This window comes from Neofelis nebulosa, chromosome 3 (genome assembly GCF_028018385.1).
Source record: "Neofelis nebulosa isolate mNeoNeb1 chromosome 3, mNeoNeb1.pri, whole genome shotgun sequence".
Classification (NCBI taxonomy): Eukaryota; Metazoa; Chordata; class Mammalia; order Carnivora; family Felidae; genus Neofelis; species Neofelis nebulosa.
In genome coordinates, this window is record NC_080784.1 from 196,041,739 (window position 1) to 196,113,827 (window position 72,089).

The 72,089-nt window shown below is 41.8% G+C and overlaps 3 long non-coding RNA genes across 4 annotated transcripts; 2 read left to right on the top strand and 1 right to left on the bottom strand.

Moving 5' to 3' along the window:
* The first annotated feature begins 31,011 nt into the window (after nt 1-31,011).
* LOC131507801 (uncharacterized) lies at nt 31,012-37,047 on the top strand. Of its 2 annotated transcripts, XR_009259711.1 has the most exons (6): nt 31,013-31,326; nt 32,721-32,908; nt 33,538-33,697; nt 34,034-34,190; nt 34,843-35,796; nt 36,025-37,047. It is a non-coding gene; the product is annotated as an uncharacterized LOC131507801 (long non-coding RNA). The 2 variants fall into 2 exon arrangements; XR_009259712.1 differs by having other exon boundaries at nt 31,012-32,908.
* Nucleotides 37,048-44,172: 7,125 nt separating this feature from the next.
* LOC131507802 (uncharacterized) lies at nt 44,173-46,541 on the top strand. The gene is made up of 2 exons (XR_009259713.1): nt 44,173-45,030; nt 45,922-46,541. It is a non-coding gene; the product is annotated as an uncharacterized LOC131507802 (long non-coding RNA).
* A 20,306-nt stretch (nt 46,542-66,847) lies between these two features.
* Nucleotides 66,848-68,241, bottom strand: LOC131507803 (uncharacterized). Its single transcript, XR_009259714.1, has 2 exons — nt 67,969-68,241; nt 66,848-66,997 (listed from the first exon to the last, which is right to left on the bottom strand). It is a non-coding gene; the product is annotated as an uncharacterized LOC131507803 (long non-coding RNA).
* Between the last annotated feature and the right edge of the window lie 3,848 nt (nt 68,242-72,089).

The following is a 72,089-nucleotide window of genomic DNA, read 5'->3' on the forward strand; positions in this document are numbered from 1 at the left end:
AGGCAACATCTACTGCACACCCAAGTCACATGTTCAACAAAGGCAATGGGAACAGGACAACAGAAGCTTCTGGGTTCCAGAATTTTGCTCTCTGTGTTAATTAAGAAGCTACAGGGGTGCCTGGGTGGCTCAGTTGGTTAAGCGTCCAGCTTCAGCTCGGGGCATGATCTCGTGGTTTGTGGGTTCGAGTCCCATGTCAGGCTCTGTGCTGACAGTTCAGAGCCTGGAGCCTGCTTTGGATTCTGTGTCTCCCCCTCTCTCTGTTCCTTCCCCAATTGCACTCTCTCTCTCTCTCTCTCTCTCTCTCTCTCTCTCTCAAAAGTAAATAAAGATTAAAAAATTAAAAAAAAAGAAGCCACAGAGTCTTAAATACAGAGAACAAACTGGGGGTTGCCAGAGGATGTGTGAAATAGATAAAGGGGATTAAGGGGTAGAAACTTCCAGTTACAAAATAAATAAATCATGGAGATTAAAAGTACAACACAGAGAATGTAGTCAATAATATTGTTATAACATGTATAGATTTCACTTCTTGTAGTGAGCATTGAGTAATAAAATTGTTGAATCAATACGTTGCTTACACCTGAAATTAATAGTGTATGTTAATTATACTTTAATAAAAAAATACATTTCAGGTACATATATACACATAATGATAGCTGCTTCAATATGCATTTATTAGGCACTAATAGTTGAAATTTCCCAAAATACTTATAAAAATCTTTCAAGCTAAGGATTATTGCCCCCATTTCATGGATAAGGACATTAAGGCTCAGAGAAGATAAGTAACTTTCCTGAATTCCCCAAATAAGAAAGAAGCTAGGGTTCAATCTAAGATCTCTCTGATTGCAATGTCTGATGTCTTTGCTTTGTCATGTGACCTTTCTGCCCCAGCACTTACTTGACCCCACCAAGTTCATTACTGAAAACAAGATTTCTACACTCAGTGTGTATACTGACAAGGACAGAAATTGATAGCCTGAGAGTCCCCAGCTGTGAATTTTATCACACTGCCAGTTGTCAGACTGGATTCTGCTGCCCTGGCTATCTGGTCAAAGCCAAAGTCATTTATGGGCTTTGTCATTATATAGACATAAGTCAAAGTCCTGGCTCTACCCAGTCTAGCTTTTTGGCCTTGGTAGCATCTGCCCCTCTCTGGGCATTGACTTCATCACCTGAGAAATGGGGCTAATCAGCTGCTTCATGAAGTTAAGGAAAGAATCCAATGAGACGACACATTAAATACTTTGCACAGGACCTGCCACAGTATAATAAAGAGTCTGAATCCATTTCTGACATTTGACTACTGACAGCATATAAGCTTCACCCCTACCTGCTTCCCTTCCTGCCACCCATGTGAACAGGCTGATAAGAAATCCAGAGTGGTTCTTCTGAACCGATGGAAGATCCAAGCTATACAAAGCCCTGAAGTCCTCACTTGGCCCTACCCTCTAACCACAATAAAAACCTCAAGCTGGTCTTATTTTCTAGCTCTCTCAAAGTCATTTCCAGACCCACATAGGACGCTTGCTCTGATTTCCCTAGGAAGTCTCATCATGTAAATGGTAGACCTTTACATAACATCTTTGTCTGTACACGGAATTATCAGTCTTGGCATCCAGACCAAATTTTGGGTGTGTGTGTGTGTGGGGGGGCCTTCTGTTTCTGCAGGGTGTCCACAACATACACGTAGGTTAGCTATCATCATCATCATCATCATCATTATCATCATTATTATTAAAAAGTTGATTTTTCTTATTTTAGAGGGAGAAAGAGTGTGCGTGTATGCATGTGAGCAGGGGAGGAGCAGAGAGAGAGAGAGAGAGAGAGAGAGAGAGAGAGAGAATCCAAGCAGGCTCGACTGTCAGTGCAGAGCCTGACACGGGGTTCCATCCCCAGACCCTGGGATGATGAACCTAGAGCCAAAATCAAGAGTCGGATGCTCAGCTGACTGAGCCACCCCAGCGCCCCATGGGTTTTAAAATTTTATGCAAGAGCCTCATTGTTAATAGTATTTAGCATGAATTTGTACATTTATTTGACAATAGTGATGCTGGAAGGAATGGACAATCAAGGAGTAAGTGGGTTATCAGAAAGACTGCTGGGAAGGTCATTCACCCCAATTTGGACACATGTGGATCCAGGATGTAGGTGGTAGGGGGTGTGGAAATTCCTGGGCTGGGCTGGCGGGTGCTGACATTGTCTCAGGGGGACGAGAAATTGACTGAGCCAAGAATCCACTATAAGTTGCTGATTTGGTGGGAAAAATGAAAATCAAGACCGAAGAATTGGTTTCCATTGTCACATCTGAGGGGGGTTAAAATCTGAAACTTAAGACATATTACAAGAGGCGAAGGACCAAGGACATTGACAACAGTTAGTGAATCAGCATGTGAAGCAGTCAGAGGCAGAATGTGAAATTCACAGGCTCTAACTAAGCTGATCTCGTTGGTTGCTCCTTTATGCCCTCCCTAAACTGAGTGTCTCCTTATTTCATGCCACATTGCCTTAAAGCAAAAACAACCGGATAGATTATTTGCATAGTATTTTTCTCACGCAATAAATGATGAGCCATATAGCGACAACTTAGCAAATCAATCTCCTGAAGGTTATTTGTCCTGAATGCACCAGTTCTTACAAAGTTTCTGGGACAAGAAGCCTGACTAACTTTTCTTCTCCAGAAGTTAGGCACTGAAACATCCTAAAATGAGTTCAATCTGCTCCAAATCATCTGTCCAAACAGTGAACACAGTGTTGTTCATTGGACAACGTTTTCCTGATTTAAGTGTTGTTGAAACACAAGGGATATAATTTATGTTTTTAGCTAAGTCAACACAGTAATGTGAGGATATTTTAAAAGCTCTGCATAAACAAAGGTATGATGTTTGGGCTCAGAATGACAGAGCCAAAAATGAAACTTGGCTGCTGGATGCTATTGTTTTGTGCAAAAGACTCCTATTTCTTGAAACAGTGAAATAAAGGGTGTAAGCTCAAAACGAGGCAAGCTCACCCTAGTAAGATTTTGCAGAGTGAGTCAGCCTTCCCAACACACAGATGATGATCTGTTACTCAAAGGGGATCAGGACACAAGTGTCAGGAAAAGAGAATTGTCATTACATGGAGAAACCAAGCCCTCCAGGACCCTTACAACAATGATGTGTTTCGGTAATAGACAAAAATTGCCTTAGCACCTTTTTAAGAATTTGGCTTCAATACAAAATTCTTTCTGCCTGCCTTAAGTAATTTTTAAAATGCTGTTCCACCCTAAATTGGTTCTGTGAAGTTTACTTCATATGGTATGATTATAAAAATAATTATTCATGAAAGCATTACTTTGGGGATATTTTTTACCCCAAAGATTTTTTTCTCAGTAGTGACAGGAAACCATTATAAAGAGAGTGTGAATTAGACATTTTATGCCATGAGTTGCCTGGATGTTTCTTTTTTGACAATTGACTGCCTCATCATTTCCTCACCCTCCATGGTAAAGAGATTTGTGTGCAGAGCTCTTCAATCTTTCCCCTTTCCTCTCTCCCCCCTTCCCTTCCTCCCTCTGTCCTTTCTTTTTTCCTTCCTTCCTTCTTTCCCTCTGTCTTTCCTTCAACAAATGATAATTGAGGTTCTACTGTGTGTCAGACTATGGCCTAAATGCAATTGTTTGGTTACACAAAATGATAAAGAACACAGTTTGTCATTGGATGTCTAGAAGTCAAAGAAAAATCAACCCATATAAAATCGAACACCTTCATTGCTTTCTAGGGGAAGTGCAATAGTGAAGTGATTAAGCTCATGGCCATTGTTATTGGACATCCCCTCGAGCTGCAGACCCATTGCTATCTTTCCTTCCCAGGGACACTTCTTCCACCAGTCATCTAGAATCACTGTTTCAAATTCCTGATCAGACACTTTAATCTGGCTTGGATCATCCTCCCCCACTAGCAGGTTCTTGCTAAATTAATCAGTGGGCTGTAAGCTGCTAAACCCAGACGATATTTTTTATTTTTTTTTTAAATTTAAATCCAAGTTAGTTAACATGTAGTGTAATAATGATTTCAGGAATAGAATTTAGTGATTTATCACTTACATATAACACCCAGTGCATATCCCAAGAAGTGGCCTCCTTAATGCCCCTTGCCCATTTAGCCTGTCCCCCCAACCACCTCCCCACCAGCAACCCTCAGTTTGTTCTCTGTATTTAAGAGTCTCTTGTTGTTTGTCTCCCTTTGTTTTTATATTATTTTTATTTCTCTTTCTTTCCCTTATGTTCATCTGTTTTGTATCTTAAGTTCCACATATGAGTGAAATCATATATTTGTCTACCTTCTGTGACTTATTTCACTTAGCATAATACACTCTAGTTCCATCCATGTTGTTGCAAATGGCAAGATTTCATTCTTTTTGATCACCAAGTAATATGCCATTATGTATAGATATGCCACATATTCTTTATCCATTCGTCAGTCAATGAACATTTGGGCTCTTCCCATACTTTGGCTATTGTTGCTAGTGCTGCTATAAACATTGGGGTGCCTGTACCCCTTCAAAACAGCACACCTGTATCCCTTGGGTAAATACCTAGCAGTGCAGTTGCTGGGTCATAGGATAGTTCTATTTTTAATTTTTTGAGGAATCTCCACACTGTTTTCCAGAGTGGCTGCACCAGTTTGCATTCCCACCAACAATGCAAAAGAGATCCTTTTTCTCGGCATCCTTGCCAACATCTGTTGTTGTCTGAGTTGTTAATGTTAGCCATTCTGACAGGTGTGAGGTGATATCTCATTGTGGTTTTGATTTGCGTTTCCCTGATGATGAGCAGTGTTGAGCATTTTTTTATGTGTCTGTTAGCCATCTGGATGTCTTCTTTGGAAAAGTGTCTATTCATGTTTTTTGTCCATTTCTTCACTGGATTATTTGCTTTTTGGGTATTAAATTTGATGTAATGTATAGATTTTGGATACTAACCCTTTATCTAATATGTCGTTTGCAAATATTTTCTCCCATCCCATCGATTGCCTTTTAGTTTTACTGATTGTTTCCTTCACTGTGCAGAAGCTTTGTATTTTGAGGAGGTCCCAATAGTTCATTTTTGCTCTTGTTCCCCTTGCCTCTGGAGATGTGTTGAGTAAGAAGCTGCTGCAGCCGAGGTCAAAGAGATTTTTGCCTGCTTTCTCCTCGAAGATTTTGATGGTTTCCTGTCTTACATTTAGGTCTTTCATCCGTTTTGATTTTTTGTGTATGGGGTAAGAAAGTGGTCCAGGTTCATTCTTCTGCATGTCGCTGTCCAGTTTTCCCAACACCATTTGCTGAAGAGACTGTCTTTTGTTCCATTGAATATTCTTTCCTGCTTTGTCAAAGATTAGTGTGTCTGTTTTTGTGCCAGTAGCATACTGTCTTGATGATTACAGCTTTGTAATACAGCTTGAAGTCCGGAATTGTGATGCCCTCAGCTTTGGTTTTCTTTTTCAGGATTGCTTTGGGTATTTGGGGTCTTTTCTGGTTCCATACAAATTTTAGAATTGCTTGTTCTAGCTCTGTGAAGAATGCTGGTCTTTTTTTGATAGGGATTGCATTGAATACGTAGATTGCTTTGGGTAGTGTTGACATTTTAACAAGATTTGTTCTCCCAGTCCATGAGTATGGAATGTTTTTCCATTTTTTGTGTCTTCTTCAATTTCTTTCATAAGCTTTCTATAGTTTTCAGTGTATAGATTTTTCAACTCTTTGGTTAGGTTTATTCCTAGGTATTTTATGGTTGGGATGCAATTGTAAATGGAATAGATTCTTTGATTTCTCTTTCTGCTGCTTCATTATAGGTGTATAGGAATGCAACCATATTCTGTGCATTGATTTTATATCTGCAACTTTGCTGAATTCATGATTCAGTTCTAGCAGTTTTTTGGTGGGATCTTTTGGGTTTTCCACATAGAGTATCATGTCATCTGTGAAGAGTGCGTTTGATTTCCTCCTTGCCAATTTGGATGCCTTTTATTTCTTTTTGTTGTCTGATTGCTGAGACTAGTACTTCCAATACTGTGTTGAATAGCAGTGGTGAAAGTGGACATCTTTGTTGTTAAATCCAAAAGATATTTTTCAATTATAATCTCTTTTTTTCTTCAAATTTTTATTTAAATTCCAGTTAGTTAATATATAGCATAACATTAGCTTCAGGTATAGAGTCTGTTGATTTATTACTTACATACAACACCCAGTGCTCATCACAACAAATGTCTTCCTTAATACTCATTACCCATTAAATCCATCCCTCTACCTATTTGCCTTACCCTAACCCTCAGTTTGTACTCTATAGTTAAGAGTCTGTTTTGTGGTTAGCCTCTCTTCCCCCTCTCCCATGTTCATCATTAAGTTTCTCAAATTCCACATATTAGCAAAATTATTTGGTATTTGTCTTTCTCTGACTGACTTAACTTCAGTTAGCATAATACTCTCTAGTTCCATCCGTGTTGTTGCAAATGGCAAGATTTCATTCTTTTTAATGGCTAATATTCCATTGTGTGTATGCGTGTGTATATATGTGTGTGTGTGTATATATATATATATATATATATATATATATACCATCACTTCTTTTTTTAATTTTCATTTACAATCTCATTGACATTAGAGAAATTCCATACTCTTGAAAACTTTTGTTTCAATGATACTATATATTCTTTGTTTTTGATATTCTTTGTAGGCTAAACTCTTCTTCCTGTCCCTTACAAATTGGAGCTCATTACATTCCATCAAAGGTCATTTTCTTAGATCATTTTCTCAGTCTCTTCTTAACATTATGGCTTCCGTTTCATCATACATGTGTTGGTGACTTACACATTTATATCAGTCAAGGCTTCCCCCCCCAACTCTCCACTCAACCTCTCCACCGGGGTGATTCAAAGGCATCTTATGCTCACTATGTCCAAAGCTAAACTCATGATTTCCCTTCTGCCTTCTGACCTAAGCCCCTTCCACTGTTTTTCTCTCAATGCATGGCAGCAGAGTCTTTCCAGATCATTCAAAAATCTAAGGTCATCCTTGATAGTTTATTATTCAATCAGCAAATCCTAAGATTCTGTCTCCTAAATAGTTCTCAAAACTGTACACTTCTATTGCCACCACTGCCACTCTGTTCTTCCCCCAGTTAACCCCAGATCATTGCTCAGGTTGCTGCAGAAGCAACTGACCCTGAAGAAAGAACTTTTTGACCTTCCAGACAAGGTGAGATCCAAATGCCATGCATTTCATGATGTGGCTCCCTTCTTTTTCACTTATCAAAATTTGCAGATAGACACTGGATTTTGTGATTATTTGCCTATTATTTGTCTCTTCCATGATAGCTTTCCTGACTTCACTCTCGTTGTATTCTCAGTATTCTAGAACTGTACCTAGGGCCTAATAGTTACTTAAATATTATTGCTTAATATAATAGGTAAAATTACTAGCTCTGCCTTTTGCTACCTGTGTGGACTTAAATGGGGCTTTTGCCTTCCTCAAGCCTCTGCTTCCTTGTTTATAAAATGAAGATATAATTCCCATTCTCTTAGGGTTAATATGAGGTTTACGTGAGATAGTATATTCGAAATATTTCTTAGTGTAGTGTCTTGTGAAGCAGTCAGGAATGGCTGCCCTACCCACATATGGAGTATGGATAAAGATAATTATTTTAGAGTTCATATGAAGGAAAACCCTCATCTGACTCCAAGTTTATGACTTAGAGGGGGAAAGAAAGTCCTCTTGGAAGATCAAGTACATTCAAGATTGTCTTTAAAATATATTGTGGGTAACTGGATATGGGGTCAAGAGGTGTTCAAACAAATTCAGAACAAGCACCACCCAGGGCTGAGAAAGCAGAATTCAGGGATGCCTGGGTTCTTTTGGTGTTCAAATACCTAATAATAGTCAAGCCTTGGTCCCTAACTAACCAGTTTTGCAGAAAACACTCAGGGATACACTGCAATTACTTTGCACATTTGCATTTCTTCACAGGCAGGCATATTTCCCGGAGTCCAGTAACAGGAAGTATGGGAGGGTATTGAATTTTGTCCTTCAACCAGCACCCAATGAGAATGGCAGAACCCTGTGCCGTGTACAGCATGAACATCACTGTTAGGGGGTGAGCTGCTGTCCTTCCAACTAGGAATATGCTATAATGCCTTCTGCTTCGAGAACTTGTCCCCATGCAGAAAGCTTTTTATGTCCTTTGCCACTAAACAATCATGACCTCTGACTGTCTTGTTGGCCCTTTAGGTGGACGGGACCATATGTATAAAAACACAAATTTCTGAGGGTAGAAATTCAGTGAAGAAAAGATAGCAATCTTAGGCATTAGAAGTGCAACATTCCTGGGGGTGGCTGGGTGGCTCAGCTGGTTAAGCATCAGACTCCTAATTTTGACTCAGGTCATGATCTGATGGTTCATGAGTTCAAGCCACACATGGAGTTCTGCCCTGGTGGTATGGAGCCTTCTTGGGATTCTCTCTCTCTCTCTCTCTCTCTCTCTGCCCCTCTCTTGCTTTCTCTTTCTCTCTCAAAATAAATAAGTAAACAAAAAAAAAAAAAAAAAAAAAGAAGTGCAACATGCATGAAGGGAGCAAAGGAAGCTAAATCAGGAAAGAAAATGTTCCTGACCATAAATTTCTGTCCAGGAGCTATTATTATTATTATTGTTTGCAAGCCATACAGAGACATTGAAGACATTTAAGCAGATGATTATCAAAATTGTTTACATTTAACAGAATCAAAATGGAATAATACAGTGGTTAATAACTCATTCTTTGCAGTCAGGCTAGTAGGATTCAAATCCAGGTTCTACTACTTACTTGATGTAAGACTGAGCAAAGTACTTAGGCATTCCATGCCTCAGCGTTTTCATCTGTAAAATGGAAATAATAGTTGTGCCTCTCTCATAGGTTTTTATCAAGGTCAAATAAAATAATAGAAGTAAAATGCTGAGAAGAGGACTTTCCTCTGAGGAAGCATTCAAGAAGTATGAACTCTCATAAAGGAGAAATTTCTCTCCTTCGGCAGGAAGTAACAAACTTGATTTTTCATTTGAGAGGGACAGAGGCAGTGCGAATGGGGAAGGGGCAGAGAGAGAGGGTGAGAATCCCAAGCAGGCTCCACACTGCTGGCGCAGAGCCCGAAGCAGGGATTGAACCCATGAAACCATGAGATCATGACCTGAGTCGAAGTCGACGCTTAACCAACTGAGCCACCCAGGCGCCCCTGTAATAAACCCTTTTAAGCAGGGGAGCCACCTTATTGAGAAAAATGCTTTGATAACTTCCCTTGAAGGTGGACATCCAGTACCTTCATGACTGTGGACACTGAGGCTTCCTAGAGAGAAGACATCTAAATTGGAAAATAAAAGAAGAAAAGACAAGTTTTAAGGAGAAAGCAAGTAAGTTCTGCTTGAGATGTGTCACGCGTGAGTTGCCTTTGTGCTGAGCAGATGGGAATATGTGTCTAGCACTTAGGAACGAGTTTGCGGCTAGAAGCACAGATGTATAAAAAGTATGTGCAAAATAGTTGTAGTCACAGTTTTAGGCATTTTACTTAGTTTGGGTCAATTAATTCCTAACAGTTTTGCAGTAGAGAGCTACAGTCAATCCTTGTTGTTTGTGGAGTCTATGTTTGTGTTGTTTGTGGAGTCTATTTGCTAAAATTTGTTTGTAATCTCCAGGTCACGTTGCTTTCTTTCCAGGTCATTTGCAGATATGCAGAGAGCAGTGAAAATTTTGAGTTGCACAATGCACACTGCCAGCCTAGGTTGGACAAGATTTGCTCTGCCTTGCTCAGTTCTCGGACAAGGATCAGGTGTTTTTTCCACAGCCAGTTTGGTGCCATGGGTTTTGCATGTTTGTACTTTTTTGTGGTAATTCCCTCAATGCTGAAGTGCAGTGTAGTATTCCTAAGTTCAACAACCCTTGGGGTGTGATGTGCCGTTTGGAAAAATATGCATTAGACAAGCTTTGTTCACTTATGAGTTACAGTACTTTTGGCCATGAACTCAGTGTCAATGAATCAACAAAATAGATAAGGTATCTTTAAATAGAAAACATACATGAAACAAGGTTATGTATTGATCAGTTGAAAAAATGTGACCAGAAGTTTGTAGGAACCTAGCCCTTTATTTCCTTTAAAAACAATGGCTCGGTATTCATCAGGTTAGTGTTTGTAGTGACTTTACAGAGACTAGCTCCTGGGAAACATGAGAATCCACTGTAGATACAAGAATATACAAGTTGCAATAGACTCAGGGAAGGGGGAAGAGATCAACTGTCTTAAATGTCATACGGCGGGTGCATTTCCTTTTTATAAAATTTTTTTTCTTAAGTTTGTTTATTTTGAGAGACAGAGAGAGAGAGAAGGTAGGGGAGGGTCAGAGAGAGAGGGAGAAAGAGAATCTCAAGCAGGCTTTGCACTGTCAGTGCAGAGCCCGACGTGGGCTCGAACTCATGAACCTTGAGATCATGACCCGAACTGAAATCAAGAGTCAGATGCTTAACTGATTGATCTACCCAGGCACCCCAACAACAGGTGCACTTCCTAAAGGCCACTTAAAGTTCATTGGGAAAATGATGTCCAATCTGCTAAAGTCAGTAGAAGGAAGGGAAGTGACTAATATACCAACATTCCATCTTGAAATTCAGCTATTTGCCAGACTCAAAAGTTTCAAATCACAGCACAGAGTTGCATGACATGGAAAACACATGTGTTCAACAATTGCGTGGAGAGCTTTAGTGAGAGGCTGAGATCCTGTGGGTCTCCTCCCACTCTGCTGACAGCTCAGCCCCAGGGAGGGACTGTGTCAGCAAGGCTCCACGGCCTCTTTGCTCCCACTTGCCTTTAACCCTGCTTGGCCCGAGTCGTTGATTTTCCACAAAGCTTGAGTCTCTAAGATACCATGTCTAAGATGGCACTATCTGGTAATTTTCATAGGAAACTATGGCCTATCAGTCACAAAATAATACACTACCTTATTGATACTAATGACTAACATGTGTGCAGTTTGACATTTCCTAAAACAATCTGTGTCATAGCCACCATGAAGATGGTAAGACGACTCCTAAAGATGACAATCCAAGGCTCAGGAATGTCACATGACTTCTCCAGAACACACTGTTCATAAATGTGGTAGTTGAGACTCAAACCCAGGCCCTCTGGCCCCAAAGCTCATGTTATTCATGTTCTACCTGAGTGAGTTTCTGGCTGGGTTTCAGGGTGCTCCAGATTTGTGCTGAGGTGTCTCACAGTCTGACGAGGTGATGGTGATCGCTGGAAGCATTTGGCTACGCGTTCTCACCTGCCACCTAGCCAGACCAGCTCTGCTTTAATTTTTATTTTTTAAAATTATTAATTTGTAGATTTATAAGTTGATACATTTCATTAGAATGAAATTTATAAGACGTGATTTCTTCTGTTTTCAGAGGTTTATGGACAGAGGAAGAAAAATCTTTGCTCTGAGAGGAACTTTCTTGGTGTTTAGTCCAATCTCTTGATTTTGCTGATGTGAAAACGGAGAGCAGGAGGGGAAAGTTCCCCAGACTGTGCTGTGAAAAGGAAATTGGTGGTTTAACTTAACTCAAGGATGGACATTTGCTTTCTGGGGATGACAGCATAGAATGGAAGGTGGGTCACAGGCTCTGAGGTCAAAGGGGCCTGGCTTCAGCTTCTCCTTTGCCACCTGCTATCTGGACAGCCCTGCAGGTTACATAACTTCACTGAGCTCAGATCCTTCATGTACTAAGATGGAAATGGAAATACCTATCGCTGGGACTCAAGAGGACCATTAAATAACACACCCCATGCTCTCCAGTGTCGGGAACCCCTTCAAAGACAGCTGCAAGAATCACACAGGTAGAGACTGAAACACTGGTCTTACTGCCCTAAGGCTGCCCTGAAGGAATGTGGTGTGACTGTAACTGCATGGGTTTCCACGTGACCTCTATTCCCTTTGTCCTTCTGGGGTGGAGTCTCTCAACCACTCACCCATCAGGAAGAGGCCAAGTGCTCCCCTGTAAGCTCCTCAAATCCAGGATCAGGAAGTAATGTGCCCACTAATGGAGGTGGGGCATGGAGCCGTGGCTAAGTTCTTTCTCTCAATGCCACACATTAGGGACCTTTTCTTTCTCCTCTGGGGATGGGCAGGAGAGATGGGGAAAGGCCCTCTGTGTTCAGACACCATTCCCCTGAGAGGAGACATGCAGAGTCTTTGGTTGATGCACCTGCACTGCATGTTCTTGATGTAAAGACAATACGTGTTGTTGGCAGAAGCAAGTCCATAAACGCTGATCCCTAGTCCATTATTCCTTCCCCAGTGATGAAACAAACAAGTATTTTACACAGCCCTGGGCAGCCTTTAGAATGGTTTAGAGCTACATTTCCACCACTCCATTTTCTGTAGCATAAAACCTGGCAGTAACTCGGGATCAACATAGCTGATATATACACAGTACTTCCCTAACTTGTCTACCCAACAGGACCTGAACATTCAGGGGTGTGTGTGCACGTGTGCACGTGAGGCTGGTGAGGTAACAGGAAAGAGCATCACTCAGTAAAACAGGCATCAGAATACACAGGAGTCCTTTATGACGCACATGGTTCTTACAGGGCACCGTGCTGACAACGCTACATACATTATCTTTAGTCCTCATAGAAGCATTGCAGGCTGGGCAGGCATCTTCCTTGAGGATGAAGAAACCCTCAGAAATTAGCCTTTAAAATCAGATCTAGCTTGTTCTAGGGTCTTCCCCTTTTCACCAGTGCTATAAACATCTCCTCTTTCTGCTTTGAAGGGGGTGTTCGTGGAAAGGAATGACTGTTCCTTAGATTTAATAGGAAACCAGCAGCAAACTCTGCCTGAATAGAAAGCATGGTGGAGCAGGGAGACCCAGATGCCAAAAACAAACAAACAAACAAACAAACAAACAACAAACGCCTTTGAGAAAGAGCGGACTCTCCATGGATGGCAGGGCACCCAGAATTCCCACTGGAGGACCACTTTCTCTCACCCAGAGAGAATCCAGTGTCCAAGGCCACGGGCATCTCTTCTAATGATTTGGTCAGAAAAATAGGACTGAGTGGGAAACTACCCAGACCCACTCTTTCAACAGAAACTGCTACGTCCAGGTTTGGGTGGCTCTGTCTGTGAGGCTGATGCCCCACAGGCAGTCCAAGCCAGTCCTGGATGCACTTTCTCACTATCTGCCTTTGATGCGAGTTTCCCTTGTGCGTACATTTTAATCCAAGTCTTGGCGTGACTTGCCTTCAAACAGATCCATCCTAAGTCGGATGCAGGCCTTCTTTTCTCCTCCCGCTGCCCCCTTTACGTGTCTCCCTAGTGTGGCCAGAATCAGGTCACAGAGCCATGGCACCAAGTTAGGGAGAAGGGATTTGAGGAGGGCTTGGGTCCGGATTAAAGCCTGCAAACCTCAATCCAACATTTTCCTCCTGGCAGGAGACATTTCAGCCTCCTTTCTTTTAAAATCAGAGGGGGCTCCTGGGTGGCTCAGTCGTTTGAGCGTCCGACTTCAGCTCAGGTCATGATCTTGTGGTCTGTGAGTTTGAGCGGCGCATCGGGCTCCGTGCTGCCGGCTGGGAGCCTGGAGTCTGCTTCGGATTCTGTGTCTCCCTCTTTCTCTGCCCCTCTCCCACTCATGCTCTGTCTCTCTCTCTCTCTGTGTCAAAAATAAATAAACATTAAAAAAATTTTTTTTAGATCAGAGTTTTAATGAGTGCTGTTAATAAAGTAACATTTTACATGATATGTTTATTAATCGGGACATTACATAGGCCTATCCTTGGGGTCCCCCTGTGTATGAGTGGCAAGGAGGGTGCATACCCTTGTAAACAGATTTCCAAAAAGTGAAATAAGTCAGTCAGAGAAAGACAAGTATCATCTGATTTCACTCATATATGAAATTTAAGAAACACGACAGATGAACATAGGGGAAGAGAAGAAAAAATAATATAAAAACAGAGAGGGAGGCAAACCATAAAAGACTCTTAACGATAGAAAACAAACAGGGTTGCTGGAGGGGGGGGTGGGGGGGATGGGCTAAGTGGGTGATGGGCACTAAGGAAGGCACTTGCTGTGCTGAGTGCTGCGTGTCGTATGTAAGAGATGAATCACTAAATTCTATTCCTGAAATCATTAGTATACTATATGTTAACTAACTTGGGTTTAAATTAAAAAACATAAATAAAAAAATGGGGTGCCTAGGTGGCTTAGTCGGTTACGTGTCTGACGTTGGCTCAGGTCATGACCTCGCACTCCGTGAGTTCGAGCCCCACATCGGGCTCTGTGCTGCCAGCTCAGAGTCTGGAGCCTGCTTCAGATTCTGTGTCTCTGTCTTTCTCTGCCCCTCCCCTGCTCATGCTTTGTCTCTCTCTCTCTCTGTCTCTCTCTCAAAAATAAATAAATGTTAAAAATTTTTTTTAATTTTTTGAAAACCCCCAAAATTAAAAAAAAAAAGAAGTAAAACCCAAGGGGGCAGTTGCAGTCCCTTCACTTGTGAATGAAGCCAGAGCACATTCCATGATCTCACGGGGACCCAGAGGAGAAGCGTGTCAACTCCAGCCTTCTGCACAAATGGAGTCCTGTCTTACATCTCACCTGCTAGTTCCTTCTTATCCTAAGGCGATGGTGCTGATAAAACCAAGGAAACAATTTTATCTAGAAGTGGGAGGAAGGATTTCTCTGCCTTTTGGTTATTAAGGGCCTTGGTCCTATTAGGAGTGAATTCAAGTTTGGCGGGGGGGAAAGCGGTTTGAGGAAAAAACATTTTTCCAGATGTCTGAAACAGGCCGTGATATCATAGATGGCAGTCTGCTGTCTTGTTCCTCCTCAGTTTCCTTCTTTCCGTTCTTCATGTCTTCCTTCAGACTGTGGATTAGTGATAATGACCCTTGAGATATGATACAAAACAAAAAAATGTTGTTTTCTTTTCTTTTGAAGATGGATTTAAATTATCATTTTTTAGTATCTCTTTCCTCTCAGGTTTTAATCCCTCCTTACTGAATGTGACTGACATAGTTGGGCTCACCCAGGTTCCGAAGTCAACCCCATTTTCTATGGCTGCCTCCATCTCAAGGGCTGTAAGAGTGAAATAGTTGATTTCCCAACCTTTTTTGTACCTAGAATAATAGTAATGATCAATGACTACCCTGACTCCCTCTTTTTTCCTACCTTGAATAGAGGCCTGATGTCTAGGCCTGAAGACACCATCTTATTACGAGGAGGTGGTGGGCATAAAGCAAAGACAAAGAGAATCTGAGAAAGACCAATTCTGGTATTATATCAGATTTTACTTGATTATTTGTTTGTTTTCTGTCTACCTAACAGCTTATTTATGCTATTTGCTTAAATATATATTTATTACATGTATACAAAAATATATATTTATTATGTAACATATATATGTTATATATATATTATATATATATATATATTACACACATGTACACACACACACACACACACAACACTTGGCACTTGCTATGGCCAGACATTGGTCTAGTAATTTGGGATTCATTAATAAACAAAGTAGACAAAGATTTCTGTCTTCAAGCTTGTGATTCAGCAGAGAGAGATAAACATGAATCAATAGACATAACAATAATACATAATAATAATACAACAATAATACATGATAATAATATGATAATAATAATGCCATGGAAAAAAAGAAAAAGTAAAACAAGGTAAGGGGCATGGAAGTAAAAAGGTAAGGGATATTTTCAATTATAAATTGGGTGGTCAGCATAGAATGTAAGCCTCATTTGGTAGGCACATAGGGAGACATAAGGTGGGTGCCCAGTAAATGTTTATTGAGTAAATGAATAAATGAGTAGAGTGAATCAACAGCTGTTTTCCTCTCTACTTCTTAGAGGAGAAAGATTTCCTATATGTGTCATTTACAGTTAGTTAAGTTTTCTAAAATTGCAGTAGGAAGTATTCATAACCAATGCACTGAATTACACCCTTCTATCAGTTTTTCAGTGAATATCTTCATTTGAGAATGCATTAATATTATTCCTACTCTTTTTTGAGAGAGAGAGAGAGCAGGGGAGAGGGACAGAGGGAGAGAGAGAAAGAGAGAATCTCAAGCAGGCCCCACACTCAGCATGGAGCCAGACACAGGGCTTGATCCCATGACCCTAGGATCATGGCCTGAGCCAAAACCAAGAGTTGGATGCTCAACCAACTAAGCCACCAGGTGCCTTCCTATTCTTGAATAAAGGTTAGATTACAGGAGTTTTTCTTCCTTTTCAGCACTTTGGTAGGATTATTTGAGTATTTTCTGTTATTTATTGTCTCTGAAGGTCTTTAAAGGTCACTTGATCACTCTATCTAATGATTGTAAGATTTTCCAGTTTTTCTTTGATGTTCTATCATTTCTATATTATGTGATTATTCAGTATATTTACTTTTTTCCTGCTCAAGAGTATGCTTTTTTGGGAGGTATTTTTTTTTTTTTGTCTTGGGAACTCAATTATTCTTTTTTTTTGAAAATATTCTAATTTTCTTTTAACATTTATCTCTTTGTTCTCTCCTGTCTTGATTTCTGTAATTATTATTAGATAGCTGTTCATTCCTGTCCTTCTTTATTTCATAGGCCTTCACTTCATTTTCATATTTCCCATCTCCTTCTCTCTTTGGGCTACTTTCTGATCGATTTCCTCAGTTCTATTCTACAGTTTTCTTGTTTTCTCTTTGACTGTCTAGTCCACTATTTAATGAGTTTTTATTTTATCTACTGTAATGCTTCAGTTCTAGATTTTTTTGGATTCATTTAAAAAATCTACCTTATAATTTTATTTTAAAAAGTCCTGCCTTACCTTATTGCTTTATTTCTTTACTTGACTATTGAAACATGCTTTACTTATTTTAAAGTCCCTTTCATATTTCTCCACTATTGTAAGTTGTTTGGATAAGAATTATCCTACTTACTGAGTCTACTTGCTCTTTCCTTTAACAGATGCTATCTTTGGGTACTTTGTAAATTCTAAAAAATATGTTCATTTTTAACAGGAGTTTGTCTTGTACCTTGGATTGAAGGAATCCCTAATGGGATGTGTTGCTCTTTTCTCTGAATGGACCTTAAAGATGAAATATAAATAGTTTTTTTGAAGTCCTAACGGAGGGCCACACTAACGTAAATACGTATTAACACACCATACAGGATATGGTGAGCTCTTTTAGGAGTAACTCAAGGAAGTGTTAGTAATAACTGGTTTTGGAAAAGACATTAATGAGAAATTGAACTCCACAAATGAGATATTCCGCCATCAGTGTATCTTAACAGTGGAGTTTTTTGTTATTATAGTCCATGAACAGACATTTTTCAAGAACATTTGCAAAGATGTCGAAGAATTATGTGGATTTAGTAGAAGAACTGAAACAAATGTGGGAATTGAGACTCCTTAAACTATGATCATTTATCATGTCAGCAAGTGGGATGAATCTAATAGGGAAAAGACTTTCAGAAACTGGGAAGCCAGGGACTCTAATGAGGTTTCCAAGATTAACCTTTTAAAACTTCTCTGTAATCCAATAATATGACATATTGACTAATATGCTTATTGCTATTAAGAGCTGAAATCTAATTAATCTCAGAAAAATTTAAAAATACGCTATTAACAACTTCCCTCTCTCTTATTGTATATAAAATTTAACCAGAATTAATACAGAATCCTGCCATTAATACCTGCATTTGTGTTTTAATTGTGCCCCACTAAGGTTTGCAGGTCAACTGCAAAGGTCAACTTCCCCACTTACTAGCTGTATTTCTTTTGCCAAGTTACCATCTGAGACCCAGTTTCCTTATCTATGAAACCATGATATTAATTGTAACTACTGTTAGGGCTGTTGGAGGATTAAATGAGGTAATTTTCATGGAGCGTGAGCACAGCATATGGTCCCCAGGGAAAGTAGCTAATTATTATTATTTTCTATGTTCCAAGTGAGTCCAATTTTCCAAAGTTTTTCTTCCACGTAAATTTCACACCAAAGACACAATCCAAAAATTTAAGTACCAAGAAGATCAATTTCCTGCAAGAATCACAGCAAACAAACAAAACCCACCTACTCACTAAGTGGTCTCTTGCGTCATCAGCAGCAGCCCACAGTTTAATAATTCCATTCTGGTTCAAGAGAACCCACGAGATTGCACATTCCCTTGCCCCAGGCCTGTAATCCATTTGTACCATGAGAGCATATGGTCTCTGAGCATTTGAAAGCCCTCTGAGGAATGTACAAGCAGAGTACATGCTATTTTTTTAAGCTCACGGGCAACTGGAAATAGAGAGTAGTTGTTGCCAGTAGCTCATAGAGAGAAACAATGACAAACTGGAAATGTTAGAGTCTTAGACTCTCTATAGTTACACACTGTGGAGGTAGAGGGGAGATTTTAAAGAGAACCCTAGAACACATAGTTTCTGCAGAGGAGTGTAGCATGAAAGTCCCTAGGTTTGGAGGCACCCGAGTGGCTCAGTCAGTTAAGCGTCTGACTCTTGGTTTTGGCTCAGGTCATGGTCTCATGGTTCATGAGCTCGAGCCCTGCATTGGGCTCTGCACTGACAGCACAGAGTCTGCCTGGGATTCTCTCTCTCCCTCTCTCTCTGCCTCTCCTCCACTCTCCCTGTCTCTCAAAATAAATAAACTTAAACAAAATAAAAAAAAAATAGAAAGTCTCTAGGTTTGGATTCAAATGATCTGGATTTGAATGTTAGTGCTCCCAGTGGGCAATCTCTTAGCCATGACCAGTCAACGCACACTCTGAGAACAAGTTGTGATCAGCAAAATGGGGACAGTTCTGAGAATAAATTTACATGGGCTAACTCCATTCATTCACTGATTTGTTCATATACTAATTTATTACAAAACATTTACTAAATATCTCTATATGTGATGCACTGTGCTAGGATCTGGGGAAATGGAGATGAATGAGAATCTGATTCACCTGATTCCATTGCAAATTATACTTTACAATTCTATGTCATGCTTTTTTAAACAAATAGATCCTACTTGTGATTCCAGGACAAGAAATACTAAGTGGACAGCTGCTCTGGTTGACGTGATATTGATAGGTCTGGAGTTCCACCAAATGGACTTCTCCTTGACTCCCCAGGGTGCTTATGAGTCACTTTCTAGGGAACTCCTGAGCCACTTGGAACAGCTAGAAAACCACTGTATCATCATGCAAGCTGCCTTTCTGTAATACTCTGTAGTACATATATAACTAATTTCCCCACATTCTGGACTCCCCAAGCAGGATTGGCTTTCACAGAGTGTAAAGAATCAGAGGCAAATCCTAGTAGCTTTGGAGTAACCCCCATTTTTTTTCAGGAAGCTGATGAGAATTTCCATGACCATCCAGCCCCCCAAAATCTTTCGTGATTAGGCTTAGTTTAGAAAATTGGCTTTGATTTTAACACAGCACAGCACCTGGCACATAGATACTCCGTACATATTGGTCTTGGATATACATATTTGCATACATACACATAAGCACTCCATATATATAACTGAATGGAATCCACCATGACAGTCTTTCCATCTGTGGGGCTCATGAGAATGAGCCTCCAGACTTTCAACCACTGAGAGAAGAGTTCAGTAAGGGCTTACCTGCTGGGCTTTGAAATCCACTGTTGTGTTTATGCCCAAGATGTGCCTCCCACAGATAGATCTTGCTGAAGGCCTGGGCATGCTGGAGATACTGAGAGGCACTTCTCTGAGGGGCAACTTTATCTCAAGGACTTGCTGATGCCTTTGCTGAATCCTCTTTTGACTTGATGGCGAACAGTCTATACTTCCACCTAACCTCGTCTGCTTCTCTCTTTCACTTATACTATCATGATGTTCATATGGCTTCCCCACCTCACCTGGATCCCTCTCTGTGCTCTCTTACATGGACATTTCTCCAACAAAATTGCAGCATATTTAATCCTTTCTTATTGTTTACTTCTCAGAGGACCTAGTAACACACCTGCCAATCACCTCATCCCATTTTCTTCTGGGAATGCTGATTCAATTGCCCAGCTGATGCTTATGGATCCTGCAAGAACAAGCCCAGGAAAATGGCCATCTGTGAGGCTGGGCGGGAGTAGGAAGGCTGTGGGTCTAAGTCAATGAGGGGGGGGTGTTCTGTGGACAGTTGAAGAGGAGCTATGTTTGGTGAGGGGTGGGTGGAACAAGTCCCACTTCTAAGAGGAGAGAATCACAGGAACTGGCAAATGACTTAGTCAAGTCAGTAGCAAGGAGGGAAGCAGAATAGAATCAGGAGCGAAAAATGGACTGAGGGGGGCAGTTTAAAACAAAGAACATCAATAAGTGCTTAGGGAAGCTTGCTTCTTAGGTGGTGACTGATGTTCACAATCAGGACAGTTCTAGAAACTTAAATGGACCACACAGGGATTTCTTTTTTAATTTTCTTGTTTTCTTTTAATTTTCTTCTTTCTTTTAATTTTTTTCTTTTCTTGTTTAATTCTTTATTTCTTTATTTTAATGTTTATTTATTTTTGAGAGAGAGAGAGAGAGAGAGCATGAGTGAGGGAGGAGCAGAGAGAGAAAGAGGGAGATACAGAATCTGAAGCAGGCTACAGGCTCTGAACTGTCAGCACAGAGCCCAATGTGGGGCTTAAACTCACAAACTGCAAGATCATGACCTGAGCTGAAGTCAGACGCTTAACCGACTGAGCCACCCAGGTGCCCCATGGGGTTTCTAAGAATTCTATTTGGCAAATAGATTTTGGGACAAGGTAGTGGCCAAGATCAGGGAAACTGAAGAAGTTGGTGGAGTTCTGAACAAAACTAGACCATGGATCAGTAGCATATGACTCTGATGGACCCTGACGGACCCTGACATTACTCCTTGACCAGCCACACTGATTGGACAGAGGTGAGGGTCCAATAGGCTCTTAGAGAGAGGAAGATAATGGGGATCCTGGCAGACAAGTGGCAACACACCATGATGGAAACCCATGTGGCTTAGGACCAGTCACTGCTGTGTTCGTCTGCCAGCCCTGCCCGTCCCTAGCTGGGAGACTTTGGGAACGTTTATTCATCCTGTTCTACTTTAGTTACTCTGTTTATAAAACAAGGTTAGTAATATGGGCCTTGAAGGTCATGGTGAAGTTAGAGATCATGTAAACATTGTGCCTAATACAACGCCTGGTACTCAATAATGGGTGCTCAAAATATGGCACTTATTAATATCAGAAACCAAGAAGTCTGTCTTAGCTGGGATATGTCAAACCAAGTAGCAAATATATAGCCTCAGAGTTCTGATAACTAGAAAAATGAGTTAGTCTGAGTCTTAAGAAGTTTTTCTTTTTTATTCGAGTAGAATTCACTCCTAGATCTATTCTATTGCTCAGGAATTTCCAATTTGCAAGCATTTCCTTCCACCATTCAAAGTCAACTAAAATAACTTTCATCAAAAAAGTAAAGTTGTTGTGTCAGGCATCTGGCTGGCTCAAGGGGTGCACCTAGCCTCGGAGACTGGACCAAATGCTCAAATGATGCTCTGAGGCCTGCCTCCCATTTCCTTCAATGTTGCTTCATTCTTCCTGAGGAGGCTGAGAGGGCTCAGAGGAGCTCTGGAATTGTATTATTTTCCCAGACCATGATCCTGGAGAAAAGAGGGCATCTCTTTTCAGATAATTTCAGCAAAAGACCTGGGGAGTGATTGGTTGGCCTGGTCTGGTTCAGGTGTCCATCCCTAAGTCAGTCACTGGGGCCAGGAAGTAGAAGGATCTCTGAATGGCCTGGCCAGCTGCTCATCCCTAGAGCTAGTGATAAGAATGAGTGAAGAATGTTTTGAGAAATGGCTGTATAAAGGTTTGTTTTTCCTCCATCTTCTTTCTTTATTCCCAGAGAGTCCCGAGAGGGCCACATCCCTTTTCCAGATCAAGAGACTCTCTTACAGTTGGTTCTGTGAAAAATTCAGACAGAAGACTGATTCAGACCCTAACCTAGGAGATGGACATTGATGTGGAATTTTACTTAAAGATTTGTCTCAGATAAAAAACTTAGAAAGGGAACCTACTTTTAGATGAAGTAATAAAAATGTCTTTTGAAGTATTCTGAGACTTAGGATTCATACCAGTTCATAGTTTCTTAGTCTCCAAAACAGGCCAAAGACACCGGGGAGTGGTTTTCTTTCCCTCCCATCCTCTCTCCTTTTCCTGCCTGATGTACGCAATCAAAACATGTATCCTCAGGAGCCAACTACTCTTGGTGGTTAGGAGAACCCCTCCAACAGGAAGGATGCTGGGGCACATCTGTGCTGTGTCAGGCCATGACACATTGGCATGAAGGAAATATTCCAGACGGTACAGATGCTGCTGGCTTCAACGGTCTACTGCCTCTGGCATTAGTTCTTTCTTAGAAACAGATTATGTAACACTTCATTTATTTACTTACAGTCAATGAATATTAATTTTTAAAAACTAGGAAAAGATATAAATATAGAGAAAACACATGTCACTTGTAATTCTACCCCCCCCAAAGCCCCAAATTTAATATTTTAATGTATATCACCCTAGATTTTATCTGTATAATTCCATTTGATGTGAAGGATGGGTTCTGAAAGAACCCACCTAATTCAAAAGGAGCAAACTGGGAAGCTGGTTCTTTTATAGGAATTAAACCTAAAGTAGTGTGGAATGTGTTCTTGGGACACATGAATCTGCAATGTGTAAGTTGAAGAACACCTTTGCGATGCCCATCTTGTAACCAAGTAACTGGATTTTTTTCTTCCTCAAGGTTTTCATTATCCTTCCCAGGTTATATGATGACTTTGGCAAATTCTTGTCTCATTTCATGCATTTCTCACTTTGAAATTCATACTTCACATTATTTCAGGTAATAGCATGGCCTTCTTCATAACCCTTAATCGTATCTAACATTTGGTTCCAAAGCTGTTGATTTTTAGAAAGGTTTCCCATTCTGTGTCACTGCCTAATGAAAGTTTGGTTGACGCTGTTTGAGGATATGAAAACAAAAATGAAAAATAGTCTAATAAGTCTTAGACTGACAAATCCTTAAAGTCCCTCACATAAGGCCAGTGCACATAGTCATGTGGACCCCAGGATGGACAGTATTTCTCATTAGCAGCCAAGGTGGCTCCAGCTATAACATAGACAAAGATGAACATTTGCCCAGACCTCTAGATTTCAAGTCCTTTGAATCCTGACAGTTTTTTTTAAGTTTTGATGGATTTATACTATTTTGAGTTTATTATGAGATTCCTCACATTTCTTGTTTTTTAAATTTTTCAAATGTTCATTTTTGAGAGAGAGAGATAGAGACAGAGCATGAGTAGGGGAGGAGCAGAAAGAGAGAGAGAGAGAGAGAGAGAGAGAGAGAGAGAGAAAGACAGGATCCAAAGCAGGCTCTGAGCTGTCAGCACAGAGCCCGAAATGGGGCTTGAGCTCATGAACTGTGAGATCAGGACCTGAGCCAAAGTTGACGCTTAAACAACTGAGCCACCCAGACACCACTAGATTCTAAACACTTCTATATCCCACCACTATAGATCCACAAACACTGGGACCTTCTCTGTGCATGTGTGAGTATGGATAAGCCTTTTCTCACACAAATAAGATTCACAGTGGACCCTGTTTGGAAACTTGCTGTTTTGACTCAATATATCATTGCTTACAATGGGTGGCACATAGAAAACAATTCAGATTCAGCCACAACGGATACTTGGCTTTTCATCACATTGTTTAAAGTGTTCTTACCAACTAGAGACAGACATCCAGAGACAGCCCATGGGGGTGGTAGGTCAGTTATCTAAATCTTTGTAATAAGGTGTTCCTAGTCCTAACTGTAGTCTGTGGACTCCAAAATTATCAGCAAAACCCAGACCTTCTCAAAATCCCTCATTCCAGAGGAGATGATCCAGATGTCTCTCACTGCTTGAGATGCCAGCACAGAGAAGCAAATGTGGTCTGGGCTCTTTTTGGGTCGTAAGTCCTGGATGGAGAAGGGTGATAAAGCAAAGGCAGATGAGAGTCTGCTGCTCAGCTCAAATGACAAGGAGGGATCTGATTAATTTGGAGAGTGCAGAGAGGCTGTCCTGTGGAAAAGCTGTTTCAGTTGAGACCTGAAGTATCCCTCTTTGGAGGGAGAAGCTGGGAGGTTTTTTCTGAGAGGAAGAGAACAGTGTTCCAGGATGACAGAATGGAGTGTTTGGAAATCTGGAGGGAAGATGAATCAAGGCAATTAGAGTTTCTGAAAGGCATCCAATTCCACAGGACCCAAAGCAGAATAATGGGGAATCTGAGGGAACATCTTGGGGACAGATTTCAAATTGGTACAAGGGGACATTCGGTGAAGCCAGAGTTAACCAGCAACATCATGACCTTCCTCAGTGTTTGACTCCAGACTATATAAGCAAGGTGGGGTTGCTGTAGGGGGAACTGAGCTTTGCAAGGGGGGTGGGTCAGAGAGATGACCCAGATACTCTCTGATCTTATAAAATATACTTCCTAAAAACCAAAGCCCATAACCAGAGCCTCTTTCCTTAGTTTTATGACTTTGTGTTTTTTTCCTTTGGCCAAATACCAAAGAATATTATTTAATCCCTGTAGAACTGTGCATGGAGTCCAGCTCGTGTTCAGTGCAGATCTCATTCAACTGCCATTCATCTGAAGATCTAAAGAAAATTTAACTTGCTCTTGGGCATTCACGTAGCAGAAAATAGAATTTTGAAAAGCGTCAAAAAGCATCTTCAAAAAACATGAATAAAATCCATGACCAACACTGGATTTTAGAACCAAACGGGACTCTGGAGGCCAACAAGCCAACATCTTTATTTTACAGATAAAAAATGGAGGCAAAGAGACACCCAGTGACCCAGACAAAGACTCTGGATAGGGAGGGGCAGAGGCAGGGCTAGTGAAACAGGCCTTCTGACTCCCCAGCCACTCTTCCTTCCATGTATCCTGGAAAACTCTAACTGCACATCTGGGGGGCGACTCCTAAAAAATACCACTTATGTATTTCACAGAAATTCAAGTTAAGTTTAAGGAATCAAATGTCTAAAGAGCTGCCATGTGTCAAAAGCCTTCATTTGCATGCTCTTTGCTCACCTGACTGACTTCTTCTCATTATTCAGGCCTCAGATTAAACGTTAAATTCACAGAAAGACCTTTGGAAGTGGAGTCTACTCTTCCCTTCACACACTTAGCAAAGTTCATTAGTGCGCAGACTTGTTTATTTTCTCCCTCCCTGACTGCCCTCTACATTCTGTGAAGTCAAGGACCAAGACCATTTTCTCAGCTCCTCTACGTGCAGTGATAGCATAGTGCCTGGCAATGGTGGGAGGGCTGGGTACCCCATGATTTCCCCTGCACATCAGCCCCACTCTTCTTCATTCTGTTCTGGAGTGGGAAATGACTTTCATCTACCTCACCAATACGTTCCCTTGACCTCTGACATCTGATCAGGCTCTCCACTGGGAGATGAAGACAGGAGAAGACGGAGGTCTGTTTTCCTTCCTCTGCTCCTTCCCAGGCAGCTCACAGTCTGTTGGTCTAACCCTTCCACCCAAAGCCACGGCTTCAGTCTTTGGCTCTGTCCTGGCGGTAACCACTCTCCCGCCCTGCCCTTCCTGGTGGTACGGGTGGTAATGGCTCCCCTCTGTGGTGAGCTTGGGTTAACGCATGGCACTATTGTTCCCTTTTACCCCATCCAAGCCTTTGGAAATATGTTTGTCCTTTACCAACATTTTATCAATACCTTCATCCTTCATCTCCCTCTCGCTAAGATGCTAACAGATGCAGTTTTTGTTTGATAAAACTCAACTACACCTATTAAAATGGAGGAGAGGTCATACACATTCTAAAGAGATCCAGGGAGGAGAGCGTGACCACCCCTGGAAACTGGAGCGAGGCACAGGTACATGTGTAAAGGAAAAGACATCAGAGACAGGAAGGCCGATCATCAAGAAAGTGAGTGGGGTTCAGTAGATGTTCGTGAAAAGAAACTGTTTTAATAATTTCCATGCCACATAGATCACACGCACATCAAGGGAATGGGGCTGACTGCATGATCGTGGTACGGAGGTGAGTCTGTGGAGCTTGTCTACATACAGTCCACTGGGAACTGCCACGTCACAGATTTCCTTTCCTCTGCTGGAAAACAGAAAGGCCAGACTAAGTGATTTATAAGACCACTTTCAACTTTAAAATTTCCTGATTCAGCATTTCCATGGGGTGGGCTGGCTGTGGAGGACTTCAGAATTTCTTGGGTGGAGGCAAGCCACACTGGGGGAGGGTCTTTTGTTTCGAGCGTGTGAAGGCATCGTGGCAGCTGTTAAAGCTGCCATTTTGTCAGATGTCTTCAGGAAGAGCCCTGCCTTTCCCGTTGACTCTGCACTTTAGGTCAGACGAGCCCACCCATACTCCCTGTGGCCAGCGTCCAACCAAAGAGAATCTTGGATTTCTTGCAGGCGGGGACTGAGTTCTCTTCAGTCGTATTCTCCAACATGGAACCTGGCGCATTGGATGTCCTCAATGAACGTTCAGAGAATGGAGGAAATAAATGTTTGTGGCAGAATTTCTTGGCCCTTCCTGGCACTGCCTCCAATTTTATTTTGATTCTGTATTTTCCTGGCTCTTAACCCCTTTTGACTAAATTTTCTGTTCCTGGCTCCATATTTTCTCCTTGGAACCAACAGTGGCTTTGGCTTCTCCGGAACTAGCCTTTGGTAACTGCTATCTGTGGAGTTTGTCTTTGAACTGTTCTCCGTGCTTCAGCACATGACATCCCAAACGTGTCCCTTTAGATGCCACCTGAAAAGCCAACCTTAACAAAATCTGCAAGTTGGGTGACAATTGGCTCTCCCTCTCTCAGCCTCATCTTATTCCCAACCTTTACTTCATCTCTGACTCTCATTTCCTGAACTCCTATATGAAATGGCAGTGATTTTCTGAGCAATTAAAGTGTTTAGAATATCTCAATGTCCTCCAAACAGAAAGCCATAATAAAACTGTCCTGAAAAACTGTGACATATTCCAGCTGTCTCAGTAGTTGCTCAATACGTTTGGTCATAAAGAGACTGATATGTGTTTGTTCATCAGTGCCTATTTCCTTTTCTCTCTTGGGCACATAGCTAGACTGCATTTCCCAGCTGCCTTTGCAGTTAAGTGGTACCAACCAGTACCAACCAGTGAGGACCAAACAGTGGAATGTGGGCATGTGGGCACCAGAGATGTGTGTCACTAAGAAGCCTGGTCTCTAAAATTTCCCACATTCACCTCTCCTCGCTCTTTTGTCTGCTGTTTGGATGCAGGGTATCCAGTGGCAGATTCTAAAGTCCTCAAAGATGTTGGAGCTCATAAATGAAGGAGTCCGGGTCCCTAAATGATAGCAGAGTCACTGGATGAAGGAGTGTGGTTCTTGAATGGAACAGGGCACCCCTACCTGCTGACTGTCACTGGAATGTGACATGAACAGGAAAGAAACCTTTAGCACGTCAAGCCACTGAGATTTGGGGGCTGTCGGTTACAGCAGTTGGTCTCCCTTGACTAACACAACTCACCTACTCACCCCAAATTTTGAGCCCCTCTGAATGTCTAGGCTGGTGCTTCTCATAGGAGAAATTTGACAAATTCTAAAACAGAATTCTACCCAGAAGGATGTGTTTAGGCAGAAATATTTCCCTTAAATATCTTTCCTGTGAGGTGTGTGTGTGCGTGTGTGTGTGTGTTCAAGACTAAGAGAGCTTCCTTCAGTGAAAGAAACAGATTGGTCTTGATGTCTAATAATCTGCTGCATGCCCCTACAACAAAAATTAGCCAAATAGAAAATAGTGACTTAGGAAGGGGGGAAGAAAGAGGCTGTCCCCATCAGCTCTGGTGGCCAATTATTACTGTGGCAACTTTATTGTCCATTCTCCCAGCCTCTGCTGTTTTTGGCAGAGTTTCCAACTTATGACCTTTCTCAATTAAAGTGTTCCCTTGGAGAAGGATTTTAAGAGAGGAACTTAGCAATTAGGAAAGAACAGATAAGTTTCTGCCCTGCGCAGTGGGCCAGCAACATCCCATCCAAACCTTGACATAGGAAACGCTTTGCCTGATCAGCCAACAACCACGTGCATTTCAGTGACTTGATTCTCTCCATCCCATCAGCTGCTGCCCAGGGCAGGTGAAATGCGAGAAATACGTAGCTGTTTCCTAGTTGGTTTTGGTCATTTCTTTAGGAGATATCATAGAAAATATAGTAAGGGAGAAACCGAGGAAAAACCATTTCATTTTGTCCTCTGCGGTTTTTGGCTGTGATTGAAGTCTGCCTTTTCTTCTGCCATGTGTGATGATCTGGCCAATGTTAGTATAGTATATTTAGTGATCTGCTAAAATATGGGAATGCCCATAAATAAATAGATAGATAGATAGATAGATAAATAAATAAATAAAATAAAGGAAGCCCCAAGCCTATAGTATGTGGGGAGAATTCCAAGACCATTTGGAATTGTTTATTATGGGTTTTTTTTCCTGAATTATTTATTACTCTGCAAGACCAATATGGCTAAATTAACTCATAAATTAATCCATCATAAAAGGCTGGGAAATACCCTTTTTATTGGCTTCCCATTTGAACATCCACAATGGAGTTGGAAAGTGACTATTATAAGTGGCAAACAGGCCCCTGCAAGAGGGGAAATGATTTGTCTGGCACTACCTAGATGGCAGAAAGTGGAGCCCAGCTCAGACCTGCTCCTTTTTGGCTTTTAACCCCATATAGTCATTTATTGAGTGTATATTAAGTATATATAATTGAGTGTAGATTAAGTCATTTATTGAGTGTATATTATTGAGTGTATATTAAGTCATTTATTGAGCGTATATTAAGTTCCAGGTATTTACAACAGTCTTTGGGCATCAGGACAAGGCGTCAGGACACTGATGCTCAGAGAGGCAAAACTACTTGCCCACATTCGTGCATCGAGTGTGTGTGATGCCGCATTCCCTGTCCGTGGGATTCTGGCGCCTTTGTGTGTCACATTGTGTTTTGCCATCAGAAAGAGGCTCTGAGATTGATCAGCACGTTCCAGGTCCAGAGGTCAGAACTCCAGCCAGATATACAGAGATGAGCGAAGGGTATAGCGTTAGTGAGCCGAACCCTTTCTGCTCCTTCGTGTCCTACCAGATGTAAAAGTTCAATCAGCAAGAACACCTCCAGCCAGCAAAAGATCTACTTCCTGTCCGTCTTTTTTAGACTGTGTTCTCCTGATGACTTTCAAAGGGGCTTGGAGCCCAGATTAGTTCGACAGAATAACAGAGCGAACCAGCTTTGTTCCCACAAACACCACTTCCAAGTCGCTATGAGGTAACTTCAGTTCACTGTCCAGCTTAGACTGGAAGGGCCAAGCTCTGGGGAGTCCCCCACACCCACAGCAGAGCCAGCATCTGGATGCCCAGATTGAAGGGTGGACACAGAACGTCCAGCCCATCCCTTGGCCGATTAATGCAAAGTTAAAGCTCTTAAAGCTTCAGTGTCCCAGAAAGATCTTGGCAGATGACAGCAAATCGGAGGAGAATAGACCCGGGGAGGAAATACCGTTTGCAGCCTGGGCGGCTTTTACATCCACTGTCTCTTCTTTGCTGCCGAATTTCAGGCCTGTGACTTTCTGACAAAAGGCTTTTCTGGCCCAAACCTGTAGACTAATACTGTGAAAAAACCATGCACAGAAGTGGAGTCAGATGGGACCAATGGACCTCACAGTTCTGAGCCTCTATTCTCTTTGAGGAGACTGAGCAGAGCAAGGAAACAGGGTGGATTTGCCACTTCCTTGCAGAGTGGCTTGGGCCAGCTTCTTACCTTTTCTTGACCTCAGGGTCCACCTCTGTAATAGGGAACAACAATGGTCCTTATCTCAGAGGCTGTTAAGGGAACCCGTAGAACAATCTCAAGGCCATGCTAAGTGCCATGTAGGTGGAATGTATGCCATTATTACATTTTCTCACGAGCAAGAAGGGGATAATGATAGCACATACACAGGATTGTTAAGGAACAAACGACTGGATATTCCTGAAGGACCCAGCGCTATGTAGGCACTAGGATGTACGTATTGGTTCTCATGCAGAGAGGCTGACCAGAGAGGAGCCTCTGAGAGTGTGGGTCTGGGGATTCCGGAGACAGAGGCCAAAGTCTTCTGTCTGCCAATTACCAGATAAATATTTTGCAGATCGTGTTATTAGCATACGCCGTTTGTTGTTCCAGGAGGTGATATTTAAGGAAAACGAAAACGCCAGGTAGGCAGAAGGGTGGACCAGGGTAAGGAGTCCTGGCTTGGAACCCAACTCAACCGTTGGAGACCAGTGCAGCCTTGGGCGATCTCTCCTTCACCTTGACTTCGAGTCTCTCTTCCGTGGAAGGACAGTGTAGGTGATGTTCCTTGGAATGCTAACAGCAAATATTATTGCCACGGGGTCTCACGCTCATCCACCGCTGGTGGGAATGGGAAATGGAACATCGCGCGAGCAAGCCACGTGGTCGTGTCTAGATCAGATGAAGGTGTATGTGCCCACCTCCTCTGCATGATGTGTCAGAAGCTTTATGTTTGTTCATGCCACATACCGTTTTGAGCCTCCGTTATGTGTGGGCACTGTTCTGAGAGCTGGGGATACACCAATAAGCAGAACGGATAAAATTTTGGGCGAGAGGGGCAGGGTAGACCAACAAAAATGATAAGATGAGAACGTGCTTAAGAGACACTGAAAAAGAAGGGCAAGTGGCCGGGAAAGTCGCCCTGAGAAGGTGGTGTGGCTGTCCAGGGTCTGCTTCCGCAGGAGATGGGCTATGGTCCCAGCGCGGTGCCTGGCTTACAGTAGGCTTGAGTAAAAGGTTAGGGGAGCTAAAGGCTTAATGAGTAGAACCTGAATCCTGAAAAGACTGATTTGGATGCAGATGTGAATAGTCAGTATATCTTCATCCGAAATGAATTAGTTCTAACAGTTTCCAGAGCAGAAGGAAAATGATTACATTACCATTATTTTAAACCTGAGAAGCACAGGGGGAATGAGACATACATTCTCCTCCCGAACCAGCCCAAGCTTTCGAGGCCCCGTGCAGTGAGAGGCGTTATTTGCACTTTGCTGCCCCCTGGTGGTGATATAAAAATATAGGCGGAACTCCAGGACCCCGGAAGTTTGTTGACCTCCAAGGTAAAACATGCCAGTGGGCGTGCGCCTCCATCATTGGGGTATTGGGGTTAAACTATCAATGTGCTGACCACGTCTATCAAGTCCAGAAGTATGAACGGAACGACTTTCAGGCTCAAATGGCTAGATTACGTGAAAGAACTATTTCAGGTAAGTCAGTACAATGGGGCATGCTATTTCCCCTATTTTGGAGTGGGTCATTTCTGCTCAAATATTGCTCTTCATGAGTTCACGATGACTGTAACGGGGTCAGAGCTCATAGGGACCTAAGGTATTTCTCAGTCTCAGAATTGCAGGAATGTTTCCTGGGGAGTCCATGTGTGGACTTCAGGGAACCTCTGTAGAGGTTAAACCCTAAGCAGGGGAAACCCTATTCCCAAAATGTATAGGGAAGTGTCCGATCCAAACAGCTGGGGAAACTCTGGGCCAGTTGTCCAAGGTGAGTCCACCATGAAAAGAGAGACTTGTGTTTGATTATCACTGTCGTTCTTCTGGCTGGAACATTCTATTCCGTTTATACACACATATCCATCTCTCACTTTACCTGGTATCAGTATGGTGGTAATGAGGTCACCTCTGTCACTGTCTTGTGGCAAGTTTCCTAACCATTCTGAACCTCTGTTTTCTCATGTAGTGAAAGAAGAAAAGAATATCTATTAAATAAAATTAATCAACACTTAAGGGTGGGCACATGTGAAACTAGACTACCAAGCACCCATTAGATGCTTAACAAACAAATGCTTCTAAAAGTAAGCTCATTAAACATTAATATTTATATAGAATTATAAAGTATTCAAGATTCATAAATGATATGAAGACTTATCTTATGCATTATTCCTGGTATTATATTCCCAGTAAGCTGTGAACGATCCATCAAATGGTGAAAATTTATGATTGGAGGACTTCGTCTGTTTTCTTCCAGGTGTATTTCTATCAGGGAGTACTTTGAAAGCCATTACGAGGAAAATTTTGCTGTGTTTGTGTTTGAAGATAGCGTGCTGACCCCATTTCTGTTCACACTTGGTTTTGATTGAGAATAATAGTCTATTATAAAGGCTAATGTTTGGTACGTCATGTACGCGGCAAAACTGCCTTGGGTCTGCGTCTTGGGGCTTCTCTTTGTAGAATCAGCTGCTTTCCTCTTTTCTTTTAAATCTTTATGGTTCTTGTTTTTACTACTCTAACTGTAATATGTGATTATTGTAAATACTATCGAGACATTACAGAAACACAGGGCCTATAAAGAAAACATTTTCTGCAATCCCAACCTTCTCTCAAAGGTTTGGCATATTGTGTTCATTTTATTTAATGAATATACTGGTGTGTGTGTGTGTGTGTGTGTGTGTGTGTGTTGTGTGTTAACAAAAATGGACCATACTAACATGTTGTTCTGCAATTGATTTGTATAACCTTTATACATCTTAGATAAGCTCTACATCAATCTGCCTGCTCTCTGTCTCTGTCTTTGTATCTCTCTCTCTCTAACTCTTGTGTAGTATTCCACAGCGAGGTATCCCTGTTGTAACCCCAAGCTTCCCTTCCAGGTCGCCTGCTGCCTTTGATCCACATGGTAGATCAAAGATCTCATCTATGCAAGGTCTTTCCAAGACTGGAGAAAAAGAAGCAGTAGGTGAGAGTGTTCTCGCAAGAGACCCAGAGCAGTGAGCAGTCATGGGTGGTTGATGGAGGAGGCTGAGGACCTGGAAACGTTGTGGACAGTGCTCCTTGGCAGGTAAAAGATGCACGGTACTCTGCTGATCCCATCTCACCTGTAAGAATCATAGACTTGAATTGGTGCGTTCTTATGGCTTCTATTTTAAGCCTCATTGTCATTCATTCAATCAACAAACATTCTAAACTATCTACTATGAGGGGATCAGAGCTGCTGAAATAAACTTGCTTGATAGATGAAAACCGGTTATTATACACAAGGCAATAACCAATTGCATTCCGCTGGACATGATTCCTTTGTACTCCTCTGGACAAGACTAATTTGCATTCTCAGTTTTCTATGATTTATAGAGGAGTGAGCTAGTTTAAAGACAATGAAAGGCAGAGATAATTCAGAAAGGTGTATTAAACTGGTCACTAAGTATATTCGCTGCCCATTTCAACTCCCCTGACAAATGTCACATGAATATCCAACTGCAAATACATGGCATGTAAGTAAGTGCTAAGCCAATGGATATAAAGGCAGTTAAGAAACAGCAGAACGGATCCATTTGTGGGATGGGTGTTGGAAAAGGCAGGAATACAGCTGAGAAATGGATCTACGAGGGCAGGAAAGTATGATGAGTGGCGGAGTTGCTGTATGTACCTTGTTCCCGGCTTCAGCCTCATGCCCGTGTTTCTTGCCCTCAGGTCGAATTTCCTTTTTGAACCCAGCTTTCTTGGCTTTGACCCTTAGTTCTCTGGTTTGTTACTGTCCTAGTGATTGACACAGTATCTCCTTGTTCTGTTCCACATGGAGCGACCTCCTTCCTTGATCCCTACCCCAAATCGGACCCGTCTCTAGACCCACGTGAGTAAATCTGACCTCACCGGTTGTTTGGCCTGGTGGAGACAGGGGTTATACAACCGCAATGCAAATAATTCAAAACCAAATGCCAGTGACCAGAATCCTTTTCCTAAATGTCCCTTTAGCCACTGCCGTGCCACTCGGCTAGTTTCTTTTCATTTCCTCCTGTGTCTGCTTCCCTTTCTTTGTCCCCTCTTTTTCAGAAGGGAAAACCGAAACTCTCTTCCTCTCATTTTGCAGAGTTGCCCAACTCATCCCTAGCCCTTTTCCCTCCCTGCAAGTTCAAATCCAGACCATCTTTTGCATGTAAAAGACTCATGTATCCAACATTGTTCTTAGTTGCAGGTGACAAAAATGGATTCCGGATGAATGAAGCAGAAGAGCTTATGGAGGGAAAATTAAAGAGCTCAAGAACCACCAAGGCTGCTGGCGAATCAGGCCATCTCCTAGCAGACTGGGAGACCAGAGGGAAATGATGTGGAGTCACTGCTGGCTGGTGGGTGGCCCATGGGTCACGGGTCTGCACCACCACCACTGCCCCTGCAGGCTGGTCCTGCCTCCCGTGGGGACCTACACACATAAGAAGGGGTTCGAGATCCTAGAAATAAAATGACTGCTGGCCACCACAGCTCATTAGAATGCTTTGGTAAACGAGGAGCTATCTTTCTGGATCTCTCTCTCTCTGCCTGTTCTTTCTCCTTCCACTCAAGGCTCTCTAGGAGGAGCTGTCCTGGATAGAGACCTTTCCCATTGCTGATCTGAGTTGTGTTTCTCCGTTGCCCGCTTTCCACTGTCTGCCTCTTAGAAGGAAGAATGGGTTGCAATCAGATTTTTGGAGGAGGCTACGATCACTTTGGTTTTAAGCATTTTGTTTCCCGTGACTTCACTTTTACCTATTTTAATCTCCATGACAACCCTAGGAAGTGGGTATTGTTATTCCCACTTTACAGATGAAAAGTCGAAGCCTTAGGGAGGTTAGGTGATTCCAAATTGCACATCTAGAAATGGAGGAGACAGATTTCAAACTCAGGGCTGTCTGATTCCAAAGTCCATGTTCTTTTTTTTTTTTTTTTTTTTTTTTTTTTTACTGTTTGTGTGTTCATTTATTTATTTTTAAAACGTTTTTAATCTCTGTTTATTTTTGACAGAGTGCAAGTTGGGGAGGGGCAGAGAGAGAGGGAGACACAGAATCTGAAACAGGCTCCAGGCTCTGAGCTGTCAGCACAGAGCCCCACGTGGGGTTCGAACTCACAGACTGCGAGATCATGACCTGAGCCAAAGTCAGATGCCCAACCGACTGAGCCACCCAAGGCGCCCCTCTGTTTATTCATTTTTGAGAGAGAGACAGAGTGTGGGCAGGGGAAAGGGCAGAGAGAGAGGGAGACACAGAATCTGAAGCAGGCTCCAGGCTCTGAACTGTCAGCACCGATCCCGATGCGGGGCTTGAACTCACAGACCGGGAGATCATGACCTGAGCTGAAGTCAGACGCTTAACCGACTGAGCCACCCAGGTGCCCCTATGGTCTCATTTTAAAGCTGTTTTATTTTTGTCAAAACTGTGCATGCATATAGTTTAAGAATCAAGTTACTATTATGTATCTATTTCCATGTCTCTAAATAAACCGCTTATGTTGTCACCTACTGATCTGTTTCAATCACCCTCCTCCTCCAAATCCTGAATGTAGGGCCTTTCTCAGCCCCTCCCTGACTGTCACCACAGTCCGTAGGACACTATTACAACCCCTCATAATTCTACTTAGAAACTAATGTCACTATTCAATGGGTATTTTACCATGGCTGTAAAACTCTATTGGCAGTTAAGCCATGGAATACTCGATGATGTTTTGTAAATAGTATCTTCTCTTGGATTTCATTTTCTGATTGTTGTCGGTAATGAGCAACACAATTGATTTTGTTATATTGGCCATGAATCCAGCAATCTTGATGTATTAATTGTTGAATTCCACAGCTTATGTGTAGTTCTCCGGCCTTTCTACATTCACAATCGTATCTTTGAATGATGGCAGCTTTTCCCTTCCTTTCTAGTAGTTACTCCTTTTCCTTAAGTGGACATTATTGAGGTATAATTCTTATCCTATAAGGTGAATGACTTTTTTTTTTTTTTTTTTTTTTTTTTTTTTTTGGGACAGAGAGAGACAGAGCATGAACGGGGAGGAGCAGAGAGAGAGGGAGACACAGAATCGGAAACAGGCTCCAGGCTCCGAGCCATCAGCCCAGAGCCTGATGCGGGGCTCGAACTCACAGACTGTGAGATCGTGACCTGGCTGAAGTCGGACGCTTAACCGACTGCACCACCCAGGCGCCCCAAGGTGAATGACTTTTAAGTGTGCAGTTCAATGAACTTTGACAAATGAGTGGACCCAGGAGAATATTACAACAAACAAGATGTAGAATCTTTCCCCAAGTCCCTTGCTGGTCAGTAGGAGATCCATATATTCCCATATATTCTACTCCAGGAAAATACTGAAGTTACATTTTTTTCCCTAGAATTTTCTACTTCTGTCCCCCTTTGTATTTATGATGTTGTTTATTTAACCTTCTCCTTTTTGTCTGACTATTCTTTCCAGGGGTTTATCAGTTGTATCAGTCTTTTCAAGTAACAAACTTTTGACATTGTTGATTCTTTGTGTTGTATGCTTGTTTCTATTTGATTGATTTCCACTCTTATCTTTGTTATTCCCTTCTTTGGATTTAATTGACTTTTTTTTTTTTTTTTAAAGAACTTATTGAGGTTGATGCTGAGATCACGGATTTTTAACCCGTTACCTTTCTCCAATAGACCACAAATTACCTTCTAAGTGCAGCCTCTGTCTGTTCTAGAAATTTTGACATTTTGTATTTCGATTATCATTAACTTGAAGGTATTTAAAAATTTTATTTTGGTTTCCCCTTTGAGTTATGAGTTGTTCAAAAGATCATTTTTTAATTTCCAAATATAAGATTAATTTCTAATTAGCTTTTTGTTATAATTCTCAGCTAAATTCTGCGAGGTCAGAATATATTCTGTATGATTCCAATCTGTGAAAATTTTGTAGATTTTGCTTTATTTAAAATATTGGTAAATACTCCACTTGGAAGCATGTATACATTGCAGCTGTTAGAAGCCATGTTCTGTGTGAGTAAATTGGGTTGGATGTGTTCAGCACGAAGTCAAATCTTTGATATTTGTACTGCTTTGGTCTGTTTGTTCTCTCAATTACTGAGAGACCTGAATTCATATCCACCATTTTGATTGTAGATTTGCATATTTTTCTGTATAGCTCTGTTCATTATTGCTACTTTAGTTGTCTCGAGGCCATATTATTAGTTCCATGTTGCTTATAAATACTACATCTTCCTGGTAAAATAAAAATTTTGTCTCATAAAATGTATCCCTAATGCTTCAGGAAAATTTCTTGCCTTAAAGTCTACTGGGTCATAACAGCTATTTTTTTTAAACCCAATTTATTGAGGTATAATTTTCTATTGTTGGTATGACAAATTACCACCAAGTTAGTGGTTTAAAATTACACAAATTTATTATGGTACAGTCTGTCCTTCAGAAGTCCTACATGTCTCTACCTTGGATTAAATCGAGGTAGAGCTGCATTACTTTCTGTAAGGTCTTAGGAGAATCTATTTCTTTGCCATCAACTTTCCTTGGTTTATGGCCCCCGCCCTCCATCTTTAAAGGGAAGTCGGGTCAATGCTTTCTCACACCTCTGTCTCTCTCTGGGTCTCTAACTTCTGACAGCCTCTTCCACTTTTAAGGGCTCCTGTCATTACATTGTGTCAGCTGGAGAATCCAGGATAATTTGTGTATTTTACAGTCAGTTGATTAGCAATTTAATTCCATCGATGAATTTAATTCTCCCTTGTCATGTAATCTGACATTTTCATAGGTTGCAAGGATTAGGATGTGCACATCTTGGGGGAGCAATCATTCTGCCTACTACAGAGCTCCTACTTGTTTTAGTTAACTTGATTTACGTTCTAGTAAGCAAACTATATACTTCCCGATGTAGATCAGGTTTGGGAGCTGTTACAGACTGAATGTCCGTGTCCCCCCGCCCACCCCCAATTCATATGTTGAAGCTCTGATGCCCCAATGTGGCTTTATTTGGAGAAGGTCCTCTGAGGAAGTAATTAAAGTTAAATGAGGTCCTAAAGGTGGGGCCTTAACCTGATAGGACTAATGCCCTTACAAGAAGATGCATCAGAGACCTCGCCATCTGTCTGTCCACAAGCTCACAAAGAAGAGGGCACGTGGATGCAGAACACAATAGTGGCTGCCTTCAAGCCAGGAGGAGAGACCTCACCAGAAACGGAATGGTTGAGAACCTTGATGTTGGACTTCTAGCCTTCAGAACCATGAGAAAATGAATGTCTCTTGTTGAATCACTCAGTCTGCGGTCTTTTGTGACAACAGCCTAAGCTAAGACTGCAGCAAACACCTCTGACCCTTGGCAGTGCTGAATGACAGGATAGTTTTCATTGCATCTGAAAAGGTTTTTGACCCAGAAAAGATTGATCCTTACCATCATGGCCCACCCACTGTTTTTGTTATTTGGTTACATCCCATTTCCTGTTATTTCACATAGCAGAAACTATGTCAGATAGATTTTTCAGTCAATCCATAGCACTTACCAGGATTGCCTGTTACATAGTTTATGCTCAACAAATATTAACTTCTTTTGACGTTGGACTATTGCTTTTGGGAGTCGAACAGTTGCAGAGTTAATGATTTAACCAGAGTGTTTCAGTTTCAGTCTCTTTATTCCCAAAAAGTTATATATGTTTATAGTAACATATGCTTGCAGTATGACTTGCCAAGTGGTGACACTTCATCCTTTAAGAGGAAAAAACCCTAATTTATTTTTAAAAACTTGTTTTGGAATTTTTAAGAGATATTCCAGTGTTCTGTGGGCAGACTGTGCTCATGTCTTCAATTGTGGTGCTGGACTCTGGCCCCAGTGTCGTCACCCACGCACCGTTGACAATAGGATCAGTGGTAAGGGACCTACAACTGAGAATTTTATTAACACAGATGAGGGCTCCTAGGAGGAACTAAGGGTAAGAAGTTTATTGATTACAAGCCTCCCCTGTCTAGAAATTTAAATGGTCTCTCCATTTAGATTCATTAGTTTTGTGACTTCCGGCACTGAAATACTTTCCTGTTACAGCAATGGAAGAGTTTCTGGGTTTTGCTTCTCCAGTGACTTCTCTCTGGAGCTGATGAACACTGTCATGCAATCTGTTTGTAATTACTACGTGGTCGGGGGGCTTGTTTCATACGTGTGTGTTTCGGCAGTGTTGGGTATCACACCATCTCCTCGGTCTTGGAAGAGCCTGACATTTTTTCTTCTTCAGGGCTGAGAGTTCTGGAATAATCCATCAAGAGTTAGATGGAACCTTAGGGGCTAACATATCCAGCTTCCCACCCACTGCAGGAATTTTCTTCTACCACAATGTGATTCAAGGAGTTTTAAGCTGCAAATCATATAAGAAATGAATCTTATATGGCAACCAAGCACGTGCACATATGCACACACACACTTCTGAAAAGCTTTCAGGAAACGTTACTTAGCCAAACATATACAGTATATAATGATGCTTCAATTTTATCCTCATTTCTTCTATTGCATTCTGATCATATGTATATTAAATAAAATACACAATAGAAAATATGTCAGCGCTGGTTGGGTACCCACTAAATGGATTTCATGTCTCACTAATATATTGCAATCTGCGGTTTTAAAACCAGACTACAGACAGAATTACGGGCAGATGTTTGATCATCCAGTCCTCATTTGAACAATTCCTACATTGAATGGTTAAATACCTTAGGAGCAATATTCATATCTGTAATACTCTGCACAACTGGCTTTAATAGCACCTACTCATGTCTTCACTGGTCTAGGTAATCTGTGCCTTCGAGAAGTCTTCCCTCTAAGTCAGGCTTGAACCTGGGTGTGGCCTGAATCTCATGATATGGAGAACCATGTGGCCAATAAAACTGGCAAGACTCCCCAATACAGTAAGGGCACTCCTTCATTCTATGTAATTTCAGGACCCTAAGATTCTTCCCCTCTTGCTGAGTTTTTCTAATATGAACATTCCTTCAACTATGTGGCTAATCTGATGAAATAAGTGTTAAAAATGTTGATGACATGGCCAAATGTCTCCTCACAATATTATTAACTTAGTCACATTATATATTATATATTAAAGTGTGTGTGTGTATATATATATATATATATATATATATATATATATATAAAATGCATCATGAACAATATTCTAGAAGATGGTATGCTTGCAGAATGTCTTGCCAAGTGGTGACACTTCATCCTTTAAGAGGAAAAAAACCCTAACTTATTTTTTAAAACTTGCTTTGGAATTTTTAAGAGACATTAGTTAAAAAAATCCTTTTTCTACCATCACATTTCATGAAACAACTCTATTCAACTCTCCACATGCCTCTTTGATGTTGCTCCTTGGTCATCTCTAGATCCACTTTGCGAGTCATCGCAGAAAGATGTCCAGAACACCTCCACTCCATTCCTGCTTCGGTTATTTGGGACTCAAAGCTCGTTGGATCCACGATGCTGTCGCTGTAAATTTTATTTCAAGCAATCAGTAGCCATTTGCATTTTTTCCCCTTCATTAGTCACTGTAATATTTACATGGTAACCACTTACTAAGTTGTTCTTTGGAACAATCTTATTGAGATACAGTTCACACTGAGATATCTATATTGAGATATGATCCATCCATTTGAAGTGCACGATTCAATGTTTTTTGTTTGTTCACAGGGTTATGAAACCGGGGCCACAATCACCTTTAGCACATTGTCCTCATCCCAAAAGGAAGCTTCAGAACCAGTAACAGCCACCTCGCAATTCCTCCCAAGCTGCCAGGGGCGGTTAGCCCGAGGCAAACACAAGTCAGCTTCCTCCCTCTGGACTTGCCTATTCTGGGCATTTCATATACGTGGAAGTATCCAGTATGTCTCTTTGTGACTAGATTCATTCACTTAGACTATGTTCTCAAGACTCACCCATATTGTAGCGTGCGCCGGTCTTTCTTTTTACTCAAAATTGTTTAGAGTCATCTTTAATAGGGTTGTTTCAAATGACACCTTGTGCTTTCAGCCGGAAAATCGTAACTCCTCCCAGAAATAATGACTAAATCTGTCAAATTCCTTTGCTTCCTTTCAAAAATCCAGGGCTGTCAGGTGACCCCATCGCTTTGAAAATTAACACTAATTGAGTACATTGCGGGCTAACGTATCTTAACACATAGTCCTAGTTTGTTCAGATAAAGTAATGAGAAGGCCTCTTGTAATAGGAGAGAACTTGTAAGCCCTTGAAAATAGGGCTTCTTTTGTTCTGAGAAGTAACTTGGGGGCACTTTGCTTGGCACTCTTTATTTTATCTAATTTAATCTTTATAACACCCTACGAAGCAGGAAATATTTTCTTCATTTTATAAACAAGGAAACGGAGCTTTCAGTTTGAGAAGTGAGGAGGGGAGCCTCCAGTTCACCTGCCGCTGGCCCTTTACTGTGCATCACCTCTGATCTCCTGCCGGTCAGGATCATTGCACACAACATGCCTTCTACTCACCATGAAATCCAGTCGAGAATTCCATTTCTCCAAACATTGTGCTCTATGACATTCAAGTGCCCTGTGGCGCAGGCTGTCAGGCTTATTAAACATCCCATATGCTTTGCTACATTTCCCAGCCTTCCTTGTAGTTAGAACAGAGTCATATTACTTTGTTGTGAATGAAAATGTCACTTCAGATAGAAACAAGAAAGGATGCTATAAGCTTCCAAACACTCCTTTTTTTTTTTTTTTTTTGCCAGAGGCCCTGAAGTCACATGCTAAGTTGACAATCATAAGATCATGGTAATTCCATAAGATTGGGTTCTTGAAAGGCTCCAGGGAAAAGAGTCTCCCACCAAGCTATACCAGACATATGGCATGAACAAGAAATAAACTGTGTGTATGACTTCATAGCGAATTTGTTAGCAAATCATAACCTACCCTACCTTGACATATATTAACCTTCATTTTCTTTGAGTTCAACCGAGTTTTACTGAGAACCTATTTGTGGCCTAATAACATTGAAGACTTTATAAGTGTTGGAATCTTTGAGTGAGTATCCAATAAATAGCCTCCATTTCCCTTAGCTAGGCTCTGAACCAAAGGAGAAATAATTATGGGTCATTAGACAGAGACCAATATATGACCAAAAAAAAAAAAAAAAACAACCAAACCCGACAAAGCGGATATTGGAAAACCAAGAAAAATGGGATTCATAGAACGATCCCCCAGGATTAGGAAGACTGATCCCTCCAGTCACAGGGGCCTTTTTTGGCATGGGGAGGCAAATCAATGCTCATTGCAAATGTTTTCTTACAAGAAACCAAAGAAGATGGAGCTAAACTACGTATGCCCAAGTTTTGCTTCTAAATTCTCGCATCAGAAAAAATCACTCAATTTTCCCTGGGGAGGGGAGGATAGAAGTACTATACAAGCAGTTTCCTCTACATGGAAAGAAACACCAAGAATGAGGAAGAAACTTTCGTCTTAACAATAACATTCCTCTGAACACTTGGTACAATTCCTGGTACGTATTAAGCTCGCAGTAAGTGCTAATTGTTGTTGCTGACGCAGATATTGTTGCTTGCAAGGCACTCTGCCAGGTGCTGGGACAATGTGGCTGAAGGACACAGACCCTACTCTTGAGATGCTCACATCCTGGGGAGGGGAAGAGACAGTGCTATGGACTGAATGTTTGTGTCCCCCTTCCCTCCCATTCATATGCTGAAGCCCTGATTCTCAACGTGATGCTCTTTGGAGATGGGGCCTTTGGGATATAATTAGGCCATGAGGGTGGAAATCTTCGTGACGGGATTAACACCCTCATAAGAAGAAATATGAAACAGCTTGCTTCTCTTCTTTCTCTTAGCCATGTGAGGACACAGCAAGATCACAGGAAGAGGGTTCTCATCAGACACTGAACCTGCGGGCACCTTGATTGCGGACTTCCCAGCCTCCAGAACGGTGAGCAAGAAATGTCTGCTGTTTAACCTGCCCGGTCTGTGGTATCAGTTATATCAGCCTGAACTGACTAGGACAGATAGGTAAAGAGAAACCATGATACAGGTAAGTGATAAGTACTTGATGAGTGACCAAGATTTGAAGGAAGTTGAAGGAAGGGCATTTGACGCTGGCTAGCTGGCCAAATAATGTCTGAGTTGTGTCTTTATGAATTACTAGAATATTGACCAAAAAAAAAAAAAGAGAGAGAGAGAGAGAGAGAAACTATATCCTATGAAAAGGGAAACACATAAGAAAAATGTGGATGAAGTCTAAAATAGCTTAATCTGTTGGGGGAACTCCATTGGTCTTATGGCATAAGGTGACTATTAGGGGTAAGAAGGATCTGAATATGTTGAGACAAGGCTTGGAGAGTGAGGCAGCGACAAACCTTGAAGACCTTTAGTGGATTTTGAATAAGGGTGTGACATGGTTAAATCTCTCCTTGGCATACTAAAGAACAAAATATATCCAAGAAGAGATAACATTTAATAGGAGTTAGTGTATGTATCAGGAGGAGAAGTTAAATATGTCAATAAAATTTGGAGTTCAAAGTTGTGTAAATGTGGTTTAGAGCCATTGGACTAGAGCTCATTTAGGGAGAATATAGATAGAGAAGGGAAGAGGGCTTTGAAAATGCCCTGGAATATTCGAGGCCAATGGGAAGAAATCAGCAAAGAACACTGAAGAGACACAGCTGGTAGGAAGACCTGGAAGGCTGGACCAGAAGAAGCTGGTGTTTTACACGTGGCGGGGGTGGGGGGGGAGGTCAGCTTTAACAAATGCTGAGTGAGGTCAAGTGCCACGGGAGGGAGATGTGGCCAGTGAATTTAGAATTTGGGGAGGGCCGTCCCAGTGATGGTGGGAAAACAAGATTAATCAGAAGGCTAAGAGGAGCAGGGATAACAGGTGACTGCAACCAAAGGTATTTCTTTTGCAGAGTCTGGCTGTGAAGACCGCCAGATAAATGGGCAGTTACTGGAAGAAGGTATGCTGTCTAGAAAGGTTATTTTATCTTTAAAGTTGGTACACATCTGGGACATTTTGTCCTGGTAAGGATGCTCCATAGTGGCTCTCCATAGCTATTTGTTGAATTAGCGTAGACATATTAAAATAAAATGAGGAGGGGCGCCTGGGTGGCTCAGTCGGTTAAGTGTCCGACTTCAGCTCAGGTCACGATCTCACGGTCTGTGGGTTCGAGCCCCGCGTCGGGCTCTGGGCTGATGGCTCAGAGCCTGGAGCCTGCTTCTGATTCTGTGTTTCCCTCTCTCTCTGCCCCTCCCCCGTTCATGCTGTGTCTCTCTCTGTCTCAAAAATAAACGTTAAAAAAAATTAAAAAAAAAATAAAATAAAATGAGGAAGTCACACACACACACACACACACACACACACACACCCCAGAACTTCTCAGGATAAAACAGCAGCGGGAGAAAAGCTGATTAAAGCCCATTTGGTTTCTCTGTCTCAAATTAGCTCTCCGCAATGGACCCAAACATGACTTTGGGTCCTTAAGGCTCTGATACTGAGTTAGGGAGATACACTGGGTGAAGAAAGTGATGTACCTGAGGTGGTGGAGAGTAACAATAGCCCTGAAGAAGAAGATGATGGTGACGAGGGTGACAATAGTAACTCGCATTCGTTGAGCACTCACTGAGTGCCAACTTGTAGCGTCCTAACTTCACATGGCTGATTTCACCTGCTCCTCCAAGTAAGGCTTGTAAGGTGGGTGCTACTCTCAGTCTCTCTCCGGGCGAGGTTACCGAGGCTTAGATTTGGAAAGCGACTTGCTCAAGACCACATAGCTAATAATAACTGGTGGAGTGAGAGTTCAAGCCCCACGGTGTGTAATTCTAGATCCTTTTACTCCTGTTTTGTGGGGGATGTGGCACCAGAGAGAACTGGCCAAAGAGGGCTTCCCTAGAAGTACTCATGTTGCACAAGACTGATAAAAGGAGACCCCACGAGGCGAGCAAGCTGAGCCCTGAGAAGCAGCTTTGGCAAATTAACTTCCATCTTCCCAGGCCAGCAACCTCTGATTGATTTATTTATTTGTTTGTTTTATAGTAGAGGAACACATACCACTTGGCATTACTCTTCTTGACAGTGGGAGATTACATGCTGGACTTGACTGAGTTTCTGTCAGGGAGAATTTATTGCAATTTCGAAGATGGTTCTTAAAAGAGATGGCTGTTTTGCATTTTTTATACAGGTCCTGCAAATATGTCAGGTTTGATCTTCTACAAAATCACCTTGTATAAACTTCCTGCTTCTCTTCCTCGTCTCCTGACTCCCACCTTCCATAGCCTGTGTGTGCAGCGGCTGTTAGCAAGCTTCCCGCCAGGCAGCCCAGCTTTCAGCGGCCTTGACCCACATTTTGTAGAGCTCCTGCTTTATCTCTGCGAAGTCAAATCCCTACTGTCCTTAAAGCATAACCTGGAATCCTCCCTCTCCACAAATCCTTGTCAAGTGCCTGGCTGGGGATCCCCAAATAGCTCTGAAGCCACAGTGACCTATTCATCAGTCACCCTAGGGAAAGGAAAGCCAAGATGCACTGATCGTGACACTACAACAGTAAAAATGACAAGAGGTCCTGTTGGTTGAGAAGTTACTGCTTATTATGAGCCGGCAAACGGGCTAAGTGTTTTGCGTATGTTGTCTGTGATTTCAGATTAATACCTCATTTACCATCGTGCCCAAATTGTGACAGTTTGAGTCCCACCGATACGATCCCTAGGAGGCAGCTTTCCTCAAAATGTCATTGGCTGTATCTGAGAGGCACAGGGTGGCTTGCACGCTCAGGGGCGTGAGCCCTGGGTTCTCGGGCTCCGGGTTTCCTATTGTGCGGCCATGCTGCTGCCTTTGCTTCTAATGGGGGATGGGCTGGCCTGTCTTCTGGAAACGGTGGTTGCTAGTAGTTATTACTCTTTCCACCATTGTGACCTCAGAGGAGCTTGGCATTGTTCTTCCTTCTGCTACTCCCTCAGAAGCACAGGACAAAAAACTGGGATTGGCTGTAGAACAGGATTGCACTGAAGTTTCAGAGACGGCGGAAGGGCTGTGCTTGGGGTGGTGGTGTTAGAACTCAGAACTCTTCTCAACTGGTTCATTCTTTCCCTAGGGTGTCTCCTCAGGCCACCTCCCTTCCTTTCTGGTGGCCTGACCTCCACATACCTGCCCCTTCAGCTAACTTCCCACTACCACAAATACTCCAGTACGTTCGCACTTCACGCTACGGGCCGAACCAATCTTCACCTAGTTTGGGATTCGTGCCTGGTCCTGTTTCTTCCTCCAGCATCAGCATTTTCTCAGTATTACCGACAGCAAGGACCTCAGCGCATAGTCCGGCCCACTGGCCCCAAAGAGATAATCCTGTGAGAGTCTAACATCAGCACGTTGCTGAAAGACATGGAAAATAATGTCAGAGCTGGTGATGGAACTCTCCCTTTCCTCTGCCTTCATGCTTCCATGTGGAGGGAGCTCCATTAGAGTATCACTCCTACTCTCTCACCCCATTCCCTCTCCAAGGATGGAGCAGTGACTTATTGGTGTGCTTGGGGAAGGAGCTCAGTCTGCCTCTCTCTGTCTTTGTATGTCACTGCATACTTGCAGAAATGAATATTCAGGAACAAGTCTTCATGGGAGAACCCTGAAGTTGGTCAGTCCAGCCATGGTCTGTGAGGCGATGTTTGTCTAACTCAAGGGTACTAACAATAAAGATAATGTTTTAGTTTCTACTTATTTGATTGCTAGGATTTTCTAACAGTTGGTTTGTGAACTCAAAAGGGGAAACAGGTGTGGTACTTTTAGTTTCCTAACCGAAGCCTACATGTTGGAGAACTACCAGTAGCCCAAGGTTGCTGGATTCCACGTTGGTGGAATTGTATCCATTGTGTCAGTCATTCCTCACAGGTGTGGAGGAGAGCTAAGTAGAGTCCTGTGCTCAGAAAATAGAGTACGTTACCTGAGAAGGCCTTCAATGATGCTTCTGTAGCACTTAAGCAAAATAAATTGTCTCCATGCCACAGCATGGACCAAAGCTATGTCGGGGTGACATATAGCTTTCCTGTTACACACAATGAGTCATCTCTACCCTCTACCTAGAGCCCCTTAATGGATCATCATCTCTTACATTGGGGGTCATGAAGGCCTGAGTCGTGTGGTCCCTGTAGCAACTATTCAAATTTGCTATTCTTGTGCAAGAGCAGCCATAGACAATATATAAACGAGTGGATGTGGTTGTGTTCCAATAAAACTTTATTTACAAAATAAGCGGAAAGTCAGATTTGGCTCCCAGCTATAGTATGTCAACCTCTGTTGTACATAACTAGGTTGGAACATCTCAGTTTAACATTCAAAGCCCAACCTAACCCTTTAGCTTCATATACTGCCACTGCTAATGTTGTGCCTTCCCTAATCCCCCATTTAGAATCTAGAGATACCCTCAATTGATTGTAAAACCCTATCGGCCATCCCCAGCCGTCTGTCTCTTACACACACACACATGCATGCACATGCGCACTCATATACACACTCTGCTGTCTCATGATTTTGTGATTTTACTCACCGTTTCCTCTGCCTGAAAGGACTTTCTACCCTCTTCACCTGGCCACTTTCTAGTTATTCTTCAGGACTCGATTCTAAGATGACTCCTTCTCTGGAAGCCTTCTCTAAATCACCCGTGGCTGGGTTGGGTACCTGTCCTCTTTACTTCCATATATTTAATGAATGGAGACATTTTCCATCTCTGAGTCTGTCTTCCCTAGCCATCCACAGAGCTCCTGGGGCTGAGGACTCAGTCTCATGATCTCAGCAGGCCTGGGGCATCTCATAGTATCCAGCATGGATCAGCTGCTGAATTTGTGCAGAATTGAAGCAGTGAAGCCAGAGCGATCCAGAGAAAAAGGGACAGGGTATTATGCACATGTTATAAATGGGAAGTTCAGGGGTAGGCTGAACTGACAAGGTTATAAACACTTGAGAAATATAGAAGAAGTCGGGGTTGAGGACAATAGTATGGCATGGGAATATTGGTCCCCTAATGATGGCATCTAAGGCATAGATGGGCAAGTTTCTGCCTGAGTCCGAAAGTAAAAAACATACCTTCCACGTTCTAGAATTCATAATGCGGTTGGCAGAGCAAGATTAAAGCAAGTGAAATAATCAGAGAACTATGGAAAAATAGCACATGATTGAATGCTGGATTACATGACACAGAGTATGTTAGAGAAAGAGAATGATCGACAGAAGCTAGTTTTTTTTTTTTTTTTTAAAGCCTCTGGTGGGGATGTTAGGCAAAGAATACCAAACATCTAATGAAACTTACAACTTCCATTTTTTTACATAAAACCTTTTTTGTCAATGTGTCATACACACCCCCCAAAATTACACATGTCCCAAGTGCACAGCTCTTTGAATTTTTATAAACTGAAGACATCTCTGTAATTAATCCTCAGATTAAGAAACACAATGTTACCAGCATCTCAGAAGCCCCTTGGATCCTTTCCAGTCATTACCTACCCCCAAGGGAAACCACTACCCTGACTTCTGGTAGTAGAGGTTAGTTTTGCCTATTTAAGTAAATGAAATAATATGGCATGTATTCTTTTGTTTTTGGTTTCCTTTTCCCTACATTATATTTTGAAATTCATTCAAGTCATGTTTAGTAGTAGTGTGTTCATTCTCGCTGCTGTTTAGAATTCCATTGTATAAATATACCACATTTATTTATCCATTCTGCAGTTGATTGAAATTTGGGTGGTTTCCAGTTGTCAGCTCCTTTGGAAAAGTGCCGTGTTCTTGTACAAGTTTTTTGAGAGAAACATGTATGCCTTTCTGTATACTCCTAAGGAAGGAAATCACTGGTTCATATTTATATATATATTCAGCTTTCATAGATAATGTCATATCATTTTCCAAAATGGTTGTGCCACTTTATAGTCTAGTCTGCAGTGTATAGAATCCTAGTTGCTCCCCATCTTCTTCCAATTTTGGCTTCACTGGTGTCCTTAATGTTAGCTATTCTGGTGTGTATGTGAGTGTGTGTGTGTGTGTGTGTACGAGAGAGAGAGAGACAGAGACAGAGAGAAAGAGAGAGGGAGAGTATTTATTTGTGGTTTTAATTTGAATGCCCTTGAGGACTAATAAAGAATAAAGTTAGGTACATTTTCATAAATTTATCAACTATTTGTAAATCCCTCTTGGGTAAAATATTTTGCTTTTTCCTTTGGCTTGGTTATCCTTTTGTTCACTGATTTGTAGGAGTTCTTTATATATGTTGGGTATATGTCCTTTGTCAGATACATGCATTGCAATCTTGCTTGCCTCTTCATTCTCTCAATTGTGCTCTTAATGAATAAAATTAACTCCCGTAGTTTCTGATTCTCCCTTGGAAATTTGCATCCTTACCACTTCCTAGTCCATAGACCCACTGAACAGGAAGAGAAAGGATTCTCATTAAGGTATAGAGAGGCTTGGAGACCACCTGACTCAAAGCCCTCAGTTTTTCCTTCCTGGCTACAGGCCAGGAAAGATGAGTGACTTGTTCTATGTCACAGGCTCAGTGAGCAGCAGGCTCAGAATTTGGGTCCAGGGCTCTTGCACACAGTGCTCACTGTCATCAGTTTGGGATGGTGGAAACCAAGTGAGTGTCTACGGGACGTGACAGCACAGTTGTTAAATTGCATCTACATTGGTGGGTGAGAGTTTCATCAGCCAATCGCCAGAGGACCGAAAGAGCTGACCCCTCTGGATCCAGCGCCCCCTGCCCCCTGGGCAGGAGCAGCTGTATACTTAAGAAATTCTCGATATGCAGTGCTCACTTTGCGAGGTTGTGCACAGCCAGACAGCCATGTCTCCATTCTAAACACAGTGAGGGCTTGTTGATGTTGGAAAAAAGCTTGGCAGAGTAAAAGGAGGTGGGAGGTTTAGCTCTACCACAGTTTTACTCTAGTAAGTAGTTGAGCTCTAGCAGAAACCCTGGTTATCCAGTGTGGTTGGAAAATTATAAAGTCGAAGCAACAATTCATCTCAACTTAAGGAGCCGATGAGGTCACTTGTCAAGGCCACACCTCTCACTGGCCAAGGCCAAGTGTAGCTGCTGAGTCAGCACTGTGCCCTTGGGAGGGGACAAGTGGAGGGACAGATAGACAGCCTGGCCACTGTTCCAGAAGATTCCTACAGAGACAGAGCACCCAGGCATCTCCCTCCAGTGGAGTGGATGTTAGCAGTGACCCCAACTGCCCACAAGCTCCACCCATCACTGGGCCGACCTCTGGAGACACTCTGACCCCTCTTTCACCAGTCAGATTGAGTTTTTAAGAACCTGCTCTGATCAGGATTGCACTCCTCCTTGCAATCAGCATTATTTATTTACATACGTAGAAGAGGTGAGAAGGATACACCCAAATGTGTATCTCTGGCTGGTGGTGCTATGAATAATTTCTATTTTGCAATATGAATTTTCCAGTTCTTCTATTAGACTGAGCCATTTGAAAATGTGCTAACTCTGTAGATCAAAACTGACTCAATGCTAGCAATGTCAAGTGGTTTGATCTCATATAACAAGCATTATTGTAGAATTTTAAAAATAATAAAGACTTGAAAAATACCATACTTATGTTAGAATAAAAAAAAAATAAAAAATAAAAAAATAAATAAAAATAATGCTACTACCTGCCATTTACAAGGTTCTTTTTATTGCTAGACCCTCCACTACATATCCAACATATTATTTAATCCTCATACCAGTACTATGAGGTAGGGACTACGATTAGCCCCTTTTTATAGATGAGCAAACTGAGGCTCAGACAGCTCAAGCTCCAGGGAAGCAATCACTCCACTAGTAAGGGCAGCACTGAATCAGAGCTCTAAGCCCTTGCTCTTCACCGTTACCCCAGGCAGCGTAAACCTGTGCCCTCTGAGTTCAACTGAAACCATAAGTCAGAAAATAAAGACAAACACCTGGTAATGAGACCCGGCATTGTGGGTTGTGCTTTATGTTGTATCACCATGCCTCCCCATAGCAGATACCCAGACAGGATTTGCTCAGCAAATGCAAAAGTTAGAACTTACAAGGAAAGGCAGAATTGAAGGGACAGACGCATTGAGCTGACCCTAGTTTGTCCAGTATATTCCCTGGTTCAGGACTAACCTGTGAACTCCCTGACTCTCCATCTCCCTCCTTTGTCTCCATGCCTTCTCCCAGGACCACGCCAACACTCGCTAGGATCAAAACAAAGAGTGTGTGCTAACCACAGGCCAGCAGAGGGAGAGCCAACATCAGCCTGTTCCAGTGTCGAAAACAAACCTCTTTCCTCTAAAATCTTGGTTTTGAGCTGCCCAGCCTCTCTCTCTCCCTGTCTCCCTGTCTGTCTGTCTCTCTGAACATTACCCACATCGGGGTACTGTTTCTGGAAAAGGTGTGTTACCTCCGTTTTCCTGAGCACTTCCTGTGGACAAGCATCATTGTTAAACACTTTACATACAACCAGTATTTAAAACTCCATCCGGCCAACAGCAGAGACCAAACATTTTACCCCAGAGCTGTAGTCCCTGGGTTTCGGGGCGGGGAGTGTGAATTCCCACAAAATTGCTCCTAATGTGTGTGTGTGTGTGTGTGTGTGTGTGTGTACAGGCTTAATACGCTTTCACTTCTATTTTTTCCTAAAGAGAGAGGCCTTCTCTTTCAGCAGAGTCTCAAGGAGGACGCAGTGGAATTTAGGGACCTCCTTAGGAAGAGGGGGTTAAGAAAACGCTGCCTAACTGACATGAGAGACATGAAGCCATTCATTGTTCTTAAGCCTCTGGCGTTACAACAGGGTTCAGGCAAGCGTGTAAGAGTCAAGAACGTTGATCAATGAAGGATGAATTGCAAACTCTTAATGTTGTGTTATCTAAGCTATGTTGGAATAGAACGAAACATCCTGTACTGTCGAGATGGTGCAACCAGTTCCGTAATCAAAGGAGGTCTCCTATAACACGGCGGGGGAGGGAGGGAAGGCAGGAGAAGGCCAGAGAAGACAATGTGCCCATTTGTTTAAGAAACAGAGCAGAGCAGGGAAGTGTGGAGAAAGTTTGAGGTTATTCAAGAAGCATAATCCATTCCATTTGGATAGCGCTTCACAGTTTATAAAGCTCCTTCATATACACACATGCCAGAGGTCCTCAGAATAATTCTGTGACTATCATCTGCTTTTGATCTAGGAAGAAATTGAAGCACAGAGAGGTTAAGTCATCTACCCAAGCTCACACAGCTGGCAAGTAGCTAGTATGGGATTCCACTATGTTGAGCCACTAGCCCACGAAAACCTTGGCCTCACCACCAACATGCAGGTGGATCCTGAAGGGCAAAGCCTGGGGCTGCCTATCAATCGTGAGCCCCTCAACCGGAGATCCAAGCGGTCATTTTCACGCATATCCTTGCCTTTGGATCTGACCCTGGATACTCCAGGTTGAGACATAGCTCCATGATTCACTGATACATGGACTGACCAAAATAAGGTTAAGGAGTCAACATCCACAGTCAGTAACTAACCCCTGGGCAAGAAGGCACCTTCCAGAAACTGTGACTTTGACTTCCTTAGGAGATCTGAACTGTATTTTTACAAAGAGCCCAGGTCCTCACCATATCATGTCAGTGTCTTGGGGGAAAAGAACAAGACCAAGCCCGGAACAGATCAGAACATGGAGATTCAGACTTGGCTGAGTGCCCTCTATCCCTGGGGGCAGCAAGGAGCAGGGTTGGGGGGTGGGGAAGAAGCCACTCACAAGACGGGAAAGGCAGGTTCTGCCTCCAGCTGTGCCAATGGCCAGCCACTTGACCTTCACAAGTCAGCACCAAGCTGTCCAAATCAATGCAGTTGTGGGGGCAGGCACAGACCAAACGTTGCCCTGCCTCCAGTTCCCAGGAAGGCTAAGCAAGAGTCTGCAGAAAGCATTTCACAAGCTCTGCTGTAAGGAATTGAATTTCAAGATCACAGACCAAGCCCCTGCCATTCCTTCCCCCTTCCCAAAATCCCTAGAAATGACATAACCAAACATTTTGAAAACGAAGAAGCCTAACACATTATTCTCTAACCTAAAAAGAAAAAAAAAAATCAGAGTTCTGGGGTTGTTATGTGCCATATTGCTGAAGCGTCGCTTTTTGTGGGTTTCCCCATAGCAGCTCTGGCCTGAGAGATTAGTCCCAGAGAAGCAGCTGCTCAATAAAGTGGAGGTTGTGATTTTTTTTTTTTTAACGTCGTGAACAGAAGAGGTGAGGGAAGGAGGAGCCGTTGGGGAGAATGTAGGATTGAGCAGCCCAGTGTGGCTATCAGCTGCCTCCTGCAAGCTGGGCACCCGGCTGAGCCCAGGGAATAATGTGTGCTGACCAGCTGGGGAGGCAGTGAGCTGTGACGCAGACAATGCACTGAGCTGCCCACCCGCTCATGTCTTACAGGCTTCCATCTGATAAAGGAACAATTTGAATCAGGATTCACAAAAGGAAGAAAATACAAAAACACCTTCGCTCTTGAATTTTCAAGATATCTTGTCTCCTATTCTGCCACATTAGGAGTCGACTGTCCTAGAAAATCTGAGGGTTCACCGAGGGTCTCCTGTGGGCCAGCGGGATAGGAGACGGTTCCACAGATAGGACAACAGATCAGGGAAGTTACGTGACTTAAATACAGGGTTGCCAGATTTCGCAAACAAATTACAGAAAGGCCGGTTAAATTTAAATGTCAGCTAAACAATGAACAACTTTTAAGCCGCGAATGTCCCATGTAACACTTGGAATATTGACACTAAGAAAGAAGTTGTTATTTTTCTGAAACACAAGTTTAACTGGGTGTCTTGCATTTTTCTTTTCTTTTTTTTTTTCTTCTGGCAATCCTACTTAAATATACCTATTTAGTGTCACATCTAAACCTAGGATGTTCTTTGTTTAAAATTTTTAAATGTTTATTTATTTTTGAGAGAGAGACAGAGTGCAAGCAGGGGAGGGGCAAAGACGAGGGAGACACAGAATCCGAAGCAGGTTCCAGGCTCTGAGCTGTCAGCACAGAGCCTGATGCGGGGCTCAAACTCGGGAACTGTGAGATCATGACCTGAGCCGCAGTCAGACGTTTAACTGAGTCACCCAGGCGCCCCTAAATCTAGGATGTTCCAATTACAAATATTCTACTCCACTATACTGACTTCCAAGTGCAAGAATTAAATATGTACGAGATTACTTTATTATTATATACTGTATTCTCCCATACTATAGGATATATTATTAAACTCTCTTTAAATAAATGACTTGCATACTAATCTTTATCTCAGACTCCGCTTCTGGGGAAAGTGTTCTAAAGACAACAAATGACTTAGGCTCTCTCATTCAGAATTGTCCTCCGACTCTGAATGGGAGACTAGTCCTTCCAAATCAGGGACCATATATACTCCCTTGTGGACATTAGTAGAGATAGCGACACCTACGACAATCACAACTGGCTTACAGAGGTGACATAGTAGAGTGACTAGGAGCAGCATCCAGTGTCCATCCAGAGGCAGTGGCAGCTTGGGGACCAGCTCTGTGGCTTGCATATTTCTTGTGTAGCCTCCAAGTCTGGTTCTCTGACTTCTCTAGAAAGCTGATGTTATCCAACATGCTGTTTTTTAAGACTATCTTTTTAGAACAGTTTTGGGTTCATAGCAAAGTTGAGCAGAAAGTACAGATATTCCCCATGTCCCTCCTGCCCACACTACCACAGCCTCCCCTCTATCAACCAATATGCTTCTGATATATTGGTTTTCTGGTTAGATTATCCAACCTCATTTTCTTGTGATAAAGAACTCTGCTGAGGTAGTCATCAGTACCAGAACTGACATGGTTGTACCCGCAGGCTCTCAGAAATGGATGAAATTAGATTTTCTTATTTGATCTGGTTAGGGTCATAGTGAGTGAAAATCCAAGTCTGGTTGAGGTATGGGACTCTGGTGATCTGACAGGTGGCAAAACAGTGATTACACATGGTCAATGGTAAGAAAGTGCCTAGGAAGGTGTAGTGTGGGGACCCTGTGGGTGATACAACAGAACCTGGAATAAGAAATTCTAAGACTATGTGAGTATTTGCTTCTGATGGAAGTGGCTAATTTAAGGAAGGACAATATTAAGCATATAGTTCTAAATCCCTGGTTCAACATAAAGACCGAAAATCATGGGCTTTCATCGACTGGCCTAAAAACTAAGAGTCTTTCAAATTGGGGGACTGTGGGGTTGAAGCATTAAGAAAGCAAGCCCAAGACTGGTCTTACCTAGTGGCTAAAGTCAGGCCTCTGCCCCCCAGAACTAAATGTGTTAGTTACATATTTCAAGTAGCACTTTAGTAGGCTGCCATTGATGTTGACTCTAGGAACACCAGGAATAATTAGCCAAAGATCCCACAATTAACACCATTCTCACTGGCGTAATGGTGTTGAGTGGTTAGCTAACTTGGCTGAGTCTGCAGGTTCTAAGACGAGAAGGAGGGTGTCTGGCTCATATTGTTGCCTGTACTTTCCCCTCCCAGGGTACAGTCACACTGTTCCTCCACCACGTGATGAAGAAGTCACGTGATAGCTGATGCAATGGGTCAATGTGATGTATGCCTCCTTCTGAAGTTTATACAGCAACAAAGATCTCCTTCCTATACACATTTAAAAAAGGAAATATGGCGTTCAAGGAAATATAGTCTAGAGAACAAAGGCATAAAAGGAACTTCAATCTATACCATGCCTCTCACAGCATATTAAAGAAAAACTCACTTCTGAAAGTGCTGCTATAAACATTGGGGTACAACAATAGCCAAATTATGGAGAGAGCCTAAATGTCTATCAGCTGATGAATGGATAGACTGATGTCTATCAGCTGATGAATTGTGGTTTATATACACAATGGAATACTACGTGGCAATGAGAAAGAATGAAATCTGGCCTTTTGTAGCAACGTGGATGGAACTAGAGAGTGTTATGCTAAGTGAAATAAGTCAGGCAGAGAAAGATACCATATGTTTTCACTCTTAGGTGGATCCTGTGAAACTTAACAGAAGACCATGGGGGAGGGGAAGGAGGGGAAAAAAAAGGTTAGAGAGGGAGGAAGCCAAACCATAAGAGAGTCTTAAAAAACTGAGAATAAACTGAGGGTTGATAGGGGGTGGGAGGGAGGGGAGGGTGGGTGATGGATATTGGGGGGGCACCTGTTGGGAGGAGCACTGGGTGTTGTATGGAAACCAATTTGACAAAAAATTTCATTAAAAAAGAAAAGAAAGAAAAGGAAAAAAAGAAAAACTCCCTTCTATGTCACAGCAGCATGTTTTGAAAACCCTCCCTTTCATTTCTCTTGCTCTCAACTACCTCCCCAAACTGCCTTGAAACACTTTTCTCTTTCTCCTTCATCCCCTGTCCTCCATCATGACCCATGCATGTACCACAGACACTCATCTCTTTGCTTCTCCTTCTGTTTCTTGTCCCCGTCCTAGCAGTAAATCTTGACTCTTTCTGGGGTGGATAACTTACCTCTACTTTTCTGCTTCTCCCTGCCACTGACTTATAATACAACTCAACTATAAAATAAGGCTGAAGAGTAGGGAGGGACAGGATCCTGGAGGGAGGGGAAAATTCTCCCTGGGCATTACCCTGTTTTCCCGAGCGAACAGGAAGATGGGAAGAAGAGAATGATAATTTGGGCACCCCAGACACAGGATATGATGAACATGGCTTCATCAGAGTGAATTTTGTCATGAGTTGTACTTAGCCACACACACTTGCTTATCTCGTCATGAAAATGGAGATCCCCAAACTTCCTTTTCATTTGCTTCAAATATGAAATGTGATAATATATACATGCGAAACCTCCAGCACAGTCCTTAGTACGTGGTCAATAGAAGGGAACTATGGTGGAAAGTTGAAGGCCCAACAAATCTTTCTACTCCCTTCTAAGCCATACTTGGTGCAGACATTGATACATATTGGATACGTATTCTGTTTTTTCTCAACATTTTATCGAAAAATTTTTCAAACGTTCAGAAAAGTAAAAAAAAATTGCAGTGAATAGCTAATGTACCTACCACCTAGATTCTACAAATAACATTTTATTATACTTAGTCACTATCTATTGCTCTGTTCATCCCTCATTGCAGCTTGTTTTTAATAGAGTTCAAGGTGAGCTGCAGAAGTCAGTATTTCTCCCCAAATACCTCATCATGCATATTTTTAAAAGACCTTCTGAGAAGGACATTGAAAAATACCTTTTTGTATTTGATAGAGGTTTTGGTGGGTCTCCTTTTCTGCCAAAAATGTAGGTCAGTCTCTCTCTCACTTTTCCTAACTTCAAAGCAGTGTTCCTCAAAAGCAGCATTTCTCAAAGTGTATTTCATGGAACCCCTGTGCAAGGAAAAACAAACATCTGTGGAAAAAAAAAAAAAAAGAAAAGAAAAGAAAAAGAAAAGAAACCTCTGGATTAAATAACGTTACGGCAGGACCTCTCAGAGACTTCTCTAGGCTGATATGCATATCCTCAAAAGTGATATATTCAACTTATATGCCTATTACAGCTCAGTTTCCTTCTGAGAAACATGTAGCAGAGTGGGTTCCACAGAATACACTTTGGGAAAGGATGCCTTTACCTAAGTCCTGCCCTCTTCTCTTCCCATAGCTCACACACATTGTTTGGTTTTAATTCCTGGTTCACACACATTGTTTGATTTTAATTCTTGGTTCTGTCTATTGTTTTCTGGAAAGTTCCTCCAAGTTTCCTACATCTTATACATTTCTATCATGTTTCTCTCAAATGAGTATGTTTTTGAAATACATTCTCTTTGTTAATAATGATATTACAATAATTAGGGAGTACGGCTTGCATTTACAAAAAGGTAACTTTAGTGTAAGTGAAAGGAACATTTAAGGTATTTTGGGGAAAATGGAAAGTTTGGTTTTATTGATTATTATTTTTTTTGAAAATGGCAAATTTTAAAACACCTTTCTCCAAGGTAGAAACGCGCTAAAAATCTAAATAGTGTTATGTGTTTTTATAAACAAATACAAATGATAGATTATGCAAGAATAAAAGATATTCTTGGAATATTCCTAAATTTTAGGTTTAGAAATGTGGAGGATGGAGCACCTGGGTGGCTCAGTCAGTTAAGCGTCTGACTTCAGCTCTGGTTGTGATCTCATGGTTGGGGGGTTCGATCCCCACATGGGACTCTGCTGTTAGCACAGAGCGTAATTTGCATCTTCTGTCTGCCTCTCTCTCTCTGTCTCTTCCCCATTTGTGCTCTCTCTCAAAAACAAACGAATAAAAGAAACATTTCTTTAAAAAAAAAAAAAAGAAAGAAATGGGGAGGACAGCTCTGCTCTCTACGAAACCATCCTTTGGTATCAAACACAGACAGATGGATTATGCATTGTTTGGCATCTCGTGTTTGCATTTAAAATGCCCTCCAACCACGAGGTCTGGCTGGGAGCACCCTTGGTCCTCTGGGTTCCGCCTTCCCCATCAGCTTCTCTGAGGAGGTCATAGGTGAATGAGCTTTGAAAATTGTGCAAGTCACACAAAAAAGGTGCTATTTTTATTATCATTATCATCAGAGAAGCAGAATTATAGGATCAGAAATGACCTTGACAACGTGTCCAGCCTTAATTCTTGTCTTCTGATGGGACCATGTGAGATGGCAATGTCCTGTTTTTTTAGTTTTTCTGGAGAAGGATATGGCTTTCAATGCCCCTTAGCCATCTGCCACAGCATTTCACAAACAATATCTCGCCACCCTCAGAAGTCACCAAGTACTTCCTGAATTCTGGCATTTCTTTCGCATTTGAGGAATTGTCTTTATTATGAAAGATTTAGGAGAAAAGAAGTAGGGACTCCAACCTTCATAGTCGTGCCTATGCTGTGAGAGGAACCAGAGACCCTTGCTCCCAAGACCACATGATGGAGGCTTGAGCAAGTAAACGCCTGATGTCCTGGTGATGACTCATGTCAGAAGGAGATGCTTGCAAAGTGAGTAGTAAGTACTTTGAAAGAGAAAGCAAAGCTTAACTATGTAATCTCTAAAATGTAGGAAAAGAAGGCAACTTTTAACGTGTCTACTGGACCCCATGGCATTCGAAGCTCACCCTCTTGGTTGGGCTCCTGTTTACTTACCAAGTTTCATCTTCTGACACTCTCCAATAAACCAGATAAGACCCTACGTGTCTGTCACTTCCTTGAGCCTTTGAACACATTTTTGCCTTGACCTGTGACATCCCGCTTAGCCTGTCCAGCTTGCTGTCTCCTCCTCACCCTTCAGAGGTTTATTTGCTTGATGTCACCGTTTCTAGGTCTAGGTGACCTCTCCCAAGGGAGATTGATCCTCTACCTTGTACAGAATATCATAGCCCTTGCCGTACCATTTTATGATTGTGTTTTTCTTCTGCAAGACTGTGAGTGTTTTGAAAACAAAGCGTTAGCATCTTGATCCTAAAACCTGGGAGATACTGGTGAATGCATATGTGAGTGAATCCAAGAGGGACCAGCTTTGTGCATCAATCTTTCCAGAATCATATTTAATTAGGATTAGTCAGACTTAAAGGCAATGAGCTCTAAAGAACATCTTTTGAAATAAATGCATTAAGAAAAGGGCATGAGAGTAGCTTTCACAGCAAAATATTATAGTATTCTGTCTTGTAATATTCACATTGTAATGATGATGTTTACAAATTAATAATGTCTGTAAAGGAGCAGGCTTGAGTCTCTTCAAATCTAACCTCTTCCTGGACACACTCTCAAAATAACCTCATTTGAGTATTACTTTGCATTAGTTTTACTCGATATTTATGGAGGAGACTGGCCCTGTGCTATTTAGCACTTATGTATGGTTGGTTGGTTGGTTTATCTTCTCCGGGCATTTCATGACAGCTCTAAAATTGGATTGTGACTTAGTGGCATGAATGCTCAAGCCAGGACAAACTTGCTTTTGTCTTTGTTCCTTATAAGTATATGACTTGGAATAAGTCCCTTAAACTAACTAAACTTTAGTTTCCTATTTTGTAGAAGTTGGGGGAAGAGATTTTCTCTATTATAGGGCATTTTGATGATTAAATCATAAATATAAAGCATGTGATAGATAGGATATGTTACTTAAATGTTAGCTCTCTTCTCTTCTCTTCTCTTCTCTTCTCTTCTCTTCTCTTCCTTCTACATAAACATGATGTGGTGTCAGTGACTATTCTCTAAAACAATGAGCGTGTTGGGTTTACATTCCTATAGGGAAATTTGGGGCGCCTGGGTGGCTCAGTTGGTTAAGTGTCTGACTTCAGCTCCAGTCATGATCTCGTGATTTGTGAGATCAACCCCCACATCGGGCTCTCCACTGTCAGCACAGAGCCTGCTTCAGATCCTCTGTCCCCCTCTCTCTCTGCCCCTCCCCTGCTTGCACTCTCTCTGTGTCTCTGTCTAAATAAATAAATAAACTTTAAAAAAATTGTTAAAAAAATTTTTAAAAAGAAATTTAACGTGACTTCGGAACAGGGTAAGTGTTTTCCCCAGCTAAGACGGATCTGATACCAAAGTGATGTATCTTCTGAAAAAAGTTAAAAATCAGAATTGTCACCGTCTCTTTCCTGCTTGACCCTTCCATACATCTGGGGTGTCTTGATGGATGAGAATTGTAGTGTTCAGAAAAAAACCCGATTTGGCATAAGCAGACTGAGCAGCTGGATGGCTTTTTTGCTTCTAGCTACAGTGATAAAAAGGACACTTGCAGCTTGAGATCTATGTGTGCACTATAAAAATAATGAAAGAGACACTCAAATGAACTTTAAAGAGATATGTACCCAGAGAGTGCCTTTCCCAGTTTTTAGTCAGAAGAACCAATAAGTCAGACTGTGAAAAGTACCTAAATTGCCAGCTTTAAGCTTTTACTTTGCAGGAATTTTTCTCTAAGTGACCTGATTTCAAAGCACACGGTTTCCCCAGCATGGTCTTCTCGGCCATGACATCCAATGCCAACTTATTATTTCCATATATATGTATTTCTAGGGGAAAAAACTCTCGACATACTTCCTCTGAGTAAGGCCTAAATGGAACAGGATCTAAAAGCTCTTCATATCATTTTATCTTCACCCTCGTTCAGAGTCTGGAGTCTTGCCAGGGTGGACTCATTCTGGATGCTCTTTCTTCCCTCCCCCTTGCTTCCCCTCACCGAACAATCTCTGATCTTCTTCGTCTACTTACATCCTAGGAGACCAGCTCTGAGAAACTAAGACTCTGTGGTGTGAGCTCCAGGGGGTGATAAACCATTCCTGTAAATACTCATCAAACTCTGGGGGCATGATCCACTACTTACTGAAGATTTTCCAGCCAACAGGTGTTGGTGACAGTTCTTAGCCAAACACATAAATGGTGCTCCAAGTCATTTGCCTGGCATTTAGTGTCTTTCGCTATGAGGCTCCTTCCCTACCATTTCATTTGTTTGTGTATCTCCTCTCTATTCTGCTGAACAACTCACTGTGCAACCCTTTTCTTTGTTTTCATTTGTTCGTTTCCTGATAATAATTCCATTTCTGCATGGTACCTATCCCCCAGCCCAAAGATCCTACTCTTCTGAAAATCGTCCCTCACTGCACAATGGTACCACTTTATTCGTCCTCTTCTTTATTTTTATTTTTTATAGATTTTATAAAGTTTATTTATTCATTCATTCATTCATTCATTCCTTCATTCAGGGGGAGGGGCAGAGAGAAAGGAAGAGAGAGAATTCCAAGCAGGCTCCGTGCTGTCAGCACAGAGCCCAACGTGCGGCTGGATCCCATAACTGTGAGATCATGACCTGAGCTGAAAACCAAGAGTAGGGTGCTTAAACGACTGAGGCACCCAGGCGTCCCATGTCCTCTTAATTCCTATGTCTCTTCATGTGTATTTTTCCACACATGTATTTTTTAATTTGTATGTTGTATGACACTATGTCTGCCCGTATCTCAGGATCCTAATTAGCTTTATGGTTTCTCAAGGTCCCAAACTGCTTTAATTCATGTAATTCATGTTGATTTTTTTTCTTTTTAGTTTTTGATTTAAAGAATTTGAGTAGAATTGGGGCACCTAGATGGCTCAGTTGGTTGAGCATCCGACTTCGGCTCAGGTCATGATCTTGCAGTTTGTGAGTTTGAGCCCTGCGTCAGGCTCTGTGCTGACAGCTTGCTCAGAGCCTGGAGGCTGCTTTGGATTCTGTGTCTCCGCCTCTCTCTGCTCCTCCTATGCTTATGCTCTGTCTCTCTCTCTCTCTCTGTCCTATTTTACAGATGAGAAAACTGAGACTCAGAGTCTACAAAGCCATTCGATTACTAAAGAGTAAATCTAGAATTGAACATGGTACCTCTGGCTCCAGAAGCAGGGTCTTGGCTACTACAAAATCCTTTGCCATGGGGCACGTGGGTGGCTCGGTCGGTTGAGCGTATGACTCTTGAATTCAGCTTAGGTCATGATCCAGGGTCATGGGATTGAGCACCCCCCCACCATGCACCCTGCTTGGGATCCTCTCTCTCTCTCTCTCTCTCTTGCCCTCTCCCTTTCTCCCCTGCTCACTCTCTCTCTAAAATAAAAAACAAACAAACAAACAAAATCTTTGCCTTGTGTGTGATTGAGGGCACTATTCAAGTTCTACCTTCAAAACTCTCCTGCTTTGGGAATCCTGTGGGCAGCCACCTCTCCAAGCCCTCATCACCTATACACTCCCTATAGCACTCACTTGAAAGTTATTTTATAATTCTTTGAAGTGCACTGTGGCTATCTTTTCCTAGAAGGTGTTACACAAATATTAGTTGATTGACATCAATCTTGTCTCAGATATGCAGTAGTCAGTGTCAACCAACTGCTGCAACAAACAATCCCCCGATCTCAGTGGCCCAAAAGACTAAAGTTATATCGCTTGCTCATGTCATAGTCCAATGTAGTTTGGTGGTGGATTAGGGAGGGAGGATTAGGTTGGGGGTTCTTTGCTACACATAGTCATCTGGGTATCAGTGTCCTTTTTCACGGGCTTCTTTGCCTTCTCCAAGAGCCCTGGGGTCCTCCACTGAATGCTGCCGAGTGATGAAGGAAAAGCAAGAGTATACGCCATCTCACCCCTTGGGCTGGGGGTGATATCACTGATATCACTACATTCCATTGGTAGGAACTTGGCATAAGATCTACCTAGATGCCAGCGGGCTGGCAAAGGTAAAGTGGTCTAGCCAAGAAAAGGCAAACGTGGATATTGGAGAGCAAAGCACTTGAAAGCTTGAAAGCCAGTTTCTTCATGTATAAATGGCAATGACAGGACAGTTGCAAAATTAGCACACAGAAGTTGCTTAATGAAAGCTTGTTGGTTCCGACTCTCGGCTTCTCACAAGCAGTAGGAAACCTTTGTTAGCTTCAAAGTGACATTGAAAGGGCTGACCAAAGGGTTTTTAGAAGGTCCAAGGGATGACTGAAAGGTAAGATGAAACAATAGGGGAAGAAGAAAGTAAGACAAAAAGGAGAGAAGATGTAGCTGCCAAAGGGTGTTGGCACCAGCTGTTTCCATCGTGTCTCTCCCGAAGCCTGATCTTAGGTGAGGTTTCGGGGTGACCAGGACTGTTACTCAGAAATCCCATCATGACTCACAAATAAGGTGGAGGCAGATCATGTTGGTTCTCGTGTCTTTTGCAGGCAATTAAATGAAAGACCAAGCTGGGAGCACGCATCAGACCTACAGAAAGACAGTCATACTATTAACTTTCTTTTTTTTTTTTTTTACAAGAACAGTAACACATAGATCGCCATTAATCCTCACCCTCTTCAGAAACAGCTCTGACCTAGTTTCCCACATGAATCATTCCCTTTGAAGGCAGACCCAGCCCACTGCGGAAATTCAAGATCTGCTCCCCTTCACTCTCCACCTCTGGTTTCATCTGCCCCCACGCTTGATCTTCTCAGCATGCAGACCGGTTTTGATTCCCTGCAAGGGCCAGATCGTCACGCCTGCGTGGATTTGCATACGCTGTTCCTTGTGTCTCTAAAGTTCTTCAATCTTCTCTTTCACTCTCTTCTCATAGCGCTTCCCACGATGATGTGGCTATTTACCTTGCAAATGGTGCACTTCCTTGGGATAGGAAATCTGCCTTTAGTTCTACATCCCTGTTGTGTCACACTCGTATACATTCAAAGCATTTACGAAATAACAACTCTCATCTACGTAGCTTTTAAATGTGTTACCCCATTTATTATCTTCAATAATCCATGATGTAGGAACTATAATTCTGACCACATTTACATATATAACATATATTTATATTTATACATGATATATAAACAATCTATACTGTATTGTAAAACTTGCAAAATATGTTTTGGATAACATCCTTGAAATGTCTATATTAAACGCCTAAGAATATATATTATATATACATTATATATATATAATTAAAATGAAGAAGCTGAGGGAATTTGATAGCTGTCCACTGATAAGTAGAAAAGTTGAGATTCAAAGCTGCATCTATTTAATTCAAGAAGCTCAGCTCTGAACACTGACATATTCTAGACAAATGAATATCAAGAACAATTTATATTACATTTCCTTCAAAGAGAGAGACATCATACAGTGATTGGTTAACACTGTCAATGCAGTTAGTAGCAAAGACGCTGTAATGGAGCAGAGTTCTGAGAAAAGCTGTGTCCCTGTCTGGGCTCTGGGCGAAGAGTTTCAGACTGGTGTCCACTGTGTTGCAGCAGGTATGGGCTTTTCTTTCTTTTTTTTTTTTTTTTTAAATCTTTTTTCAACGTTTTTTATTTATTTTTGGGACAGAGAGAGACAGAGCATGAACGGGGGAGGGGCAGAGAGAGAGGGAGACACAGAATCGGAAACAGGCTCCAGGCTCTGAGCCATCAGCCCAGAGCCTGACGCGGGGCTCGAACTCACGGACCGCGAGATCGTGACCTGGCTGAAGTCGGATGCTTAACCGACTGTGCCACCCAGGCGCCCCCAGGTATGGGCTTTTCTTGAAGCAGATAAAAAGTCATCAAGATGCCTAGGAGATCGGCTTATGGGGACGAGGATTTCTGGTGAAACAGGAGGGCCTTCCCCTTCTCCATCCCCTACATAGCATCCTCTCTGTTACAGGCTGAATTGTGCCCACTCAAAATGTATATGTTTAAATCCTAACCCCTGGTATCTCAGAATGTGACTGTGTTTGGATACAAGGTCTTTAAAGAAATAATTATGTTCAAATAAGGTCATTAGGGTGGTTCCTAATCCAATCTGAGGGGTGTCCTTATAAGAAGAGGAAATCAGGACACAGGCCCGGAGTGAAGAACTTGGGAAGACACAGGATGTAGATGGTCATCAACAAACCAAGGACAGGGGCTTCAGAAGAAACCAGCCTGGCTCACACTTTCATCTCAGACTTACAGTCTCCAGAATTGTGAGAAGATAATTTTCTGTTGGTTAAGGACTGAGTCTGTGGTATTTTGTTAAGGCAGCCCTGGCAAACTAATAGACTCCCTTTCATCCTTCAGTGACTCTCAAATAAGAAGGGTAGAATCACATCTGGGGATAAAAATGGTTGACCTCGTTTCTTTTAGAGAGAAAAACATGGGTCTTGGATTCACGATCTCTAAGTCTGATTCATTCATTCATTCATCATTCATTTTTTTGGTCTGACACTTATTACCTGTCTACCATGGCCCAGGCAGTGTGCTTGCTCATTAATGGAATTCAAACCCATTCCTTGCATTTGAGAGTCCCCATCTCGCACAGGACCAGATATGGCATAGACTTCAGATGATGCCTTTCTAATGTATAATTCCTCCTGTTCCTTGTTAACAGAACCCTGATTTATTGGTGTTGAATAATATGATGGATGAACATTTGCCAGTTTCTCCTGTAGACAGTGGTGGTTACATGACTAGAGCTGGCTAAGAGAAGTCGTGGGGTATAGTGCAGTAACAACTGGGAGGAACATCTGGATCCTCCTTCTATGAAGGGTTTGTTGCCCAAGTGTCCAGGAGTGCTGGGAATGGACAACCTTCAGCTGTCATCCCCATCAGGGACAGCCTCAACTGAGGAGAACTGCCTTGCCCAAAGTCATGGTCTTCCCAAAGTGGTCACAACAGCGATTGATGATGGAATATAAAGTCCCGGTCATCTCAGACCAATAAGGACAACTCTAAAGAACCATTATCTCTGGGGAGCTCTTCAAGGAATCAGCCAAAGCTGTTGTTGGGCCTGCACTGAAGTTCCACTTTTTCTGTGTTCTAGTTCCTTCCACCTCCTTCCACAGAGTCAATTCCAGTGGCACACTTCAAACATCCTGCATGCTAAATCTTTCTCATGTGGCTCCTTCAACTATAAAAATATGGAATAAACTTTCCCCTTGCCCTTTCCCTTCTTCCTGCCTCAATGCACAATGGCTGGGGCTCCAGCAGTCATTTTGTAACCATAAGGCAACTTCAAGAATCAAAGCCACATGCTAAGGATTGTGGAGCAGAAATAAAAAAAGCAAAGACCTCTATCAACATCTACCAGTTACCCCTGTCCTGCCTACTTTTGGACGTCTCATTACATAATAAAAATAAAACTCTTGATATGCTTAAACCACTGGTTTTGGTGTTGGACTTCTGTCACATGCAACCAAAGATAATTCCCACTGATATCAAACATTAAACAAATTCTTATATAAATGATACACTTTTTTTATTTGAGTGAGAATTAAAGTATTCAATGAGAATGCGTAAGTGGATATGAATGGTGGTCAGGCAAAATTTTTCCGGAGGTGGTGCTGGGGGTGACGGGTGTTTCTTGAAGTTGGAAGGAGTTGAATGCTTTCTAGAACTAAAGTAAGCCAGTTGCAAGTATCTAAAGCAAAAAGGTAGGTATCATGTAGACAAGGGGTAGAAATAAAAGATTGGCAGAATTTTGAAGCTGGATGCCAGATGTTTTCAGCTTGCCCCTGACTTTATTCTCCAGCCTTCTTCACCCAGTTCTCTACCCTGGAAAGCCAGTCATTGTGGGTTATATCATTGTGGAAAGTGAATGAGATCAGACAGAAGGGGAAAGGAAATCAGGGTATTTATTTCCCAGTTCCCTGCCTGTGGTGTTCCCCAGGCTAGCTGTGTGGTTGTGTGTCCTTCTATCAGAGGTCACTGTTCTTTTTAAGGTGGTTTTCTTGCATGACTTTCTCCTTCTGGGTTACCAACCAAGAATCTGTGGATAGAGTTCAGGAGGCCTGTGAACTTTAATAAAGAAAGTAAAAATACATCTTTACACACACTTAACCTCTAATGAAAATTTACCATTTCCTTTAATTATCAAATTAGACAACACATCATAATGGCATTAGCGATGCCTGTGGCTGCTGTCATAAATGTTTTCATATCACTTCACAGAAGATGCAGATATGTCCAACTATCTTTTATGTTCCTCACTACCTTGAAATTGCAATCTATATTAGACCCACCACTAGATCTTGGTAGGTAATGCACTAATAAAGAGGCATTTATATTGATATATGACAAACTTTTCTTATTTAAATATTTTATTCATCATCTTTTATTAAAATCAGCTTCTTTTGTAATTCTAAGTATTTTATCAAATTTATTTAAAAACATCATCTTGAGATGAGGTCTTTGGATGCCGCCAGACTGATAAAAATTGAGTGGCCCAGCTACTCTTTCTTCCCATGTTCCACTGAGACTGATAGTAGTAACAGCTCCCCTCTCACTAGCCTGAGGGGCCTCAATACCCCACTACGCCTTTGTAAGTAATCCTTTTATTAAATCCTCCTTAATTTATCATGAGCCCAGCTTATCATCTGTGTCCTACTGGAACACTGACTGATATACTTCATAGAGACTTGGACTCATATAATCAAGAGTAGTTGTGAGACCTTAGGCAGGTCACTTGATTTCTCTGAGACTCTGTTTTTCTCATTTGTAAAATGGAGATAATACCCTAAACAATAAGATCAAAACATCTACTTTATTGTCAGGACAAGTCAATGTAATGTTTGAATATTATTTGACATTTTAAAAGTATTGCATAAGCCCTGTTTTTTATGTGTCAGCTTTCTCTTTCCCTTCTTTCCTCCTGTTCTGCTTGGCCAGCATGTTAGCAGGACCAAAATATACAGCTACTATCTGAAGATAGGGTTTGTTCCAGAAGATAATAGTACTCACGTTGCTTCTATTGATAAAGCTTCATGGAATGGGAAGTATTTAGTCTCCCCCTCTGTAATTTTTGCATCAAGTCTAGATGGAATAAGTTGTCATTAAAAAAAACCCAGAACAGGAGCGCCTGGGTGGCTCAGTTGGTTGAGCGTCCAACTTTGGCTGAGGTCATGATCTCACAGTTTGTGAGGTCGAGGCCCATGTCAGGCTCTGTGCTGACAGCACAGAGCCTGGAGCCTGCTTCAGATTCTGTGTCTCCCTCTCTCTCTGCCCCTCCCCTGCTCACACTCTGTCTCTCAAAAAATAAGTAAACATTAAAAAAAATAAAAAAAAAACCAGAACAATATTTCTCAAATAGGAGTAACATAGATACCATTTCCAAGAATATTTTACAAATAGTGATTTCCCTGTGTTCAATTATTTTCATTGTAATATTACTTAAATGAGTACAAGTAAATTGGATATATAACCTTATGCTTATAGTTCTTGTATAGCTATGAATCAAAAACAAATTTGCAAATTAAATACAAGAGATGCTATTAAAATGATAAACTGAGCATATGCTTCAATGTCCTTTTTCTACCCCAAATACATAGAATAAAATTAACCATAGTACTGCTGTAAAACAAGAAGGAGTACTCTCCATAGACCAGCAATTATAAAGAATTCCTGAAAGGTTTGAGGCAGATGGAATGTGAATAATTGATGAAGCCTAACCACTCATGAGGGGGCTTCCTCCCAGTTGGGAGTAGCTTCAGATACTTTGTCTAAATGCTGAGGATTGAACACTGGAGCAGGAGGGAGCTCTAGGGAACTCTTGGCAGTCAAGGTGACTTCTACAATACCATAGTAGGAGAGACCAGATGGCTTGCCCCCTCCCCCTTCCACCCACCACACACACCACACTTGTGAGGGCAGTGGCAGAAGGGTCTGTCCCTAGGCAGAAGAAGTACATGGAGACATTAGACCTGAGAGGCAAAATAGCCCCCTGAGTGGCTGCTAATACTCAAGGGAAAGGAGGAGTCTCCAGACCAGAAGACTAGATTGTAACCATCCCAGCAATACATTCTACCTTTGTTTTATCATCACTGGCAATAGGCAGTATAATTCAGCTCTCAAATAGACAAACAATCAAAAATACAAAGACAAGTGCAAAACCAAGACTCATTTAACACTTAATAAAGACAATCTAATAAAAGAGTGTCAACAAACTCAACAAACACAAGTTCTGAGAACTAAGGGAACCAAAAAAATATGCCAAATATAGAGAGATAAAAGAGGACATTGCATTCGAATAAAGAGACTCAACTAAAGATCTTGGACAGAAGAGGTTGTTGAAATAAAAGGAACATGCAGTAGAGGTACTAATGGCAGAATGTACAGAACTGAGAACTTGCAGCTGCAAGATCTAGTTGGCAAAGTTTCTCAGAACACCAAGTAAGTGGCAAAAATGAAAACACAAAAGAAAAGCTAAGAAACTAGAAGAAATCAGAAGTTTCTCAGAGGGGTTCTGGAAGAAAAGAACACAGAATAGATAGAAAAAAAGTAGTAAAAAAAAATAGAAGGAACATATCCAATTTGAGGAAGACATGTATTTTGAGATTAAAAGGGAATACTAGGGATCAGGCAGGAGGAATATAAAATGATCCACACTGAAGCATATTGTAGAAAAATTCAGACCACCAAAAATAAATAGGAAATCCAAAAACCTTTCAGACAAAGGGGAAAAAGCACTTTTCTACAGAAGAATAACAATCATATTGGCAGAAGTCTTCTAATTCACAACAATGGATGCGAGAAATAAATATAACAGTATCATGAGCATTCTATACCCAGCTAAACTATTGTTCAATTCAAATGGGAGGACAAAATAGACACATTTCACTGACTTGGATATTTAACCATCCTTAAACTCTAACTGAAACAATTACTAAAAAATGCATCTGGCAAAATGAATTCAAAAGGAAGAGGTGGGGTAAAAGAAAAAAAAAAAGAGGAAACAAAAACAGTAAAATATACTCCAAAGAATAAAACTGTTTTGATTAATAAAATACTGGATAAATAAATCTCAGATGATCTCAACATGGTATATGAAAGAAGACCAAGAATATGTGGAAATTTAAATTTTGTTTAGGTTTTTGTCTTATTGTGGAAGAAGCTACAGATGCCAATTAACTCTTGATATTGATTAGAAAAAAAAAAAAAAACTACCCATAAACACGTGTGTTGGGAACTATGAATTCCCACATGGCACAAAGGACTTGCCTGAACACTGGGCTAAGAGATTTGACCAAATTTTAGCCTCGTTTCTACTTGCACTAAATCATCTCCCTAAAGTTAATCCCAGCCCCTGGGCTGAATCTTTGCTCAAGAGAACACAATGTTGCCAAACTGCAAAATGTACATTGCCCCAACCCACATTGCCAAACCATTTTCAGTAATTCTCCACTTACTCCTGTCTTGTAATTTTCCATTTTCCCTATAGTTCTCCCATCCTTCCCCCCACTGCCCTGCTAATGCTTCTCCATAGCCCCCTTTTGTTCCTTTTCTGTTCTCTTTTTAAAAACTCAGTCACCTTGTCGTAGTTGGAGTTGAACCAAGTCTATAGTGGAATCTCTCTCCTCTACTGGAGTAATCTAAATAAAATCCATCTTGTTGCCTTTAACAAGAGTCTGGCTCTGGTTTTCTTTGACAGTGTTAAAAGTTTTTGGGTGACAATTAGAATGGTAAAAGTAAAATGTGTAGTCTGAGTCTGAAAAGACCTCAAAGTAGGTCTCTCTGAGGAGGAGACATTTAAGCATAGAACTGAAGGATGAAAATGAGGCAGATTTGCCGGAAGCTGGGGGAAGAGGGTTTTAGGCAGAGGCCATAGTAAATGCAAAGGTTCAGAGTTGGACGAGTATTTAACAATCTGCAACAACAAGGAGGAAATAAATGTGAAAAAAGTAAAAAGTGAGCAAGAGGGAGAATAGTTTGAGGTAAAGTTGGGGAGGGAGGCAGAGTGGCTCATAATCATGGGGCACCCACATTTCTGTCTGAAGCTCTGCAGTAATTCTGAGTTATGTCTCTCTCTCCCCACAGGCCAGGAGCTTGATGAAGACAAGGACTGTGTCTCTTCATTGATATTCCCCTGGCTCTTCACCCAGTAGCCAGCCCACAGTAAGTGGTCAATAAATGGATGGTTGTTCATTTCTGTCTTTTTTTTTTTTTGGTGTCTCTCTCATAACATCTGTAACTCTGCCAAATTTAAGATTTAAAAAGAGAGAGAAGCAGCAGATGTCTTCTTATGTTTCTTCAAAGAGTCCTGAGGCAGTTTAGAAATAAAGGCTATATAGCTACAAGCACGTCCCTAACAAAAGGTCTAGGCTTTGAGAATGGAAGCACTCCTTAACGCTTAACTTGCCTCTGACCTTTCTTACTTCTCCCACCCCTATCTACCTAAACATACAGAGGGCACGTAGACCTGAGAAGCTGAAATACAGGCTCCTGAGTTTAAAATACTAAGCATCTTCCTGAAATATGTGCCCACACACTGCTTGTCATCCCACTGGGGCTGTCCCGCCAAACTGGAAGGTTGACTTATAAAGTTCTACAGCTTTTAGCCAGGATACAATTAGGTGCCAATGGGTGGGGGTGGATAATGAGTGACAGTCAGCTGGTCCTTCCACCTAAGAGAAGTTTCTCAAAGGACTCCTTGTTCCCTTTGATCAAACACAATGGAATGAACGCACAACCAACTTAATGGGTTTCTATTTTCTTGCAAGAAAGAAGCACCAGGAGAGGTGGCTTGTTATTTTTCTGAGCTCACTCAGATGGTATTATTGACTCGATTCACCTCACACAGGGCCAGGGAGATAGCCCTTCTCCCTGCCGTGAAGGACATGAACTTATTCTTTGAAAACTGAAGTCTTCCCATATCTGACTCTGGAAACACTCAAAGATGTGACTGACGTGGCTTTGCATTCTGTAGGTAGTCTTCTAATTCTGTGGAGAAAAATCTTCTGGGTCTTGAGGAAATCTAGAGAGGTAGGCAGGGCTCCTTTTGTTTAATTCTCTCCACACTAGAGGTCAACGTTGTGTAAATCTTGAAGCCCATGAATGCCCCAATCTCAATTCACATAGAAGGTGAT